The following is a 72089-nucleotide window of genomic DNA, read 5'->3' on the forward strand; positions in this document are numbered from 1 at the left end:
GCATAAGCACAACAATTCCACTCCCCACAATACCAACACAAAATACAGGATTGTCTCAAGGGTTCTGTGAAAGGTAGGCTGGCATGTTCCTTATTTTCAGGGAATGACTCTAAAAAATGTGTAGGTGTTGTAAGAACACTAAATGAAAAATTAAAAGTCTAGGCCATGAAGAGAGGGTGGACTACATTTGTGGAAATACAGGTGAGATGAGGGATGCTTTAAGGAAGGTCACAATAATGGTGCACTTGAGTGTATCTCTGTGAAATTGGAAACAATTATCCAAGTCTCTCCATCCTTCCAAACCACACAACTGTGCATACACACACAGACACACTCAAACACATGCATACACAACTAATTCCCCTTTGCGTGGCTCCATTATCCACTTAAGTGGGGGCAAAGATACTCAGCGAGAAAATGGGTTAAGGATGAACCATGTTCTCTTGTTCTGAGATCTACATCCTTTCATCATCTATACCAGCATGAACCAGGTGAAAGTTCTTGTGGGTGGAAGGAAGTCTAAGGAGCCCTTTTGCTTTAGATTTCCAAGTGCCTGGTATTGAGGATAAGACAGAAAAACACAAATATATCTAGGCACATAAAGGACATATCTTTCATACCTGATTAGTATCTCAGCATTTCCATGAATGATATCTAGAGTGGGGGAAAAAAAGATTTTAAAAAAGCGTAGGAATGATTTCTTCAAAGTTCTTCTTAAGATGGAAAAATGGACACAGATTTCTCTGTCCATTAAAAACTGATGTTTATTAAAATGTGAGCAGCCCACTAGATAGGTAATTCTAAGATTATAAGTGTAAACTGAACTTTCAATGTAAAAATACAGAAAGAATTAGAACTGAAACATCTTCTCAGGCCCCTGAGGAGACGGGAAATTCCAAAATGGGGAATAGAAATATCTGGGGGAAATTCAGAAAATGAAAATGCTTGTCTTCAGTATTTAAATGGCACACATGAAAGATGGTCCTCAGAGAACCTGGTTCGAAGCTCACGGTCCCCCATCTCAGCCAGAAGAGGGTCTCCTTGGAACTCACCAATGGCTTTTTCAGTCCCTTCACTGCTGGTGTTGGTGATGATCTTCTCCAGCCCCATCAGCTCCTTCAGCTGTGACCTGCCTCAGAGCCTGGACGTGGGAAAGCAGGAGACCCTCACAGTGTTGGGACAAATGGGGAAGATCTCCCTTCTCTCCTGCCTGAAGGACAGGACTGACTTCAGATTCCCCCAGGAGATGGTGGAGGCCAGCCGGGTCCAGAAGGCCCAGGCCCTGTCTGTCGTCCACGAGATGCTCCAGCAGATCTTCAACCTCTTCCACACTGAGGCCTCCTCTGCTGTTTGGAACACGACCCTCCTGGAACAGCTCCTCTCAGGACTTCACCGCCAGCTGGAGGACCTTGAGACCTGTTTGCTGCAGGAGATGGGAGAAGAAGAATCTCTGCTGGGAATGAAGGACCCTACACTGGCTGTGAGGAGATACTTCCAGAGAATCCATCTCTATCTACAAGAGAAGAAAAACAGTCACTGTGCCTGGGAGGTTGTCCGAGTGGAAATCAGGAGATGGCTTCTCTTCATTCACAAGCTCACAAAACTCATCAATTAGAAAGGAAACTGAGTCCCAGAGATGAACATCCAAGCTCAGACTTATGTTCCAGGCATTTCAAAGGCGATATTTATTGCTCCATCTATAAAATAATTGGATTCAAAATTAGCAATTTTTATCAACATTATTAAGCATATATAAGACCAATATTTTCAGGATCTGTCAAACAAACTCTATCTAGTGACCCGTAACTGAACTTTATTTCATAAAATATTTATTTATTTATTTATTTATTTAAGCATTTCAACAAATTTATCATTTTCATGCTTTTTCTATTTATATGTTCTTTTTATATAAATATGCTCACCTTTGCTTTATAATGAATGTCTTATTTAATGTTTTAGAAGTTTAATAAATTCTTATTAAATTTATTTTAAGATGTTTCTGGTTTCTGCTGTTTCAAAAAAAAAGAAATTTCCTTGAGGTACTAATTTTGCAAAATAAATAGGAAACGATCCAGTGCAGTGGATTCATTCATTCATTCATTCAATGACCTTTGAGCTAAAACCTTGAGAAAGAGGTTAGTGCTCACTGACCCACTGGAGTTTACACAAACAAAGGACATTGATGTAAAAAAGTATTTATAAAATTCATTACATTTGGGATCTGGGCCCTACAGGAAAAGCAAAATATGCCTTAGCAATGGGTCTCATGGCAAGAGCAAACCATTGGCTGCTGCGGGAATTCCAATGGGATCTAACAGTCTCAAACACAATCCATGAGGATGTGTATTTTTCATCTTTCAGTATATCTTGTACATCATTGACAAGATGGTCACAAAGAATCCTAGACTCAGATTCCACTGCCTTAGCCATCCAGGTGGAACGAGTTCTCTTTGATATTCAAGAACAATGCCTGCTAAAGATTCAGATTTCTTGACTTGCCCATCCTTGAAACTCAGGACTGTGGAGCAGGCCACCCTTTCACACATGGTTAATATTTCCTCCATGGAAGAAAGATTTGTTACCAGAGTAATGCGGAAGAGAAAACGCAAAGGCAAAACCAAGTGATGGCATATGCATCATAATTATTATTTGTCTATCATCCACAAAGATTCTTATTCCCACATACTTGTAATAATATAATGCAATTGTATCATAACCAACCAAAAGGACCTTGATGCTTTTACACAGAGATGTCTTAATGGGTCCCTAAAGCCAGGGCCCAGCTCAGGATTTCCTAAGGATTTTCACACACTTTGTAAATTCTGAGAACATCAGGTAAACAAAACTATAATCACCTTTCAATTCCTAATATTCCAAGTTGGATGGAAAACAGGATAACTGTAATGAAATGTCACACTTAGAACAAGAAAGACTGGTAACGCCCCCACACAAACAGCATTTTTTTTTTTTTTAACATGGGAAGGCACTGGGAAGCGAACCCGGGTCCTCTGGCATGGCAGGCAAGCGTCCTTGCCTGCTGAGCCTCCGTGGCCCACCCCCAAACAGCATTTTTAAGCTAGCAAATCTGTTAGCTTCCCGAACAAGGTTGGACAGGTTTTCTCTGCGTTAGTACTTGAGGTTGAATTGGATGCAAGACAGCAATACAATTAATAATCTTGGATTGATCCCCTCTTATACATGAACTGTCCCTATCAGATTGCATGCAAAATTGTCCTTTAAAGGAAAAAGTGAAACTCCTTTTATTATGTTGCCCTCACACAGTTTGAGCCCTTTTGATAGCTGTCAAGAGAAAGGTCCATATGTTACAAGAGTCACCCAGTACAAGGCAGAACTCACAGGCAGAGAGTCAGTAAGACATACACTGTCTCCATTCTCCTCCTCCTGAGGGCAGCAAGCGAGGACAGGTCACAGCTGGAGCATAAGAGAATAATTTCCAAGGGAAGAAATCCACCCCACTCTGCTGCTCTCTCCATTATTATTTGTCTATCATCCACAAAGATTCTTATTCCCACATACTTGTAATAATATAATGCAATTGTATCATAACCAACCAAAAGGACCCTGATGCTTTTACTCAGAGATGTCTTAATGGGTCCCTAAAGCCAGGGCCCAGCTCAGGATTTCCTAAGGATTTTCACACACTTTGTAAATTCTGTTTGGGCGGTGCCTAAACAATCACATGAGAATGAAGACTTTTATTTTAAGAGATGAACCAAGTTACTGGGGAAAAACGTCTTGCAGCTGCAAGTCAGCTTCTTAGGGGACTTGTACACAGTGGTTAGAACACCTAGAGTCCTGCTGGGCAGTGGAGATACTTCACAGCCTTTCCCACCAGGTCTTGTCCTGCTGGTCTCTGCTCATCCACTGACTCTGGTCTCTAATCAAATGTGAGAAATGATCTTTCACTACATCTTTAAATATTGATTCTTTTGAACTATTCTTATTTATTCTTCAAGAGTACCTACATTCTTATTAGGAACTCCATTCGTTAATTTCCATTACACCTTTCTATCATCCTTTCCATCTTTTTAAATTGCTTTTCTTCATTTAGAGAATTGGTCAAGTTTGTCTTTCATAAGAGGACATCATTTCTGATCTGTAATTTCTATTCTTTTTCTCTTACATTTCAGTTCTAATTCTGCTGTTATGTTTTTAGTTTCCTTGCTATTTTCACTTCTTAGATCTCTATTTTTATCTCATTCTGTTATATTTTCAGGTTATGAATATCTGTGTGTATGAATGCAAATGGAAAGCTTACCATGCCCCGCATGCTTTGGCTTGATCCTGTGAAGAACAAGTTAATTATATTCTCTTCCTTCCATGAGCAAATGGACAGTGATTCATAACATAATTTTAATGAGGGGTAAAAGCATAACTTCAAAATTTCAGCTGTGCAGACAATATTACAGACAGGAATTGGTAACCAATCTCCTATTTTTTAAGATCAATATTCTTACTCATGATGAATTAGTCTACTAATGTAAATTTTAATTATTTCACACTTTTACTTAATGTAAAAGAATATGGACTGGGGGAAATATTGGTTGGCTGTGAATGATAGTACTTAGCAGCATCTAGTTTGTTGATCTTGCATATAGTAGGTGCGCAGTAAATGATAGCCATTATTATTTACTAACAAGCAGTAAAGAATAAGTTGTTGTAGTCTAATATGTGATGATATTTGCTAATGATGTATAAGTATTTCAAAGATGTTGGTTTCTTGTTTTAAGTTACAGTCCCCAGAATCTTAGCCACTAATTTATCCTTTAAATACTATTTCCCAATTTTTTTGTTTTTTTATTTTTATTTTTATTTTTTTTACATATGCAGGCACATGAAAATGAACCCGTGTCTCTGGCATGACAGGCAAGAACTCTGCCACTGAGCCACCTTACCAATTATTTTTATTCTTATTTTCATATTATTTTTAGAAAATATTTTTAGAAAAAATAATATTGAGCTAAAATTTCAAAAATGTATCATGTTTCTCTTCAAATTTTTATATATTTGTAGAATATATTTGAATGTTTATTTTATTTTTATTTTGGTTCCATGACTCATATAATTTAATTGTGAATTATATTTGTTTCCTTTATATATTGACCCTTTTTAAAATTTAACAGTTTTCATTGACTCTTATGACTGTTACTCATTATCAAGACTTCATTGATAATAATATTGTGACCTCTCAGTCTTTCCTTCTTATAGTTTTGCTCTATCTTTCTCCATCATTTGTTTTGTTTTTTGGTATTATTTCATTTTAGGCATGTCCCCCTACTGAGAGTAATTATGAAGTTGTTTTTCAAATGAATCAAGAGTTTTCCTTCTAATAGAGATGTTCAAGCAGTTTATATTTAATATTTCAACCTTTTGTTTTTGGTTCTCATTTATTCATTTATGCTTTACTTTTATGTTATGTTTATATATGTTTGACACTCGCTTCAATTCGCCAGTTTAAAGACAATATATTTTTAAAATCAATTTAAATTATCTGTTCATTTTTAATTAAAATGTCACCAGTGTTAACTCATTCCATGGCTCACTGCTGGTTCCTTCTAGAATGGTACTTTTAGTCAGCCTGGTAAGTGTGTGCAGCAGACATGATATGAATTGATAAAACTGGAAATTTATGTTCATATATAAACAGGTGAAATGGTTGAATGTTATTGAGTATAAATTGATTTGTGTTGCATTACTTTGCTTACGAAATGATATTCATTTTGAACGCTCTTACAATGACAGTAATTTGATGCAGTGTGCAATATTAGTGCCATATTCTTAGGAATTGTCAGAAATCTTGTGGTCAGTAAGGCAGTGATCTACTAGGATTAAACAATTCTCGTATGAAATGTAGCATATGAATGTAAAGCAATGCGACTGACATACTGGCCTAGTTTGTAAACTGCCTGTGAATATAGTTCCACCATAGAATGCAAAACTCTTTGGGTTGATGGTAAGACTGTTGCCATCATCCCCACAATTCTGCAGGTTTTAAGTCTCTATTGTGAAACTGTAGTGAGGTACATTTACACTTAAGGAAAGGGCTAAAAGATCTTCCTGAGCGCCATGTGGACCATCCCTCTCTCTTGGCTCACCAGGACCTTTACCCAAGAAGTAGATGATTGGTTGGGTCTGAGTGTAAAGTTTAAGGAACAGAGCTGACCTCATTCTTATATTACTGTAAGCCTTTAATGGCCTAATCCCTAATTTGAGGAAAGACATGACTTTATATATTAAAAAAAAAAAAAACTCAACAAACTGCAAGGAGAGAAACTTGAAGAGCTCCAAAAAGAAACATATTATAATCAAACTCTTGAAAGACAAAGACAAAGGAGATTCTTGAAAGCAGCAGGAAGTAACTCATTACCTACAAGCGATCTTCAATAACATTAAGAGCCAATTTCTATTCAGAAAGTATGGAGAACAGAAGGGTTGGGAAGATACACTTAAAGCACAGAAAGCAAAACAAAAAAGACTTGTCTGTTAAGAATTCCAAGCCTAGCAAAACTATCCTTCAAAAATAAGGAGAAATTAGTACATACCAGGTAAACTAAAGCTGATGGAATCCAACACTAGTAGATCTGCCCTATGAGAAATGCAACGTGGAGTCCTTTAGGCTAAAATGAAAGCACGCTAAACAGTCCTTAAACCCATACAAAGAAACAAAGAACACTGGTAAAGGTAACTACATAGAAAAATATTAAATCCAGTATCATTACATTTTTGGTTTGTAACTCCTATTTGCATTTCCTATATAATCGAAAAGACAAGTACGTAAAACAATAATCATAAATCTATGTTAATGGACACACATTATATAAAATTTCTATTAATAACAATAAAGAGGGAGACAGATCTGAATAGGAGCACAATTTCCATATGTTATTGAAGTTGATAGAGTAATTCAACCGAGATTGTTATAAGTTTAAAATATTCATTGTAATCCCCAGGGCAGTCCCCAGAAAATAACTAATTATACACAGAAAACGAATTCATCGTCTGCTTCTTTCCACAGGTCACCTTGACCAAAGGTGTGGGGAAGGAGGAGCCCCAGCAGAGGTCCACGAGACTGTCCCCTCAACCTGCTCCTGAGAAAGTGGGAATGAGAGTAAAATAGAAAACATGAAAGGATAAGTCTTCAGAAAAAAATAAAAAGTGCAACCTAAAGGGAAAAGGGGAGCAAAGGTAAAAGAAGCTGAAGTGGCTGACCAAGGAACTGAAGATTTACCTGCAGAAAATGGAGAAACTAAAAATGAGCAGCCTCTGATGAAGCAGAAGAGAAAGAAGCCAAGTCTGATTAATATGGTATACAATGTCTTATCAGGGGTCCTGTTTCTCCCTTATTGTACAGTCCAGAGAATGCTTTTATCAACTACTTGTAAATGCAAGTTTTTCAGTTGCTCTAGAAGAAACATTTTTAAGGAGATTGAAATCCCAACTCATCTCATTTTTTTAAAGTAAATACTTTTTTTTTAAGAAGGAAAATTATTTGCTGGTTGTTTGTATTTTGATAGAACCACAAAAAAGTGGGATATTAACTTATGGGAGGCTTTGACTGTCTTGGATGTCAACTTAACATTCCATGTTAATGGAAAGAAGCAGACGGTGAATTCATTTTCTGTATATAATTAGGGTGGGGGTGGCTGTTTTTATACCTTAAAATGCAACACATACTAAATGATGATTTGGAGTCACAGCCATGCGTTTAGTACATGCTGAATGTGTTACATTACTTCTGTTCCCATGTTTAAGTTTCTTAAAACTGCTCCCTAATCTTGGTTCTCCCTGTCAAAACTGTGTGCAGGTTGTAATATCCTTCGTCCAGGTAGCCCAGTTTTCCTAATAGGTTTGTTGTATGCTGGGACAGATTGGAAATGTCGGGTGATATGTATGATATTAAATTGTGAAATAGTAGGACTTATACGATATAACAAATTATCAACATTTGAACATAGATGTACTTGATAATCTTCTTAGGGAAAGCTTGCCTCCAATTTCAAGCTGGAAAGTCACTGGAATAATGCTGGAAAGAATTACAACTACATGGCTATTTAGATTTTCAGTACATACATTAATAATTGTGTACAATTTTTTCATAATGTCTGCTTATCTTCAGAACAACTAATAATATCTCAATATGAAAGAAAAAATATATGCAGATAATGAAAGGAAAAGTGAACCAAAACTATAGTCTAGAAAAATAAATTAATCATAAAAGAAGGGATTATTATAGGAATTAAGAAATAAAAAAGATATGACATATAGAAAACAAGTAGCAATATGGAAGAGGTAAATCCTTCCTTATCAGTAATTACCATCAATATAAGGGAAATAACTTTTTCAATTAGCAGATGGGGTGGAAGATTGAATACAAAGAAAACAGCAACAAAAACTGATCCAACTATCCAACCACTATCTGTAAGACTTTAGCCCCAAAGATACAAATAGATTGAGAGTTAAAAGATAGAAAAGACTATTCTATGCAAATAGTAACCAAAGGAGAGCAGAGGGGGATTTATTGAAATAAAAATAATAGGTTTATGGGAAAATATTACTAGACACAAAAGATATTATATATGGATAAAAAGATAGCAGAAAATATAAAAAGTATAAACTATGCACCATTTCATGATAGAAACACTCAGAAACCAGAAATAGAAGGAAACTTCTACAACAGAATAAAGGGCATTTGTAAAAAAGAAAATCAAAAGTAAAAACCAAAAAAAACCCTGCCACTCAATTGTGAAAGACTGAACATTTTGCCTTAAGATCAGGAGCAAGAGAAGGATACCTGCCTTCTCCAATTCTATTTAATATTGTGCTGCAAGTCGTAACTGGAATAAATAGGCAAGAATAGAAATAAAAAGCATCCAAGTTGAAGGGGAAGATGTACAACTATCTCCATTTGCAGATGGCATGATTTTATATATATATATATATATATATATATACATAGAGAAAATTCTTAAGAATCCACACAAAAGATTAGAACTAATAAACAAATTCAGCAAACTGTCAGGATACAAGATAAACATGCACAAATTCATTGTATTTCTATATACTACTAACAACTATTCTGAAAAGGAAATTAAGAAAGCAGTTACACTCAGTGTATCATCTAAAAGAACAAAATACTTTGGAATAAATTTAACCAATGAGGTGCAAGATCTGTACACTGGAAACTATAAAACACTGATGAAAGAAATTAAAGAAAGCTAAATAGATGGAAAGACATCCTGTATAGACTTAATACTTTTCAGAGCTCAGTACAACCCAAAGTGATCTATAGATTAAATGCAACCCCTATCAAAATCCCAATGGACTCATTTGTAGAAATGGAAAAGTTAATCCTAGAATGCATATGGAATTGCAAGTGATCACCAAAATCAACAAATCTTGAAAAAGAAAATGAAATTGGAGGACTCACATTTTCTGATTTCAGAACTTACTACAAAGCTGCAGTAATAAAAAAGAGTGATGCTAGCATAAGGATAGGCACATACATCAGTGGAAGAAAAACCCTATAAACAACACAACAACAGAAAGATAAACAACCCAATAAAAATGGGCAAAGATTTGAATAGACAGTTCTCCAAAACGATACACAAGTGGTCAACCAGCACACATAAAGATGCTCAACATCTGTGATCATTAGTGAGATGCAAATCAAAACTTCAATGAGATACTTTACACCCACCAGGATGGAAATAAAATAATAAAATGAACAGAAACTTACAAAGTAGTAGCTAGGACGTGGACAAATAGAACCCTTGTACATTGCTGATGGGATTGTAAAATGAGTTGCCCACTGTGGAAAAAAGTTAGCCATTTCCTCAACAATTAAACATAGAATTCACATATGAACCAGTAACTGCATCTCTGGGCATTCATCACAAAGAATTGAAACTCAGTACTCATCAAAAACTTGTACATGATTGTTTATAGCGGCACTGCTCATGTTAGCCAAATGGGAGAAACAAAACAGATGTCCATCACCAGATGAATAGATGAACAAAATGTAGTTTATCCATGCAATGGAATATTATTCAGCCATGAAAAAGGAAGAAGTACTGATAGATGCTTCGATTTGCAAGAACCTTGAATACATTATGCTAAGTGAGAGGAGTCAGACACAAAGGCCATATACAGTATGATTTCATTTGTATGACATACCCAGAATAGGCAAATACAAGTAGACAGAAACTGGATTAGTAGAGGTAGGATTGGGGAGTACACGCTAATTGGGAATGGGGTTTCTTGTTAAGGTGATGAAAATATTCTGGAATGGATAATGGTGATGGCCGTACAACATTGGGATGTCATAAATGTCGCTAATGGCAAACAAGATCAACGAAAAATGAAAGATAAAAAAAATCAACAGTCATTGTATTCACACTTGCCTCTCTTTCCCTCTAGTCATACAATCAGACTCCCTCCCAGCCTCTTCATGCTGGGTGTGGCCATGTGAATGAATGTCGGTCAGTTAATTGGGGAGGAAGTTAGGTTTGCCCTGTAGAGCCCTGGCCCATGAAAGCATCCCCAGATGATCTGCCGAGCACCACAGTCACATGGGAGAAGAATGGTGAGGACAGGAAAGTCATAAAATAGAAATATGCAGGTTCCTTGAATAAATATAGAACACTTGAAAAGAAAAAAAATGTTAATGCAAAATGATTTGCATACCAGAGATGAAGACAAACAAACAAACAAACAAAGGAAAAGGTTTAGGAGGGACAATGTGTACTAATTGACTGCAGTTTCCCAGCACCTAGCATGGGATCTAATACATTTAGGGCATGGAGGCTCAGGGACCAGCATTAACAAGTGTCTTTCCCAGATTCTCATCTCAGTAGAATGTCACAGCATTCACACATTATTGCTGATATCTGACTGCCAGCTTTATTCTTGGCCCCAGGACTGGATTGGCCTCTGGATTCTATTCCTGATGAGGGGCTGACAGAAAAGGGGCCAACAGGAGGCTCCAGACAGTACTTAGTTATGCACAGGTCTAATTTTCTCCATGTTCGCATGCAGCAGGAAGTGAGAGAACATTCATTCATGAACGCACCAACAGTGACCTGAAGTATCTTGGAAATATTTTTGGAGAACTACTTTAAGGGACAGGACTCCCTGTTAATAGTGCCTGTGTGACCTCAGAGTAAAGGTACGTTCATTTGTACTCACAGGCTGGGGTCATCTGAGTCACCCTTATCACATCTTCATGCACAAATTAGTAAATTAAAAATCAGGTTACAAAATAACAATTATAGTATCATTGTTTCTTTGGGTTGTTTATATTCCTAGTAGGTAGAGGATAGCCAATATGACGCAAGTATGTTTAGAACTAAGTACCCAGGGTCACACGCAGTGAAAGGAGCATAATGTAGGAAACAGTCTCATGGGTTTACCTTCAATGCAAGAAGAATACAGGGTCTTAGAGGTGTGGAGACTTGTTTGACCTAGTTTTAAGCAACAAAGAAGGAGATGTGTACCTCTTGGGAAGGGTGCACAAGAATTCAACAGAATGGGTTCAATTCCTGGCCCATGCACTTCCCAAATAAACAAATAAGCAAATGCAAACAAAGAAAAATACAACAAATGTACTGCTGCAATAACAGGATAATCAGATGGAAAAAGAATGAATTGTGATCCCGCCCATAGAGCATAATTTCAGTTGGCTTTTCTTCAAATTATCTCAGTCTTTCTTCTGCCTGTTCAGTTCTGCTGTTGAATTCTTCTACTGAATTTTTCACTTCATCTGTTATAATTTTCAGGTCCAGAATTCTATTTGGTTTCTCTTCAGAATTCTGTCTCATTATTGGTATTCTCAATGTGGGGAGTCAATTTTCTCATATGTTCCTTATGTAGTTAGGCATTGTTTCACTTATGTATTTGAACATATTTAAAACAGCTGATTTAAAGTCTTTACCTAGGAAGTCTAAATCTGGTCTTCCTCAGGAACAGTTTTAAATTGATTGTTATTTTCATACTGTGTATGGGCCATACGTTTTTTTTGTTGTTGTTGTTTTTATTGTTTGTTGTTATTTCTTATATTTGTTTCTATTTCTCATATTATTAATGAAAACTTCACATTAAAATTAATATGAGGTGACAACACTAGAAATCTGTCCTCCCCAAAGTGTGTTTTGGCTGTTTTCTGTAGGTTGCTGTTCCTAGTTTTTACAGAATTTTCTGCACTAATTCTCTAAATTTTGCATTATTTGTTATATGATGCTCTGAAGTCTATAATCAGTTAGTTGGGGATCAATGAATGATGGAACAGAGATTTCCTTATGCCTGGAAACAATGCAGCTCTAGGTCTTTCTCAAGGACCTCTGTGGTGTGGTGTGTGTGTGTGTGTGTGTGTGTGCGTGTGTGTGTGTGTGTGTGTGTGTGTGTGTGTGTGCATGTTGTGGTTCACACTAAATACTCAGTCAGGCAACTTTCAACTTTGCCTTAGTCCTCACTTCCTGCTTATGCCAAACTTTCAGATCAACCAGAGTGGGAGACTGGGTCATTTCCAGGTTCTCCCTGAGCATTTGCACAGCTCGACAACTGAGCAGGCCCTTCTAGAGTCCCAGAACTATGATCGGGTCTTTCAAAGCCCTTTGGACATCTTCTTCCTCACCTTTTTCTTCTCAGCTTTTAGGCTAGGATATTGCCTGGCCCTACTGTTCCCGTTACCCATTGCCTCAGGTAGCCAATATATTAAAATACTTCGCAGTAAACGTTTTTGAGAAATGCTCTCCAAAGAGAAATATTTAGCATTGGCTGAGCTCTGAGACACGTAAAGTAAAGATACCCCTTTCCAGTGGGCTCTTCGCACCTGACAAGCCAAATAATAACAATCACTGGGAATGGGGATGTGAAGGCATTCCAGCTCCATCCTACTCTGTGTGGTGCCCCAATGCAGGCTGTTACTTTTCAAGGCTCCTACTGAGCTTCAGTGTAAGGCAAGTTAAATGCTACAACTCTTGCTGTTCTTTAGTGAGATTCAGCTGCTTTACTTGAATAAATGCTCCCAGGTTTTGTAAGTCTGATTAATTTCCAGATTCCTAAAAGTAGATTCTGGCTATTTTTGCCAGTTTTGGGGGGTTGTATTTATGGAGAGACAAATTTCCTAGGATTTTTCTCAGCCATTTCCAATGGTGTCACATGTCTCTACTTATGTTTCCATGAATCTGAAGAAATCAACCTTCGCAGATAGAATTGGGTGCTTCTTTACCATTAATTTGAACAGTTTCTGTAATTGACAAAAGTCGGGACTGATTTTTGCATTCATAAATACAGCTCAAACAAACACTATCTTGTTATTCTGGTTAATTTTCTGTGTGATCTTTCCTTTTCTGTCTTTGATTTATTCAACCAAAATTGATTAGATTGACTTTAGACTAAGGAGATGATCGAGATTTACTAACATAAATTTCACATTTCTAATGAGAACTTTTTTCTTATTTTTGGTTTTGTGTCGTTATTTTGTAATGGACAGGACATCAAAATCTCCTTTCTCTTCCCTATTTCTAATGTCCTGCATTCTTCACAGCTAGACATCATGGCAGAAGATCAGAATGGCGATCCTCTCAGCCAGGTTTTACCTGCAGTCACCAGATGGCAGTAAAATGGTGGATTTACACTTCTTTGGTTAAGAGACATTTCACTATGAAAAGAAAGACTCCAAAGCTGAGGGGGCATGGAGCACAGAAGGAAACATTGCCTGAAATCTCTGTGATGTCATTGTTTTAGCTTGATCCAGTCTGAAGTTGGATCATGGGCCAGTTTGAAAGTATTACGTACCCCAAAAGCCATGTTTCAGTCATAAACCAATCTACTGAGGGCAACTGTTTCATGTAATCCTGCTTCAATACCTTAGTCTTGGAATCTTTGATTAGATTATCTTCAGGGAGATGTGACACACTTAATTATGGGTGTGACCTTTTGATTACATGGAGATGTGACTCCACCCATTCCAGGTGGTTCTTGATCAGTTTACTAGAGCCTTTAAAACAGCAAAGTTTTTGTAGAAACCTGAGCACAACAGACCCAACAATAACTTCACAGCAAAGATGCCAACACTTGGAGAACACAGACAGAGATGTCTGGAGATTCTTGGGGCCCAGCAGATGTCTCCATGAGATGTTAATCAGGCCAGAACCTGGAGAGGGTCAAGGGAAGCCAAGAGATGAAAGCCAGTCCCAAAGATGCAAAGTGAAGAACCCCCACAGGAATAGTGGCTGAAAGCATGGAGACCAGGAGCAAAGTACCAGCAGACGGCAGCCACGTGACTTCCCAGCTGGCATACGTGTTCCAGACCCATCAGCCTTTCTTGAATGAAGATAACCTCTTGTTAGTGGACACTTTCACTTCCTTAGAACTGGAAACTTATAACTTATTAAATTCTCCTTTTTAAAAGCCATTATAGTTCTGACATATATGTCAGAAGACAAGTTCCCAAAAGAAAATGGCCATTAAAGGTTTACAGTAATGGATGAAAGAAGTCAGCTCAGGTCCTTAAACTTAATACTCAGACCCAACCAATTCATCTGCTTCTTGGTTAAAGGTTATGGTGAAGCCAAGAGAAAGGGATGGTCCACATGGCACTCAAGAAGACCTTTCAGCTATTTCTGTAATTCTAAGTGAATCTCACCACGGTTTCAAAGGTAAAGTCTTAAAACACTCAGAAGCTGTGGTAATGATGGCAACAGTCTTATCATCAACCAAGAGAGTTTTGCTTCCCACAGTGGAACTATATTCAGAGGCAGTTTACAAACTAAGCAGCATGTCAGTCGCATCACGTTACAGTCATATGCCTCATTCTAATACAAGAATTCTTTAATCCTAGTAGATTACTGCCTTATTGACCACAAGATTTCTGACAATTACTAAGAATATGGCACTAATATGGCACACTGAACCAAATAACTGTTATCATAAGTGCATTCAAAATGAATATCATTTCACAAACAAAATAATACAACAGAAATCCGTTTCTATTCACTATTGTATTCAACCATCTCACCTGCTTATATATGAACATAAATTTCCAGGTATATCTATTCGTATTGTGTCAGCTACACACACTTATCAGGCTGACTAAAGTAACAGTCCTAGGAGGAACTGGCCATGAGACACGGAGTGAATTAAAATTGGTGAAAGTTTTAATTTAAAAATCAAGAGATAATTTGATTTTTTAAATATATTGTCTTTTAAGTTAAGACAATTGGAGAATTGAAAGGGATATGACAAGTGCCAAACACATAAAAATATGTGTTTTTTATGCATGTTTAAGATTATTATACATATATAACATATATTATACATACATAACATTAAAAAAAATTAAACATAACTGAATAAAATGAGAACCAAAAACAAAAGATTAAGACATTACAAATAAACTTCTTAAACATCCCTGTTAAAAAGAAAACTCTTGATTCATTTAAAAATTAACTCCATAATTATTCTCTGTACATGCAAATGCCTAATATCAAGGAATACAAAAAAAATGCAAACAGTGGACAAAAATAGAGCAAGACTATATGAGCGAAAGACAGAGAATGCAATATTTCTATAAGTGAGAACTTGATAATGCATAATAATATAAGCATCAATGAAAAAGGGCTAAATTTTTTAAAATAGTGACAACATAGAAAGGAAACAAATACAATTCTTAATTAAATTATAAATTCATGAAACTAAAATGTAAATCAAATAAAACATTCAACTATAATTTTTAGAAATATATAAAAATGTGAAAAGAAACATGATGCATTTAGAAATTTTAGCACAATATTTTTTTTCTAAACATAATATAGAAAAATAGGAAGAATAAAAAGAATTGGGAAACTATTTAAATAGTAAATTAGTGATGAGGACTCTGGGGTAATGTAAGTTAAAACAGGAAATACAACCTCTTTAAAATATTTATAAATCATTTTAAATATCATCACAGATTGGACTCTTTACCACCTGTCAGTAATAAATAACCATCACTTACTGAGCATCTACTAGATGCAAGATAACAAACTTCAGGTGCTGATAATTGAACTATTATCATTTACACCCCCAATATTTCCCCCAAGTTTATATGCTTCTCAGTGTGAAATTATTCAAAGTTACATTAGCGGAGTAATTCTGTATGATTAAGAAGATTAATCTTAGAAATATAAGATGCTTTTATACCAGAAAATATACAATTTCCTCTGGGAAATTCTCCTCTTCAAAACTCTACCAGGGGACACACTCTCATCACACATAATTGGAATCATGCTCCCTGGCCACAGGGGCTGCTCTAAACCTAACCAAGTTCCTCACTCCTTAGCCCCCACACAGTCCACCCAACAGAGCAATTACCAGGAGATGCCCCCCAAAATTGGAATTTTTGAATATAAAAAAATAACAAGGCTAGAAGAAGACTGAAGGTGGAAATGTGAGCAAAGGGAAATATTTCATTAGGACAGAGTGAGCTTTGGTATTTCAAGTCTCCTAGAATCTCAACTCCTGTGTGAGGTGCTGAATATATGATCTTTTGGATCATGCAGGAGGCAAATATTGACTCTAATGTACACAAACACACAGATATAGAGGTCCCAGTTGACATTCTCAGTGATTAGAAGGAAGGAATCATTTCCCTGGAAGCAATTGAATTTGCTGTCAAGCTTGCCCACAATTGTGCTTTGCATTACAAAGATGCCTGCTGCAAGATTCTGCCTCTAAAAACCAGGGATAGGTTACCAGTTCTTCTCTGTATTGATGTCTTCACAGGTGAAATATTGAAATTATCATGTTTTGCCCCTTAGATAACATTGCATAATGAATCAGGGTTTGATCATGGAAGGAAGACACTATAAGGATTAATTGTTCTTCAAAGTATCAATCCAAAGCATGTCAGGGTATGGTAGGCCTTCCATCTATATTCAATACAGATATTTTAATAAATTGAAAATGTAAATAGAATGAGTTAACAATAGAGAAAAAAGAAGTGAAAATTTAGCAAGGAAACTAAAAATAGAACAGGAGAATTAGAATGCAAATATAAGAGAGAAAGAATAGAAATGACAGATCAGAAATTATGTCCTCACATGAAAGAAAAACTTGACAAAGTTTCTCTAAATGAAGAAAAGCAATTGAAAGGAGATGAAAAGCATGATAGAAAATCAGATGTTATGAAAAGTAATGAATGGAGTTCCTGATAAGAGTGTAGGTACTCTTGAGGAACAAATAAGAATAGTTGCAAGAGAACAAATAATCAAAGATATAATGAAAGATTATTTCTCATATTTGAAAAGAGACCTGAGTCCGTAAATGAACAGAGGACAGCAGGACAAGACATGGTGGGAAAGGCTGTGAAGTATCTCCACTGCCCAGCGGGACTCTAGGTGTTCTAACAACTGTATACAAGTCCCCTGAGAAGCTGACATCCAGCTGCAAGACATTTTTCTCCAGTAACTAGGTTCATCGCCTAACACAAAAGTCCTCACTCTTATGTGATTGTTTAGGCACCGCCCAAAGTTCCCCATAAAGAGAAAGAACAGCAGAGTGGGGTGAATTTCTTCCCCTGAAGGTTATTCTCTTTGCTCCAGCTGTGACCTGTCCTGGCTGCCCACAGGGAGAGGAGAATGGAGACAGTGTGTGCCTTACTGACTCTGCCTGTGAGTCCTGCCTTGTACTGGGTGACCCTTGCAACATACGAACCTTTCTCCTGACAGCAATCAAAAGGGCTCAAACTCTGTGAGGCCAACGTAATAAAATGAGTCTCACTTTTTTCTTTAAAGAACAATTTTACATGCAATCTGATAAGGACATTTCACGTGTAAGTGGGGACCAATCCAAGATTATTGTGTTGCTGCGTTGACATCCAATCCCAACAAAGTATTAGCAAATGCAGAAAAATTTTTTCCAACCTTGTTCAACAAGCTAACACACTTAATAAATTAAAATCACTGTTCGGGGGGTTTACCATTCTTAGTTTTTCTAAGTGTGAAGTTTCATTACAGTTATCCCAGTTTCCATCCACGTGGAATATTGCGAATGGGAACATGGTTATACTTTTCTTTACCTGAAGGCTTCAGAGTATAAAAAAAGGGTGAAAATCATTAAGAAGTAGTGGACTAGGCCTTTGTTCTAGTTTTCTAGCTGCTGGAATACAATATACCGGAAATGGAATGGCATTTAAAACAAGGACTTCAACATGCCAGAAACCCGGGTTTGATTCTCAGTGGCTACCAATACAAAAAAAAAAAAAAAAAAAGAGGAATTTAATAAATTGCTAGTTCACAGCTCTAAAACTGTGAAAATGTCCAAAATAAAGCAAAGCTATAGAAATATCCAGTGTTAGGCATCCAGGGAAAGATACCTTGGTTCAAGAAGGCTGATGGTGTCCAGGGTTCCTCTGTCAACGTTAAGGGCACATGGCAAACATGGTGAGGTCTGCTAACCTTCTCTCCAGATTCTTGCTTCATGAAGCTACCCCAGGGACAAATCCTTTCATCAGAAAGGTCTGTGGCTGCAGGGGCACTCCTGGTTCTCATGGCTCTCTCCTCTCCTGTCTCTATTGCTCTCTCCAAAATGTTTCCACAATTTTAGTATTCCAGTAAAGTAACCAAGACCCACCTGGAAAGTCATATCTCCATCAGATCAAGATGAATATGCACAATTATGTGAGTCACATCTCTGTGGAGATAATCTAATCAAGCTTCCAAGCTATAGTACTGAACAGGGATTGAAATAAATGGTTGCTGCCACAAGATTGGATCAGGAGTAAAACATGGCTTTTCTAAGGTATGTAGTCCTTTCAAACCAGCACAGCCCTGGATTCAGAAACCTAATGAGACTCCTGTTATCGTCCTCTGAGTGAAAAGCTCAGGGTCCTTTTGGTTGCTTATGATATAATTGCATCATATTGTTACAAGTATTTGGAAATAAGAATTTTTGTAGATGACAGACAAGTAATAGTTATAATACATGCACCATCAATTGGTTTTGTCTTCACTTTTTCTCTTCTGCATCACTCTGGTAACAAATCTTTCTTCCAGGAAGGAAATGTTAACCATGTGACAAAGCTTGGACAGCCTCCACAGTCCTAAGTTCCAAGGAAGGACAAATCAAGAAATTGGAATCTACAGAAGAAATTGTTGTTGAATATCAAAGAAAACTCTTTCTGCCTGGATGGCTAAGACAGTGGAATCTGAATCTAGGATAATTTGTGGCCATCTTTACTATGATATAAAGACATCATCCAAAGGATGGGAAAAACACATATTCCCGGGGATTTTGCTTGAGTCTGATAGATCCCACTGGAATTCCCGCAGCAGCCAATGGTTTGCTCTTGCCTTCATACACCCTGCTGAGGCATCTTTTGCTTTTCCTGTGTAGCCCAGATTCCAAATGCAACTAATTTTATAAATACTTTTTAATGTCCATGTGCTTTGCTGTATGTAAGCTCCAGAAGGTCAGAAAACACTCAACTATTTCTCAAGGCTCTATCCCCATGATCATTAAATGAATGAATGAATGAATGAATGGATGAATGGATGGATGGATGCACTGCATTACATACTTTGCAAATCATTTCACAGAATTAGCAACTAAGGGAACATTTATTTTCTTCAAAGAACAGAAATGACTGAAAAGAAATTTAATTATGATTTATAAACTATTAAAACAATAAGTAATGTATTTATTACAAAGCAAATGTGACCATGTTTATGGAAAACAGAACATATGAATACAAACACCATAAAAATTATAAGTTAATTGAAATGTTTAAATAAATAAATACATATTTTGTGAAATAAAGTTCAGTTACGGGGCAATAGTTACATTTATTCAGATTCTGAAAATATTTGGTCATACATATGCCAATAATACTGATAAAATATGCTAAATATGAATCAAATTATTTTCTAGCTGAGACAAAAAATATTGGCTTTTGAAATGACTGGAAAATTAAGTCTGAGATTGGATGTTCATCTTTGGGAATCACTTTCCTTCCTAAATCCTGAGTTTCCTTGTGAGCACATGAATGAAGAGAAGCCATCTCCTGATTTCCACTCTGACAACCTCCCAGGCACAGTGACTGTTTTTCTTCTCTTGTAGATAGAGATGGATTCTCTGGAAGTATCTCCTCACGGCGAGTGTGGGTTCCTTCATTCCCAGGAGAGATCCTTCTTCTCCCATCTCCTGCAGCAAACAGGTCTCAAGGTCCTCCAGCTGGCGGTGAAGTCCTGAGAGGAGTTGTTCCAGGAGGGTCGTGTTCCAAACAGCAGAGGAGGCCTCTGTGTGGAAGAGGTTGAAGATCTGCTGGAGCATCTCGTGGACGACAGACAGGGCCTGGGCCTTCTGGACCCGGCTGGCCTCCACCATCTCCTGGGGGAATCTGAAGTCAGTCCTGTCCTTCAGGCAGGAGAGAAGGGAGACCTTCCCCATTTGTCCCAACACTGTGAGGGTCTCCTGCTTTCCCATGTCAAGGCTCTGAGGCAGGTCACAGCTGAAGGAGCCGATGGGGCTGGAGAAGATCATCACCAACACCACCAGTGAAGGGACTGAAAAAGCCATTGGTGAGTTCCAAGGAGACCCTCTTCTGGCTGAGATGGGGGACCGTGAGCTTCGAACCAGGTTCTCTGAGGACCTTCTTCTGTGTGTGCCATTTAAATACTGAAGACATGAAATTTCATTTTCTGAATTTCACCCAGAACTTTCTATTTCCCATTTTGGAAATTCCCTCCTCCTCAGTGTCCTGAGAAGACGTATCAGTTGTAATTCTTTCTGTATTCTTACACTGAGAGTTCAGTTTCCCCATTAAAATATTAGAAGTCCAATCCAATGGGACGTTTACTATCTTAATAAACACCATTTTTAATACAGCTGTCTGGATCCTTTCTTCCGTATGTTAAGAACAACTTTGAAGAAATCATTCTTCAGTTTCTTCTTAAATCTTCTTTCTCCCCTTGAGATATCCTTCATGGAAGTTTTCATGTACTAATCGGGCATGAAAGATATGTCCTTTATATGCATAGATCTACTTGTGTTTTCTGTCATATTCTCAATAGAGGGCACTTGGCAATCTAAAGCAAAAGGACTCCTTATGCTTCCTTCAACCTACAAGAGTTTCACCTGGTTCATGTTGATACAGTTGATAGAAGGTTGTAGAACTAAGAACAAGAAGCACGTGGTTCATATATATCCCCATTTTCTTTCTGGAGTATCTTTGCCCCCACTTTAAGTTAATAATGAAACCACGAAAAGGGAATTAGATATCTGTGCATGCAGTGGTGTGGTTTGATAAGATGGGGAGAGTTCTATGATTTGAACGGATAATTGGTTCTAGTTTCAAAGACATACTCAAGTGCACCATTATTATTACTTCTTTCAAAGCATCTTCTCGTCACACCCGTATTTCCACAAATGTAGTACATCCTCTCCTCATAGCCTAGACTTTTAGTATTTAGTTTAGTGTTCTTACATCACCTACAAAGTTCTTAAAATCATCCCTTGAAAGCAAGGAACATGTCAGCATACCTTTCCTAGAACCCTTTACACAATCCTATATTTTGTGATGGTAGGTGTGGGGAGATGAATTGCTGTGCATATGAGGCTATAATATTTATTCTCCCACCTCTGCTCCTGTTAGTTCAAGCATCACCATATAGTTTGGTGTGTATGTGAATGGCCCAGAATAGTTAGTAGTGACATACTCTTTTTTTCAGGTGTATAATGAGTCTGATAGCCACCTCTCCCCATAAGGGGAATAGTTTTCCATCATTATTAAATCCATATATCTTAAATAGCTTTATGATATACAGCTTACCAAACTCAGTTTTCTTTATTCTACTTAATTGAGGTAAGTTTTGAACTATTCATCATTGCACTGAGCGCGCACTATACCAATATGATTAATCTGCCCTCAAAATGAGTAAGGTGCAACTATTACTATGTCGAGACATTCAAACAGGTAGAATGTGTGCACTCAGCTTTCTTGTGGTTTCTGGCAGAGACGTCCAGCCCAGCCCATTTTTTCAGCTTTACCAAAAGAATGGCTAAGTGATCCATTTATTCTCTGACATTTTATACATAATTTAAAAATTGTTCCCTCTTTGGTATTTGTCTTTGCACTGATTAAATGTTTTCCTAATGCCCCTGTAATGTTTCCAATTTCACTTCGAGATTTGTTACAAAAAAAGGGAAGAGAAAATACAATAAACAAAAAGGAACGTATTCTCCCCATGATTTCAGTACAGCAGAATTTGGCTCACTTTCAATATTCCTAGAAAGTAAAAGTAAGCAGTCATTGAAAAGTAATACACATAGGCAAAAGGAAAGTAAATGGTGAAAATTACAAAAGAGGAAGTGACACCTCCTCTCCTGAAATGACAAAATGACACAGCTAATATCACCACCACAAGTCAGGGGTGCTATACAGAATAACAGGTTTCAGTGCAGCAGGTGGATGAGACTGTTGAACCTACAGATGGCTCCAGAAGGAGGGCGACTGGACCTTTAAAAGAGGCTGTTGCTTAAAAAGCTAGTCTTCAGCTTTAAAATTAGGCGAATTTTTTTCTTACTTAATTTCTTCCCAGTTCTTTTCTCTCTCTTCTTCATCCCCCTCCTCCTCCACATTCTTCTCACTCCTTCTGTTTCTCTCTCTCTCTCTCTCTCTCTCTCTCTCTCTCTCTCTCTCTCTCTCTCTCACACACACACACACACACACACACACACACACACACACACACACACACACACAGAAATGACCCAACTCCACGGATTTAGTCACACCAACTGATCGAGAGTGGCTTGTAAACTGAACGGCCATTTAATTAATTGCAAGAGATGTTTCATATCTCAGGAGTGAATAGATGTTATTCATTTGGACAGGGCATTACCTCCATACACATGTTCAAGTTCACACAAAGATGAAATTGGAAACAAAACTTGTTTTTTTTTCTTTTGAGCTGAGAAATAAAGAGGCTGATCATCTCGGGAAACATCCATCTAGTTTCCTTAGCTGGCTGGGTTGCTTTTCTTCATTATGGAAGAGGCTAACAAGTCTTTGTTTTCTTTTTTCCAGATGTTGTCACAATTACATCACAACAACCATCTGCAGGGCATCTTGATGTAATGAAAACAATCATTTCCGTGTAGTAGGAGTGAGGTAGCCAAGGTCACACAACAAGGACAAACTAGAACAGTGACTTGAACCCGGGTTGCCCAGCCCAGGAGTTTAATATTGCAACCATGAAAGGCAAAGATGCTTCTGAATCAGACATTTTCCCTGACATACATAAAACTGAACAAGTTCTTTCCATCTAGCTCCCATTTTTCCTATTCACTGAGAGCATCACTGGCTCTTCCAGATAGACCAGAATCCTTTCGGATAGAATACAACTCGCTTAACACCTTCTAATTTCCAGTCCTGTCTTTCACATAAATGATGCTAGTGTTGGGTTCACCTGGATCTCTGAAAGTCCCCTTTCCCACATGAGATATTTTCAGAAATTAATCAGACATTTAAAGTATCTACCTAAATTAGTTTTTACTATTTCTATTTTCAGAAGCCTTCATATTTCCATCAGACTTCTTTAATGCTAGGATATATGCCCTTTGGAACACGTACTCCTTTTTGCACTTGCTGTGAGGCAGAGATTCCTCGTCTGCTCCTGTGACAGACACTGCTCTAGAATCTAGGGGCAGTGTAACTGCCCTTAGGGAGCTCACAGTCCAGTGAGAGGTCAGAAGTCAATCAATTAGTTAGGGTGATGACTTCATTACCAGTGTGCAGAGAGCAGCTAAAGGCTAAAGTGTTAAGGTGGAGAGAGTACTGTTTAGGGTTTGTCTACCATTTAAATAATGTTTTGTTGAGCTCGGTACCTCTTTGAGTTTTGTTTCTCCATTTATAGAACATAAATGACAATGATGATTGTATGAAAGGGAAACTGAAGATTCAATGAAATTATGTTTGTATATGACTTAGCCGAGAGCCTGTACATAATAAACACATGATAAAATATGGCCATAATGTTAGTACTATAAAAAATATCTTTACAGAAGCAATGAGATAATGTCATGAAAAGTTTTGGGTACCATTGCAATCCCTACAATACCCTTTCACTGACATTGTCTAGAATTTTCTCCCAAGCTGCAACCAAGAGGATGTGAAAAAATGTCTATCAAAGCTGTGGCAGATACTGCATGGCACTTCTTGCTCTGGAGACTTCCATCAGGTACTCATGTTGATAGACGTTCATTTTTTAATTGAATTCAGAAATACCCAAAACCTTAGGAAGGGAAGCTAAAGGGGTAAAATAGAAAAACCCAGAAAATGAAGGTTTGTGTGCTGTGAGCACCACGTGTCTCCACCATGTGCTGAGATGAGGCTCCCTCTCCAGGCAGCTCTGCAGAGTCACCAGCTCCCCAGGGGCCCTCCCAGGCTCTGTGCTGATGGCTCTGCTGAGGCTCTGCCCCTTCCCCACCTGTTGTCCAGCCTGTGTCCTGCCTGGAAGCCATGGCCATCGGGAACCTTCACACTGGTGGGTCAAATGGAGAGAACTTTCTTGCTATTAGGTCTGAGGAAAGGGAATGACTTCTGATCTCCCCACATACACATGGTTGAGAAGCAGGTTGAGAAGATGCTACCACCGCTGTCCAGCTTGAGCTACTCCAGCAAATCTTCAACCTTTCCATCACAAGTGGTTCTTTTCCGGCCTGGGATGAGATCCTGCTGGACACATTCCTCTTTGGACTTCATCAGCACCTGGATGACCTGGAGACATGTTTGGAGAAAGAAATGAAGGAAGATCAGACACCCCTGGGAAATGAAAGCTCCAGACAGATTGTGAGGAGGAACTTCCGAGGACTCAGGGTGTATCTGAAAGAGAAGCAATTCGGTTCCTGTGCTGGGAGGTAGTCCGAGTTGAAATTCGAAGGTGGTTTCTCTTCAGTAACAAGCTCAAAGGAAACCAGCAGAAATAGTGAACATGGTGATTCTCAAAAGAGTTCATCTGGTCAACTAATTTGCTATTTCCAAGACAGATTGCAATCTCCATCGCTGTTTTTACGCCAGATTAAAAACAAATCATGGAAAATTTTATGGAGTCATAAAATCCATAGCTTGCACTTTTTGCCAAGGAGGTCTTCTTTCTATAGCTAAGTTATGTCAGAATGCCCACCATAATATGACTAGTGCTGGGGATTCCTAGTCCCTCCTCATTCAGGTACTTTGTCTGGGTTTATTTGGTGAGAAAATGCTTTGGACTACCTTTATATTAAAAAAGTGTGGGGGACAGGCCATGGTGGCTCAGCAGGCAGAGTTCTCACCTGCGATGTGGAGACCCAGGTTCGATTCCCAGTGCCTGCCCATGCAAAAAAAAAAAAAAAAATGTGTGAAGCAAGAAAATGGTTTTCTTCAAATGTCATTTATTTCCCATAACTAAAGAATTTACAGTACAGTCATGTACAAAATACAATATTAAACAAGTGTTTAATGGACAGTAAAAAATTATAATTCCAACACCCAAAAACCAAATAAAATAATATAAAAAACTGTAGAAAGACATTAAAACTGTATCTCAAAGAGCCATCTTTTTCCAGATCAATTTCAGACCCCCAAGGAAATAAAGCATCCATGATTATCACATATGAAAATAAAATAAATGTCATCGGAATCAGTTATTTTCCCCACTGAAGTAGAAAACACAGAGAGAAATTCAAAACTATATGATAGCAAATTATGCTTCTGATAGTTCTGATTTAATTTTCTTTCAACCTTATTTAACATAGCTTTATAAATTACTGTACAAATGTTATTTTCATGGTTTTGAATCTGGTACCAATTCGTTTACATTTTTTTTAATCAATATATACTGGCTACCAATTCTAATCAGGAAAAAAAACACTTGGAAATCTCATCATCATGACAGCCCATTCAGCAGAAATTACTGATGTGCGAGCAAACCATAGAAGTGCAGCTCTCCAGAAAGTACAGTTTTTTTGGTTGTTTCATTGTCTGAGTTTTCTTTACAATGATTCTTGATGAGAAACTCTTTCAATCTTGTAAACATCAGTGTGCACAGTCTCACTAGTATGTAGCGTCACGGCCTTGGCCAGGAAGGCTGGTTCACAGCTAAGGAAGAGCTAGAGGAGTCTCAGACTTTAATGGCTGATGAGCCTTACATCCTGCAGAGCAGAAAAACACTTTCCCTTTTATGCTACTTAAGAATGTGGCAGAAATGTATGCTGAAGTAATCCAGTCAATCCTTATTTTTGTTCTCATTTTCGTAAACTTGGTCTCAGGATAGTTCTGGAAGGGAGATGTTTCTGAGAAGCCACGACTGGGACCGGCTTCCATCACACCCCTAACGCTGGGCCCCCGGCTCTCCTCCTCCGGGGCTTTCCCCAGGCACTGACGCGTGTCCGCATGCTGGAGGCTGAACTTCACTGGGTCGCACTCCCACAGGTTGCTGCTGTTAGGGGGTGGCATTGGAGCATCGTGCCGGACCGTTAAGTTTGGAAACATCCAAGCAACGGTCAACTGTTCAAATTTCTTGGTTGGCAGTATAAGAAAAAATCCTGATAACCTCCCATATCATGACAGCTAAAAATTCCAACTTTTTATTTCTCTGTTCTAGTCATGTAATCCAGACACTGATTTGTTTCCTTATTACGTATCTCTCCCAAGAGAAACAGTGACATGGAATTTGAGAATCAGGATAAATATCCTCCAGGTACCAAGAGGAAGGTCTGCATTCAAACTTTTTACTTGGATCCAGACTTGATGATATATCTCTATAATCTATCTTTGTAACACCTGGGGAAATTATATAGAAAAAAATCTTGAATTCATCCATCCAAACTTCTGCAAGTCGTCCATTATTTTTATTGATAATCTTCCCTGGGCCTCCTGGAAATGTGTAAGGTGTTGCTTTACAAAACACACGTCCAACACATGAACAGGTACCAATTTCCAAAATACCTTCACACTGCCAAATTCTAGAGGACATTTCTAGGTCTTCTTCTTCGTAAATATCTATTCCAGCATCACATGTTCCAATTTCCTGAAAGTACTTTCTATTTATTGAAAAAGCCCTTGCACTATTGCTGGTGTTCTAACTGGAGAAGTCCAATCACCTTTCCTTCAGTCCATTTCTCTCTAGGGAACAGGATACCAGCAAAAAGTGAGCTTCCAGTGGAATCCACCCTAGGTCATGTCAGAACGCGCCATGGACTCCACAGTATCATCACTGATCACATCAGCGACAGGACATGCGCCTGGTTTCCTGTCATGTTTGATCCTGGCTAAGAGAGGCTCCAGCCATGCCACTATCTGTTCACAAGACAATCTAAGAAGGTGACCTTCAGACACAGCAGCATATTTTCATCTAGCTCTGATCACCCCAGAATGTTGATCCATTCAAATTACATGAAGTGGTACTTTTAATTTCCTCACATAACTCTCTAGAGGTCTTTTCAAGAAGTCTCTTTCTCTGGCATCATCCACCAGAAACAATTCTTCTAACATATGTCTTGGTGAGCAATTTAATCACAATATGGACAGTTCTCAGAAATGTGCGCCAAGCTTCGCTGTGGAAAACAATCACCACACTTGTTGTAGGAAGATTATCCCGATAAATCTTTGTTTACACCTTTCTAACTTCACATCTGGTGAACACCTGTTGAGGGCAATCATCTCACTCGCCAGTAAGTTGAACTGACTGATTTAAAACATCTCTTTCATATTTTCTTGATCGTCTTTAGTAATTCGACTGGTTTCCCCATTTCTCCAGGACCTTCATGCGCTTTTGTACCGCCGCTAGAACATCTCCAGCAGGAAATCCTCTTTCCCTTTTTTCATCACATTTGTTGCATTCACTGAAGTAAAGCAGCAGGAAAAATCCAAGAGCACCCAAATCAGGGAAGTGGCTAAGACCACCTTGAAATGTGCAAATTTTCTCATGGCACTTTAATTCAAATGCAAAATTATATATATATATATATATATATACACACACATATCTAAATATACAAATGTCATGAAAATCATTCCAATCCAGTTTCATCAGAAAATACTTTCATAACCGCGGTCCGTGCGTGGCGGGGGGGAGGGTGCTGGGCGCGCAAGAGCAGGGGCGGCAGGACCCGCGGGCGCCCCCCTCCGGCCGCCTTCCGTCCCGCAGCCTCCTCGCCCACTGGTGGCGGCTCCCTCCGCGCGCAAAGGGGCCGACGCGGGACCCGCCCCGCCGCCCCCGCCACCGCGCCAGGCCTCCGCGGGCTCGACGCGCTCCTCGGGGCCGCAGCGCACGTCGCCGCCACCGCGCGGTCTGGGCTCGATGACCTTTGCCTCCTCACTGTACACGGAAATGTTACTTGTACCCATTGCGCCGGGATGGCCTTAAGCCATGTTGTGATGTGCTTATAACACCCTCTGGAACAATTACAGACAAGGCCTGTGAGCCACTCCCATAATGGAGACAAACCAGCTATGAAAACTGGACAGAAGTCTCCCTGAGATGATCTGCCTGTATTCCTCTAGTTCCGATAAAAAACAGATTTATTTCTAATTTCGTCTTCGCGTGACATTGAACACCTGTGTGAAGGTAATGCCCTCTCCAAGTGATTAACATCTATTAGCTCCTGAGATAGCTAACGTCTCACACATTAATTGCCATTCATCCTACAAGCCACTCTCTGTTAAATGTCAACTGGTGTGACTAAATCCATGAAGTCGGATCATCTTTGCAGTCAGTGGAAAGAAGAGGGGGGTGGTGTAGAAGAGGGGAGGGAGGGAAGGAGGGATGGAGGGAGGAACAGAGAAAGGGATGGAGGGAGAGGAAGAAGGAGGAGTTGGAGGAGAAGGATGAAGAGGAAAGGGATAAGAACTGGGGGGAAAACTAAGTACGAAAAAAATTTCCTGATCTTTCAAAGCTGAAAACTAATCTTATAAGCAACAGTCTGTTTTAAAGATCTGCTGCCTCCTTTGAGAGTTTTCTGCGGTTTCAACAGTCTCATTCACCCGCTGCATTGAAACCTGTCACTCTATATAACACCCCAGAATTCCAGTGGTGTCATTACGTGTGTCATTTTGTTGTTTCATGAGGGGAGATGTCACTTCCTCTTTTTTAATTTTCAGCATTTACTTTCTATTTGCCTTTGTGTGTTACTTCTCCATGGTTGCTTACTTTTACATTCCAGGAATATTAAAAGTGAGCACGATATTCAGATACCTTGAAAATGGTGTCTTATTTTCATTTCGTTTCCTCTTCCCTTTTTGCAACAAACCTCAATGTGAAATTGGAAACCTTATGGAATCTTTAGGAAAACATTTAATCAGTGCAGAAACAAATACGAAAGAAGAGGGAACAATTTTTAGACATGCAATACAATATGAAAGAAGAAATGGATGACTTAGTCATTATTTTGATGAGGTTAGAATACTGGATTGGGCTGGACAACATCTGTGCCATAAAGCAGCAGTCAAGCCCAGTGCACACATTTTAACTGCACAGACATCTCAACATTAATGATGGTTGCAAATTTGCTTTTCTTGAGGGCAGATTTAATCATCTTGGTATAGTCTGGGCTTAGTGCAATGATGGGCAGTTCAGTACTTATATCAATTAAATGGAATAAAGAAAACTAAATTTGGACAACTGTGTTTCGCAAAGCTATTTAAGGTACATGAACTTAGTATGATGGAGAATTCTCCTTATGAAGAGAGGAGGGTGTCAGACTTATTGTTCTGACAAAAGAATATGTCACTATTGACCACTCTGAGCCACTCATATGCATACAAACTATATTGTGATGCTTGAACTAAGAGGAGGAAACTCAGGAGATTAAAAAATATCAGCTCATATGCACAGCAATTCCATTCCGCACAGCTACATCACAAAATACAGGGTTGTCTCAAGGGTTCTAGGGACGGTATGCTGATACGTTCCTTACTTTCAAGGAATGATTCAAAGAGGTCTGTGGGTGTTGTAAGACACTAAACAAAATACTGAAAGTTTATGCTGTGAGGAGAGGGTGCACTGCATTTATGGAAATGGTGAAATGAGGGGATGCTTTGAGACGGGTTGTAATAACAGTGCACTTGAGTGTATCTCTTTGAAATTAGAAAAAGTTATCCAGAAAACCCATAGGACTTTTCCCATCCTACTGAACCACACAACTGTACATACACACACTTGCGCAAACACATGTACACACATCTAATTCCCCTTTGCGTGGCTTCATTATCCACTTAAAGTGGAGGCAAAGATACCTCAGCTAGAAAATGGGGTAAGGATAAACCATGTTCTCCTCTTGTTCCGAGATCTACAAACTGATCAACTATAACAGCAAACCTACAAAATTTCATGCCCTATTCAAGGTTCCATGTACTTACGGTGTTCAATTAAACTGTCCACATAAGTTATATTAGGAAATGCACTAGTCAAAATATAAATTTTGTACCAAAATTTTTGCTTTAGTCTCACATATAAGTTAAAGTTTTAAAATATGAATTACCATCTATTTTCAACACCCAGCAATATCAACATTCCTTTGTTCTTCCTCATGCAAAAACATTTTTAAATTTGTACATTTATTCACTATCATTGTATACTCTAGGCATTCCTAGATTACACCATCTCAGTCTTTATTGTCTGTCTTTCCTTCTGGTTTCACTTGAGCCCCCAGCCTTCCTCCCTCCATCATTCTCACATTCAGCTTCATTCGGTGTACTAACATTATTGTACTACAATTAGGAAGTATATTATCCATTTCTGAATTTTTACAATCAGTCCTGTTGCACAATATGTATCCCTCCAGCTCCAATTACCCAATATCTTCCATCTTTCCATCTCCTGATGGCCTCTGTTCTTAACTGAAATTCTCCAAGTTTTCTTGTTTTAAGTTACAGTGCCCAGAATCTTAGTCACTGATTTTACTCTTTAAATAGTATTTCCCAATTATTTTTACCCATCTCAGTTTTCTATATTATTTTTAGAAAAAATAATATTGTCCTAAAATTCAGTAATGCATCATGTTTCTCCTCACGTTTTTATAGACTTCTAGAAGTTGTTGCTGAATGTTTCATTTTATTTTCATTTTAGTTCCATGACTTTTATAATATAATTATGTATTATATTTGTTTCCTTTATATCTTGACACTATTTTTCAAATTTGGCACTTTTTAATTAAATTCTTATGACTATTACTCATTATCAATTTATCTTTGATAGTAATATCAATGTACAGATCAAAACCTCTACACCTTTCCCTCTTATAGTCTTGCTCTATCTCTGTCCATCGTTTGCTTTTAGTTTTTATTATTATTTGATATTAGCCATTTCCCTCTATTGAGAGTAATTATGGAGTTGTTTAATAAATGAGTCAAGAGTTTTCCTTTTAACAAGGATGTTTAAGCAGCTTGTATTTAATATCCTATTGTATTGTTTATGGTTCTCATTTTATTGATTTATGCTTTGCTTTTATGTTACCTTTATAGGTGTTTGACTTTTCTCATATGCCCTTCAATTCTACAAGTGCCATTAATTTAAAGATAATGTATTTTAAAAGTCAACTGAAATTATCTCCTAATTTTTTAATTAAAAATATCACCAAATTTAACTCATTCCATGGTACAATGCTAGTTCCTTCTGGAATTGTGCTTTAGTCAGCCTGGTAAGTGTGTCTAGCAGACGTGATATGAATAGATATAACTGGGAATGTATGTTCGTGTATAAACAGGTGAGATGGTTGAATGAGTTAGTGAATAAAATGATTCCTGTTATATTATTTTATTCACAAAGTGATATTAATTTTGAATGCACTTACGATGACAGTAATTTAATGCAATGTGTTGCTATGTTAATGGTGTATTCTTAGAAATTGTCAGAAATCTTGTAGTCAGTATGACAATAATTTGCTAGGATTAAATAATTCTCATATAAAATTGAAGCATATGAATGTAAAGCAATGCGACTCACATGCTGAACTCATTATTTCAGCAATAAAAAGGTGAATTTCTATCTCTACTTCAGCCAGCCAGTTCCTCTGAGGGATTCATCAAAGCCTTCTTCGGCAAAATCCCAATTCATGTCCTGCATATGGAATTTGGACATGTCTATCCCTACAGTCATGTGAGCTCAGTCTTAAAAGAAAACCCTTAACATTTACATAAGCATATCTTGAAGCTTCTATTCCTGTGAAGAATTTTGACCAATACAACATCCTTGGGTAAATGTATTTCTAGATATTTTCATAGATGCAGTTGTAAGGGAATTGTTTCATTATTTTCATTTCAGATTGCTGGTGTATAGAAAAACAAGTAATTCTCTACGGTGATCTAATGTTCAAAAATTTTTCTGAATTCATTTATTGCTGCTAGGAGCTTTCTTGTGGATTTTTTGCAATGTTGTATATTTAAGAAAATGTCTTTTCACAACAGAAATACTATTACTTTTTTCTTTCCAATTTGAAAGGCTTACATCTTTCACATTTTTGCTCACTTTCAGTTAATTATATTAGAATTCACCAACCCCTATCGTTTGATACTAAGGGATGCTATACCCAGATCTGCTGAATGATAGTTGTCTTCCAAGTATTTTCCCATCTGAACAGAATCTGACAACATAATGACGCCACACACTAGTCAGAATGCAGCTCCACACTGCATGCCAGTGAGGCTGAGTCTAGGATGCACTGTGTCTCCTCCTTCTCTCCATTTCTCAGGGAAGCCCCACTAGCTGCCCTTTCTTCTCCTTAGACCAGCTGTCTAGACGACTATACACAACTAAAAGGCAGGTGTAAAATGTATTCACCTTAGTGTCGCTGGCATCTGACACCACACCTAGTAGGTGTTACATACAAGGAGCTCAAAAACTCTTTATTGAACAAACAATAGCAAAATAATAAAAATGCTACAAGTACTTTCTAGGTGAATGTAACAGTCAAATAAATACTGAGTATGAAACCATCATAGAAAATAAAAGGACATTGCAATCTAATGTTTAATTATATGGACATAGCATTCAATATTATGCTTGAAATATTTAAAGTACAGAATAAAGACATGAAAATATTCAGGGTCCAGTCACACATGTGAGGCTTCCTCTCACTTCCTCTGGTCTCTCCCACACTCTCCAGGGCCCACAGTTTAGAAGCAGAGTAAACTTCCTTTGGCTCACTCAGTTCTTCAATGGCACATGAAGCATCATTCATGCTCAGGCACCAAGCAGAGGACCGGGTCCAGACCTTGGGCTCTTCGCCACGGAGATCCACTTTCTACAGCTGAGTTATGTCCTGGGGAATCAGATTCAATACCTACTCATGATGCCCATCATAATATGACTGGTGCTGGGGATTCCCACTCCCTCTTCATTCAGGTCTTTGCCTGGGTTTGTTTATGAGAAAAGGCTTTTTGTCAATCTTTACACTAAGAATGTGTGTGAAGCAAGAACATAGTTTTCTTCAAATGGCATTTATTTCCCATAACTTAAAAATTAGCAGTAGAGTCTTGTACAAAACACAATATTAAACAAATGTTTAATGGACACTAAATATTTAAATACTGTGAACAATGTAAATATATCGATAATTTTATATAGGTAAATAAAAATTATAAAATTTTGTTCAGTTATAACAAATGGAAGCTGCACTTCTCTATCTTAAAGGCTTTTGAATCCATAAAGTTTGCCATGATTTATTTTTAATCTGGCATAAAAACGATGATGAAGATTACACTCTCAATCTTGGAAGGAGCAAATGAGTTGACCAAATGAACTGTTTTGGGAATCGCATGTCCGTTATTGCCAGAGATTTCCTTTGAGCTTGTTATTGAAAAGAAAGCACCTTCTGATTTCAACCCAGACCACCTCCCAGGCACAGAGCTATTGCTTCTCCTTCAGATGCATCCTGACTCCTTGGAAGTGCCTCCTCACAGTCAGACTGGAGTCCTTGCTTTCCAGGGGTGTCTGATCTACCTTCATTTCCTTCTCCGATCATGTCTCCAGATCTTTCAGGTGCTAATAAAATCCAAAGAGAAATGGGTTGAGCAGAGTGTCATCCAAGCCACTAAAGAACCACTTGTATGAAGAGGTTGAAGATTTGCTGGACTAGCTCAGGTAGGACAGGGGTGGTAGCGTCTTCTCAAACTGGTTCCCATCCAAGAGTACGTGAGAAGATCAGAAGACATTCCTGTCCTTTACACATGACAAGAGGGAGCTTCTCTCCATCTGACTCACCAGAGTGAAGGGTTCCCAATGGCCGTGGCTCCCAGGCAGGACACAGGCCAGACAACAGATGGGGAAGGGGCAGAGCCTCAGCAGAACCATCAGCACAGAGCCTGGGAAGGCCCCGGGGAAGCTGGTAACTCTGCAGAACTGCCTGGAGAGGGAGCCTCGCCTCAGCACGTGGTGTGGACACGGTGCTCACAGCGCACAAACCTTCATTTCTGGGAATTTCCACATTACCCCTTTTGTTTCCCTTCTACTTTTGTGTATGTGTATGTGGTGAAGTCAAGTAAAAAATGAACATTCATCGACATGTGTACAGGATGGGGGACTCATAATTAAGAAGTGCCAACGCAGTATCCGCCTTAGCTTTTAACTATTTTTTGTACCTCTTGGTGCTCCTGAAAGTAAAGTCTAGACAATGTCATAGAAATGGGATTGTTGGGACTGCAATGGTACCCAGAACTTATCGTGACATTCCCTCATTGCACCTGTAAATATTTTTCTATAAGTGCTAATATTAATGGCCAAATTATATTATATACAGGTCTCAGCAAAGTATTCCACGAACATAATTTCATTGAATCTTCACAATTTCCGTTTGAGATATAACCATCAGAGTCATTTAAATTTTATAGATGGAGAAATAGGAAATTCAGAGAGGGTATTGAGCTGGACAAAAGTCATGATTTATTCTATAAATAGTGGTTAAACCGTACACGGTACTCCATCCTCCTTAGCACTTTACCCTTAAGCCTTTAGCTGCTCTCTGCACACTGGTAATGAAGTCATCACCCTAACTAGTTGATTGACTTCTGACCTCTCACTGGACTGTGAGCTCCCTGAGGGCAGTAACACTGTTCCTAGATTCTAGAGCAGTGTCTGTCACAGGAGCAGACACAGGAGTCCCTGCCCCACAGTACGTACAAAAAGGAGTAAATATTCCAAAGAGTGCGTAACATAGCATTTCAGAACTCTGTTGAAAATATGAAGGCTTCTGAAAACAAAGACAATAAAAATAAATACAAACTGGATAATTTAGGGTGCACGGATGCTTCAGTGATAAAATTCTTGCCTTCCATGCGGAGAGCCAGGTTTGGTACCCAGACTATGTGCCCCCGCCACCCCCCAAAAATAGATACTTTAAACTTCTGGTTAATTTCTGAAACTATCTCATGTGGGAAAGGGGCGTTTTAGAAATCCAGTTGAGCCCAAAAGTAGCATCATTTATGTGAAAGACAGGGCTGGAAATTAGAAGGTGTTAAGTGGCCTGTATTTTACCCAAATGGATTCTGGTCTATCTGGAGAGAGGGAATGATGCTTCCAGTGAACAGGAAAAATGGGAAGCGGAAGCTAAAAACTTGTTAGTGTTTATATATGGCAGGGAAAATGTTATTCGGAAAAGACTTTGCCTCTCATGGTTGTGATATTTAACTCCAGGAAGGCAGCCTGGGTTCAGGTCGCAGCTCTAGTATCTACAGGCTGTGAGACCTTTGCCCCCTCACTCCTGTTACACGGAAATGATCACCATTCCCACTGCGTCGGGATGCCCTGATGATGGTTGTGTGATGTCCTTATAACAACACCTGGAACAAAGTAAGCATGACCTGTTAGCCTCTCCCATAATGGAGAAAAGCAACCCAGCCAGCTATGGGAACTAAATGGATGTTTCCCTGAGATGATCTGCTACGTTCCTTTAATTCTCAGCTCAAAAATCAAAAGCCAAGTTTTATTTCTAATTTCATCTTTGTGTGAACTTAAACATGTGTATGGAAGCACTGCTCTGTCTAAATACATAACATCTATTCACTCCTGATATGCCAAACCGCCCTCACATTAACTAAATGGCTGTTCAATGTACAAGTCACACTCTGCTGTATGTCAGTTGGTGTAACGAATCCTGGAGTTGAATCATCTCTGTGGTCCACTGTGGAGAAAATAAAATGGGGCAGGGGGAGGAGGAAGAGAGAGAGAGAGAAGAAGGGAGAGCGAGGAAGATGGAGGAGGGGACATGAGGAAAAGAACAGGGAAGAAAGTAAGGAAAAAATTCTCTGATTTTCAACACTGAAAAGTAGCCTTTTAAGCAACAACCTCTTTTAAAGAGCCAGCTGCCCTCCTGGAGCCACCTGCCGTTTCCACACTTCATCCACCTGCTGCACTGAAACCTGTCCTTCTGTGCAACACCCCAGAATCTGGTGGTGTCATTAGTTGTGTCATGTTGTCTTTCCAGGAGAGAAAGACGTCACTTCCTCTTTTTCTAATTTTCATTATTTACTTTCCTTTTCCCTATGTACATCAGTTTTGACTGCTTCCTTTTACTTTCTAGGAATATTAAAAGTGAGCTGCATATTCTGATATCTCGAAAATCATACAAAGAATGTAATTTTTTTAAGTTACACTTTCGCTTCTCCTTTTTGAAACAAAACTTAAAGCAAATTAGAAACATTAGAAGGACATAAGGAAAACTTTTAATCAGAGAAAAATCTAATACGAAAGAAGAGGGAACAATTTTTTAATTATGTAAAAAACCTGAAAGAATAAATGGATCACAAAGTCATTATTCTGATACAGCTAGAATAATGAACTGGGCTGGACAGCGTCTCTGCCACGAAGCAACAAAGAAGCCCAGTGCACACATTCTAACTGCTTGCATGTCTCGACATTAGCAATGGTTGCACTTCACTTATTTTGAGGGAGGATTAATCATCTCGGTATAGTCTTGGCTGAGTGCAGCAATGGGCAGTTCAATACTTATCTCAATTAAGTAGAATAAAGAAAACCAAATTTGGCAAACTGCGTATCATAAAGCTTTTAAAGGTATATGGATTTAATAATGATGGAGAACTCTTACCCTTAAGAAGAGAGGAGGCTATCAGACTTATTGTACACCTGAAAAAAAGAACTTGCCACTACTGACCATCCTAGGCCATTCACATACACCAAACTGTACGGTGGTGCTTGAATTAAGAGGCGGAAACATGGAAGATTAAATAATGTAGGCTCATATGCTCAACAATTCCACTCCCCACACCTACTATCACACAATACAGGATTGTCTAAAGGATAGTACGAAAAGTATGCTGACATGATCCTTATTTTCAGGGAATAACCCCAAAAGTGTGTATGTTGTAATAACACTAAACTAAATACTAAATACTAGGCTATGAGGAGAGGGTGTACTACATTTGTGGAAATACAGGTGAGATGAGGGGATGCTTTGAGAGAGGTAGTAATAATGGCGCACATGAGTATATCTTTGAAATTAGGAACAATTATCCAACCAACCCTTATGACACTCCCCGTCCTACCAAACCACATGACTGTGCTTACAAACATATACAGACACAAACACATATGCACACATCTAATTCCGTTTTGTGTGGGTTCATTATCCACATAAAACGGGGGCAAAGTTACCTCAGATAGAAAATGGGGATAAGTATAAACCAAGTTCTTTGCTTGTTTTGAGATCTACAACCTTTGATCAACTATTTCAGCATGAACCAGGTGAAAGCTCCCATGAGTTGAAGGAAGACCAAGTGCCCTTTTCTTTAAGGATGTTATCAAGTACCTGGTATTAAGAATATGACAGAAAGCACAAGTAGATTTATACACATAAAGGACACATATTTCATTTCTGATTACCACACTTCCATGAAGAATATCAAGAGGGGGAGAAAGAAGGTTTAAAAAGAAGCCAAGGAATGATTTCTCAAAGTTCTTCTTAGCATATGAAAACACGTATACAGACAGATATATCCATTATATATTGGTGTTTAAGATGATGAGCATTTCATTGGATTGGGAATTCTAATACTTTTTCTGTAAACTGAACTCTCAGTGTAAGGAGACAGAAAGAATAGCAAATTATACATGTTCTCAGGCCACTAAGGAGAAGGGAAATTCCAGAATGAGGAATAGAAATGTCTGGGTGAAATTCAGAAAATGAAATTTCTTATCTTCAGTATTTAAATGGCACACATGGAAGAACTTTCTCAGAGAACCTGATTTGAAGCTCACGGTCCCCCATCTCAACCAGAAGAGGGTCTCCTTGGAACTCACCAATGGCTTTTTCAGTCCCTTCACTGGTGGTGTTGGTGATGATCTTCTCCAGCCCCATCAGCTCCTTCAGCTGTGACCTGCCTCAGAGCCTGGACGTGGGAAAGCAGGAGACCCTCACAGTGTTGGGACAAATGGGGAAGATCTCCCTTCTCTCCTGCCTGAAGGACAGGACTGACTTCAGATTCCCCCAGGAGATGGTGGAGGCCAGCCGGGTCCAGAAGGCCCAGGCCCTGTCTGTCGTCCACGAGATGCTCCAGCAGATCTTCAACCTCTTCCACACAGAGGCCTCCTCTGCTGTTTGGAACACGACCCTCCTGGAACAACTCCTCTCAGGACTTCACCGCCAGCTGGAGGACCTTGAGACCTGTTTGCTGCAGGAGATGGGAGAAGAAGGATCTCTCCTGGGAATGAAGGACCTCACACTGGCACTGAGGAGATACTTCCAGAGAATCCATCTCTATCTACAAGAGAAGAAAAACAGTAACTGTGCCTGGGAGGTTGTCAGAGTGGAAATCAGGAGATGGTTTCTCTTCATTCATGTGCTCACAGGAAAACTCAGGAAGTAGAAAGGAAACTGATTCCCAGAAATGAACATCCAAGCTCAGACTTAATTTTCCAGTCATATCAAAAGCCAATATTTTTTGCTTCAGTTACAAAATAATTTGATTTATATTTAGCATATTTTATCAGTATTTTAAAATATATGTATGAACAAACATTTTCAGAATCTGGAGGAATGTATCTAGTGCCCTGTAACTAAAATTTATTTCATAAAATATGTATTTATTTATTAATCATTTCAACTAATTTATAATTTTTATGGTTTTTGTATTTATATGTTCTACTTTACATAAAATATGTTTATGTTTGCTTTGTAATAAATATATTACCTACTGTTTTTAGAAGTTTAATAAATTGTTATAAAATTGTTTTAAGGCATTTCTGTTCTTTAAAGAAAAAAGAACTTTCCCCCAACTGCTAATACTGCAAACTGAATAGGAAAGTATGCAGTGAGGTGCATTTATCCATACATTCATTCATTTAAAGACAATGGGGATAGAACATTAAGAAAAGGATGCACTCTCCCTGACCTTCTGAAGCTTACATGTAGCAAAGGATATGAACATAAAAAAGCATTTATAAAATTAATTGCATTTGGGATCTGGGCTGCACAGAAAAAACAAAACATGCCTTAGCAGTGAGCATCTGGAAAAGAGCAAACCATTGGCTGCTGCGGGAATTCCAATGGGACCTAACTGGCTCAACCAAAACCCCTGGGGAAGCGTCTTTTCCCCCATCCTTTAGATGGTGTCTTTGTACATGATTTTCAAGATGGCCCCTAGGAATCCTATCTTAGCCATCTAGGTGAAAATAGTTTTCTTTGATTTTCAACAACAATTCCTTCTGTAGAGTCCAATTTCTTGATCTGCCCATTCTTGGAATTCAGGACTGTGGAGGCTGTCCATGCCTTACCACATAGTTCATATTTCCTTCATGGAAGAAAGATTTGGTACCAGAGTAATGCAGAAGGGAAAACACAAAGACAAACCAATTGATGGTGCGTACATTACAACCATTATTTATCTGTCATATACAAAGTTCCTTATTCCCAAATACTTGTAACAATATAATGCAATTATATCATAACCAACCCAAAGGACACTTAGCATTTTACTCAGAGCAGAATAAGACTATAACTATCTTCAATTTCATAATATTCCAAAGTGGATGGAAAACAAGATAACTAATGAAACTTCACATTTTGAAAAAGAAAGAATGGTTACCACCTAAATAGTGATTTTAAGCTACCAAATCTGTTAGTTTGCTGAACAAGGATGGAAAAAAATACTCTGAATTTTCTAATACTTAAGATTTGAATTGAATATCAAGGCAGCAACACAATCAATAATTGTGAATTGGTCCCCTCTAATACATCAACTGTTCTTATCAGATTGCATTAAAAATGTTCTTTAAAGAAAAAAGTGAGACTCCTTTTATTATTTTGGCCTCACACAGTTTTCACCCTTTTGATTGCTGTCAAGAGAAAGGTTCAAACATTACAAGCATCACCCAGTACAAGGCAAACTCACAGGAGAGTCAGAAAGCACACACTGTCTCCATTCTCCTCCTCCAGAGGGCAGCAAGGACAGGTCACAGCTGGAGCAAAATGAATCATTTCCAGGGGAAGAAATCCACCCCACTCTGCTCTTCTCTCGTTATGGGGAGCTTTGGGTGGTGCCTAACCAACCACATGAGAATGAGGATATTCCTGCTATGAGATGAACCTGGTCGCTAGAGAAAAACGTCTTGCAGCTGCACATCACCCTCTTAGGGGACTTGTATATGGTGATTAGAACACCTAGAGTCCCGCTGGACAGTGGAGATGCTTCACAGCCTTTCCCACCAGGTCTTGTCCTGTTGGTCCCTGCTCATCTATTGACTCAGGTCTCTTTTCAAATATGAGAAATGATCTTTCACTATATCATTGATTATTGATTCTTTTGCAACTATTCTTATTTATTCTTCAAGAGTACCTACACTCTTATTAGGAACTCCATTCATTACTTTCTGTCATGGTTAGGGACAGGTGTCAACTTGGCCAAGTTGTGGTACCTGTTCATCTGATTGGGCAAGCGCTGGCCTGTCTGTTGCAATGAGGACATTTCATAGGATTAGGTCATGATCACGTCAGCTACATCCACAGCTGATTCCATTTGTAATCAGCCAAAGGGGAGTGTCTTCTGCAATTAGTGATGCTAAATCCAATCATGGGAAGCCTTTTAAGGAGGACTCAGAGGAGACAGGTTCCATTTCCTGCTTTGGCTGGTGAGCCTCTCCTGTGGAGTTCGTCCAGGCCATCCATTGGAGTCATCGGCTTCGCAGCCTGCCCTGTGGATTTTGGACTCTGCGTTCCTATGGTCACGTGAGACACTTTCATAAATTTTATATTTGCAAGTGTTCCCTGTTGGTTCTGTTTCTGTAGAGAACCCTAACTAATACATCTTGGTACCGGGAGTGGTTCTTAAGGAACAGAATCTTAAAAATGGGTTTTTATGAATGGTTTTCTACTCTGACTGGGCTCAGAGACACTAAGGACTCTGATTCCCGTAATCAGAATGACACTCCCAATCCATGGACTGAGTTGGCAAAGGAGATAGTCAAAATATCATCATTTGATTCTCCTAATGCTTCGCTTGTACGAAGCCAGACTCTGGGGGATAATGTTTTTGACACCTTTACAGAGTTTTGTAGAAATAAGAGTTATAGAGATGTTGGTTGGTTGTTGTTAGATACACTGTCTACATTAAAGGGTGAAAGGGATGGGCTTAAGGCTTCAAACAAGAAGCTTAAGTGCCGTCTGAAAGATGTAGAGGTTTCTATGAGTATCCTGAAGGAAAATTTTATTTTCTGTAGCCGTAGACTTGAGATCTCTGAAAATCAGACTCAGAATCTTATTGTTAGAGTAGCAACTTTACAACGTAAACTGAAATCTCAGTCTTGCATGGTGTCTGCTGTTAAAGTGAGGGCATTGATTGGAAAGGAGTGGGACACTGAAAAATGGGATGGTGACATATGGATTGATAATGATGTTGGGGGTGAGGTTGAAACCCTAGACCATGCTGAGCCTTCTTTAGATAACCCTGTAATAGTCTGCCCTGAGGACATAGCCGCCCCACCTCCAGCCTGCCTTGAGGAATTGGCCACCCAACCTCCTCCTGAAGGGATTAGCCCTAGAGTTATTAATCCTGTTTCACCAGATGAAACTGCAAATGAAAGCCCTGAAGCAAATGGCTTGGAAGATATTTCTAATTCTTTTCATGACCCACCCCCACCACCCCTCATTTCTTCTAGACCTATAACTAGACTAAAGTCCCAACAGGCCCCTAAAGGTGAGGTACAAAGTATCACACATGAGGAGGTACGTTATACTCCAAAAGAACTGTGTGAGTTTTCCAATTTATATAGACAGAAATCAGGGGAATATGTGTGGCAATGGATTTTAAGAGTGTGGGATAATGGTGGGAGGAATATAAGGCTGGATCAGGCTGAATTTATTGATATGGGCCCACTAAGCAGAGATTCTGCATTCAATGTTATAGCTCGAGCAGTTAGAAAAGGTGTTAACAGCTTGTTTGGGTGGTTGGTTGAAACATGGATCAAAAGGTGGCCAACATTACCTGAGGTTGAAATGCCAGAACTGCCCTGGTATAATATAGATGAGGGGATCCAGAGGCTTAGAGAGATTGGGATGTTAGAGTGGATTTATCATGCAAAGCCTGCTCTTACACCCCAGGAATGTCCAGAGGATGCACCTTTTACCAGAACAGTGAGAAATAAATTTGTGAGACTAGCACCATCATCCCTCAAGAGCTCTGTGGTTGCACTTCTCTGTAGGTCAGATATTACTGTAGGAACTGCTGTCACTGAGCTGGAATCCTTAAACACAATGGGGATGACAGGATCTCGAGTTGGCAGAAGCCAGGTGGCAGCACTTAATCACCAAAGACAGGGTAGACGTGGGTATTATAATAGACAACAAACTCAAAGGAGGCATCAAAATTATATGACACGCAGAGATTTGTGGCATTGGCTAGTAAATCATGGGGTGCCTAGAAATACAATAGAAGGGCAGCCTACTAAATTCTTGTTGGAGCTGTATAAACAAAAGAGTTCTAGGTCAAGGGAACAGAAGTCTAACCTGAATTACAAAAACACAGAGTCACGGCCCCTTAACCAATTTCCAGACTTGAAACAGTTTACAGACCCTGAGCCCCTTGAATGAAGGGGAGGCCAGGTCCCTATGGGGAAGAAACCTGTTACACTGCCACAAATTTATACTGTTAACCTTCCTCTAAGTCTTCCCCAAGGAGACCGACGGCCTTTTACCAGGGTAACTGTGCATTGAGGAAAAGGAAATGATCAGATATTTCGGGGATTATTAGACACTGGTTCAGAAGTGACATTAATTCCAGGGGACCCAAAACGTCACTCTGGACCACCAGTCAGAGTGGGGGCTTATGGAGGCCAGGTGATCAATGGAGTTTTAGCTCAGGTCCGTCTCACAGTGGGTCCAGTGGGCCCCCAGACCCATCCTGTAGTTATTTCCCCAGTTCCGGAATGTATAATTGGCATAGACATACTGAGCAACTGGCAGAATCCCCACGTTGGTTCTCTAACTCGTGCAGTGAGGGCTATTATGGTGGGAAAGGCCAAGTGGAAGCCACTAGAACTGCCCCTACCAAGCAAAATAGTAAATCAAAAGCAATACCGTATTCCTGGAGGGATTGCAGAGATTACTGCCACTCTTAAGGACTTGAAAGTTGCAGGGGTGGTGATTACCACCACATCCTCATTCAACTCTCCTATTTGGCCTGTGCAGAAAACAGATGGGTCTTGGAGAATGACAGTGGATTATCATAAACTCAACCAGGTGGTAACTCCAATTGCAGCTGCTGTTCCAGATGTAGTATCATTGCTTGAGCAAATCAATACATCCCCTGGTACCTGGTATGCAGCTATTGATCTGGCAAATGCTTTTTTCTCAATAGCTATTAGTAAGGACCACCAGAAACAGTTTGCTTTCAGCTGGCAAGGTCAGCAATATACTTTCACTGTCCTACCTCAGGGGTATATCAACTCTCCAGCCCTATGTCATAATCTTGTTCGCAGAGACCTTGATCGTTTCTCCCTCCCACAAGACATCACACTGGTCCATTATATTGATGATATCATGTTGATTGGACCTAGTGAGCAAGAAGTAGCAACTACTCTAGATTTACTGGTAAGGCATTTGCGTGTCAGAGGATGGGAGATAAATCCAACAAAAATGCAGGGGCCTTCTACCTCAGTAAAATTTCTAGGTGTCCAGTGGTGTGGGGCATGTCGAGATATCCCTTCTAAGGTGAAGGATAAATTGCTGCATCTGGCCCCTCCCACAACCAAAAAAGAGGCACAACGCCTAGTGGGTCTTTTTGGATTTTGGCGACAACATATTCCTCATTTGGGTGTGCTACTCCGGCCCATTTATCGAGTGACCAGAAAAGCTACTAATTTTGAGTGGGGACCTGAACAAGAGGAGGCTCTGCGACAGGTCCAGGCTGCTGTGCAAGCTGCCACTTGGGCCATATGATCCAGCAGATCCAATGGTGCTGGAAGTGTCAGTGGCAAATAGAGATGCTGTCTGGAGCCTTTGGCAGGCCCCTATAGGAGAATCACAACGCAGACCCTTAGGATTTTGGAGCAAAGCCTTACCATCTGCTGCAGATAACTACTCTCCTTTTGAGAAACAGCTTTTGGCCTGCTACTGGGCCTTAGTAGAGACTGAACGCTTAACCATGGGCCACCAAGTTACCATGAGACCTGAGTTGCCTATCATGAGTTGGGTGTTGTCTGACCCACCAAGCCATAAAGTTGGGCGTGCACAGCAGCACTCTATTGTAAAGTGGAAATGGTATATACGAGATAGAGCCAGAGCAGGTCCTGAAGGCCCAAGTAAGTTACATGAAGAAGTGGCACAGATGTCCATGGTTTCCACTCCTGCTGCCACATTACCTTCTCTTTCCCAGACCAGAGCTATAGCCTCTTGGGGAGTTCCTTACAGTGAATTGACTGAGGAAGAGAAAACTCAGGCCTGGTTTACAGATGGTTCAGCACGATATGCAGGTACCACCCGAAAGTGGACAGCTGCAGCATTACAACCCCTTTCTTGGGTGTCCTTGAAGGATGGTGGTGAGGGGAAATCCTCCCAGTGGGCAGAACTTCGAGCAGTGCACCTGGTTGTTCATTTTGCTTGGAAGGAAAACTGGCCAGAGGTGCGTTTGTATACTGACTCATGGGCTGTTGCTAATGGTTTGGCTGGATGGTCAGGGACTTGGAAAGACCATAATTGGAAAATTGGTGACAAAGAGGTCTGGGGAAGAAGTATGTGGATAGACCTTTCTGAGTGGGCTAAAAACATGAAGATATTTGTGTCCCATGTGAATGCACACCAGAGGGTGACTTCAGCAGAGGAAGATTTTAATAATCAAGTGGATAAGATGACCCGTTCTATGGATACCAGTCAGCCTCTTTCCCCAGCAACTCCTGTTATTGCCCAATGGGCTCATGAACAAAGTGGTCATGGTGGTAGGGATGGAGGTTATGCATGGGCTCAGCAACATGGACTTCCACTCACCAAGGCTGACCTGGCTACAGCCACTGCTGAGTGCCCAATCTGCCAGCAGCAGAGACCCACACTCAGCCCCCAATATGGCACCATTCCCCGAGGTGACCAGCCAGCTACATGGTGGCAGGTTGATTACATTGGACCACTCCCTTCATGGAAGGGGCAGCGATTTGTTCTAACTGGAATAGACACATACTCTGGATATGGGTTTGCTTTCCCTGCATGCAATGCTTCTGCCAAAACTACTATTCGTGGGCTTACAGAATGCCTTATCCATCGTCATGGTATTCCACATAGCATTGCTTCGGATCAAGGAACACACTTCACAGCAAATGAAGTGCGGGAATGGGCACATGCTCATGGAATTCTCTGGTCTTACCATGTTCCCCATCATCCAGAAGCTGCTGGATTGATAGAACGGTGGAATGGCCTTTTGAAAACTCAATTACGGTGCCAACTAGGTGGCAAAAACTTGAAAGGCTGGGGTAATGTTCTCCAGGAAGCTGTGTATGCTCTGAATCAGCGTCCACTGTATGGTGCTGTTTCTCCCATAGCCAGGATCCATGGGTCCAGGAACCAAGGGGTGGAAATGGGTGTGGTGCCACTCACTATTACTCCTAGTGATCCACTAGGAAAATTTTTGCTTCCTGTCCCTGCTACCCTGAGTTCTGCTGGTCTACAGGTTTTAGTTCCAATACGGGGTGTGCTTTCTCCAGGAGAAACAACAGTGATACCACTGAACTAGAAGTTAAGATTGCCACCTGGCCACTTTGGTCTACTTATGCCTCTGGATCAACACACCAAGAAGGGGATTACATTATTGTCTGGGGTAATTGACCCTGACTATCATAAGGAAGTAGGACTGCAACTACATAATGGAAGTAAAGAAGAGTTTTCTTGGAATATAGGAGATCCCCTGGGGCGTCTATTAGTACTACCATGCCCTGTGATTAAAATCAATGGAAAACTGCAACAACACAATCCAGGCAGGACCACTAATGGCTCTGAGACTTCAGGAATGAAGGTTTGGGTCACCCCACCAGGCAAAGAACTACGGCCAGCTGAAGTGCTTGCTGAGGGGAAAGGGAACATGGAATGGGTAGTGGAAGAAGGTAGTGATAAATATGAACTTCGACCACGTGATCAGTTACAGAAACGAGGACTGTAATGCTGTTTTGTTTGTGTTATACTATTTAAGTTGTAAGATATCAAGTTTAAGAATGAATGTTGCCCAAGGATTTGCACGCTATTCTGGAGAGATTTAATGTGTTTCCAGTTATATGCAGGACAGTTGAGTATTGTCAGGTAAAAGAAAAAATGTGTGCTTATTTGTTTTCATTTGGAAATTAAGTGTGGTCTAAGGTGATATATATATATATATATATATATGTGCCAAGTTGACAAGGGGTGGACTGTCATGGTTAGGGACAGGTGTCAACTTGGCCAAGTTGTGGTACCTGTTCATCTGATTGGGCAAGCGCTGGCCTGTCTGTTGCAATGAGGACATTTCATAGGATTAGGTCATGATCACGTCAGCTACATCCACAGCTGATTCCATTTGTAATCAGCCAAAGGGGAGTGTCTTCTGCAATTAGTGATGCTAAATCCAATCATGGGAAGCCTTTTAAGGAGGACTCAGAGGAGACAGGTTCCATTTCCTGCTTTGGCTGGTGAGCCTCTCCTGTGGAGTTCGTCCAGGCCATCCATTGGAGTCATCGGCTTCGCAGCCTGCCCTGTGGATTTTGGACTCTGCGTTCCTATGGTCACGTGAGACACTTTCATAAATTTTATATTTGCAAGTGTTCCCTGTTGGTTCTGTTTCTCTAGAGAACCCTAACTAATACACTTTCCATAACACTTTCTTTTCTATCATTCTTTTCAACTCTTTTTAATACTTTTCTTCATTTGCAGAAGTTCATCAAGTTTGTCATTCATATAGGGACACCATTTCTGATCTGTCATTTATATTCTTTCTCTTACATTTGGGTTCTATTACTGCTGTTATATTTTCAGTTTCCTTCCTATCTTCACTTCTTACATCTCTATTGTTACTGCATTCTATTTTCAAGTTATGAAAATATCTGTATATGAATGTAAATGTAAGGCTTACCATGCCCTGACGTGCTTTGGATTGATCCTTTGAAGAACAAGTTAATCTTTATATTGTCTTCATTCCATGAGCAAACACACCCTGATTCATAATGCAATTTTATCTAAAGAGCAAGAAGCTGAAATTTTCAGCTGTGAAGACCACAATACAGATAAGAATTGGTAAACAATCCCAGATTTGCAAAGGCAGAAGTCTGTACATGCAGTGTTTGTAGTATAAAGCAGAATTGTAGGCAGCTTTAGAGCAAATTCTATTGCCTCAAGGGAAAACATATCATGGAGAATGTCATCTGGGACCTCTGTGTGTGTGTGTGTGTGTGTGTGTGTGTGTGTGTGTGTGTGTGTGTGTGTGTGTGTGTGTTTGAGTCAATATTTACATTCTGCATGATCCAAAAGATCATATATTCAGCACCTAACACAGGATTGAGAGATTCTAGAAGACTTGAAATGCTAAAGCTCACTCTAGACTGTTGTAATTAATTTTTTCCCTTGCTCACATCTCCAACTTCAGTCTTCATCCACTCTTGTTATTTTTCTATATTCAATAATTCCAATTTTGGTGGAAATTTTTCTGGTAGTCGCTTTGTTGGGTGGATGGTATGGGGGCTAAGGAGTCAGAAACTTAGGTTTAGAGCAACCGTTGTGGCCAGGGAGTACGATTTCAATTAAGTGTGGTGAGAGTGGGGCCCATAGATAGATTTGAAGAAGACAATTTCCCAGAGAAAATTATATAAGTGTGTTTTCTGCTATCAAATCATCATATATTTCTAAGATTGAACTTCTTAATCATGATTAATCATTCTACTAATGCAATTTTCAATTATATCACACTGGAAAGCATATGGACTTTGAGAAACAGCAGTTGGATGTGAATGGTGGTACTCCAACTTCCTAGTATCTGCAATTTTTGAAGGGGGGATGCACATTAATTCTTTATTCAAAGGGCATAGGCATAAAACAAGAGTGTCTCTTAAGGAGAAAATTTCATAAGTATTTTTAAACATACAGATTGAAAACCTTAGTCAATGGTTTTAACTCCAAGTACCCTAACTACTTTTCAAACTATGACTTTTTTTCAGCTTTTTAACTGTAGAATATAACATATATACAAAGGAAAGAAGGAAAAAAGCAATAGTTTTCAATGCACTCTTCAGCAAGTAGTTACAGGATAGATCCCAGAGTTTGTCACGGGCTACCATATGATCCTCTCAGATTTTACCTTCTAGATACTCCAGAAATTGGAGGCTAGAAGGAATAATTTTTTTTTATCACCACAATTGCCTTTTTCCTTTTTTGTGTGAAAAATAGCATATATACAAAAAAGCAATAAATTTCCAAGCACAGCACAACAATTGGTTGTAGAACAGATTTCAGAATTTGCATGGGTTGCAATTCCACAATTTAAGGTTTTTACTTCTAGCTGCTCTAAGACGCTGGCAACTAAAAGAAATGTCAATTTAATGATGCAGAAATCATATTCAATTCTTAAATTCTACCTTCTCTGTATAATTCCACCATCATTTTTGCCCTTTCTACCCCACTCTTTAGGTGTATTTGGGCTATGCCCATTCTAACTTTTTCATGTTGGAAGGGTCTGACAGTAACAGGGATTAGGGAGATGGAGCTAGTTGATGTTTGGAGGGCTTGGCTGGTCCAGGCACCATCTGGTGGTTGTAGGTTTCTAGAAAATTACTTTAGTGCATGGAGCCTTCATAAAAGCTTAGATATTGACCTAGCTGTTCTTTGGGATTGGCTGGAATGGTTTCGGTTGGGGTTTGGCAGATTAGGATAGATACCAATGTCTTGCTGAAGCTCGTATAAGAGTGACATCCACACATCGCGACTCTATTTGAACTCTCTCACCACTGATACTTAATTATTACACTTCTTTTACTCCTTTTGGTCAGGATGGAATTGTTGATCCCACGGTTCGAGGGCCAGACTCATCCCTGGGAGCCATCTGCCACGCTGCCAGGGAGACTTTCACCCCTGGATGTCATGTCCCACATAGGGAGCATGGCAATGATTTCACTTGCAGAGTTGGGCTTAGAGAGAGTGAGGCTACATCTGAGCAAGAAAAGAGATCCTCCAGAAGTAACTCTTAGGCATATGTGTAGGTAAGCTAAGCTTCTCCATAAGCTTCACAGAATAAGCCTCAAGATTAAGGGCTTGGCCTATTGATTTGGGTGTCCCTAACGTTTGACACGGTATCAGGGGACTCCGTGATGGTAAAGGTTAATAGTTCCATGTTTCTTTCTCCCATCCCTCAAGGTATTTTTCCAATACTTTTTGATTATCTGGTTAACATATTCTAGGAGCTATCCAGGCACGACGTTAAGCTATTCGGATTAAAGGCCCTCATTCTTATTCTGGGCTCCCTGTGTTTCACTTGTTCAATGAACAATCTAGACAGGTTGAGTTAGATTATGTGCCACAGAAAATTTAGGTTCCAGACATAATAAACCTTTCTCCTTTTGGTCTTAAAGAGTAGGTGTGGTTCTAAAATGTAGACCCTGCCTTCCTCACCCCTGTGTTCTGAATTATTTAATCCCAACCAGATTGGCTTTGTTTTTCTCTCTAAACACCAGGCTGCAGATACATAAAACAGCCCCTCAAAATCCAGAACTAATAATTACCCCTTTGGACTAACTGTGTCGCCATAACAGCTTACAGTTTAGGCCCCTGTTCTCTTATACGCATTTTCTAAAGGAGACCACACAATAATTGTTCTTTCATTTCTGGCTCATTTTACCTCACCAAATGTCCAACAGGTTCATTCACATTGTTGCATGACTCACATCTTCGTTCCTTTTTGTAGCAGCACAATAGTCAACCATATGTGATCACCATTGTTCACCAATCTACTTCTCAGGTAGAGCATCCTTCAGCCACCCACATTCATTAGGCATCACGTATAATGCCCAGAGTCCACAGTCTATCAACATTCCCGATTTTAGATAATTTCGTTGTTCCCAAAAGAAAGATAGCCAATACACACACCCTCACCAAATAGGAAACATAATCCTCTCCTTAACTCTTGTTCCTTCCCCCATTATTTACCTCTGGGGTTGCTGTGGTAGTGCTGACATTTTCCTGTTAAACATCGCCCAAGGCATGCAATACCATTTTCCCCCTGTACCCTGGACTTAACACCCTTTGTCCATGAATCATACCTTTGAAGTACTTCTCACAAGAACTATTTTATATTTCTAGTGTTAATCAATGGGACATCTACAGTTTTTTGATCTTGCATATAGTAGATGTTAAATAAATAGTTGTTACTTACCAGGAGGCCATAAAGAATAAGTTGCTATAGTCTAAAATATGATGATTTTTGTTAATGCTTTATAAATATTTTAAAGAGGTTCTATTTCGTGATTTAACTTACATTGCCCCAGAATCCAAGCCACTAATTTACTCTATAAATAGTTTTTCCCAATTCTTTTTCATACTCATTTTTCTATATTATTTTTAGAAAAAAATAATATTGTGCTAAAATTTTAAAAATGCATCAAGTTTTTCTTCACATTTTTATATATTTCTAGAAATTATTGTTGAATGCTTTATTTCGTTTGCATTTTAGTTCCACGACTTTTATAATTGAGTTATGAATCATATTTGTTTCCTTTATATATTAACCCTACTTTTAAAATTTAACACATTTCATTGAATTCTTATGACTTTTACTTATTATAAAGATCTCATATATAGTAATACTGTGACTTCTACATCTTTCCTTCTTATACCCTTGCTCTATCTCTGCCTATCGTTTGCTTTTTTTTTTTTTTTGTATTATTTGATTCTAGGCACTTCCCCCTATTGAGAGTAATTATGAAGTTGTTTTTTAAATGAATCAGAGTTTTCCTTTTAACGGGGATGTTCAAGCAGTTCATATTTAATCTTAATCTTTTTGTTTCTGAGTGCTCATTTTATTGATTTATGCTTTACTTTATGTTACTTTTATATGTGTTCACACTTGTCTTATCCCCTTCAATTCTCCAATTGCCATTAATTTAAAGAAAAAAATTTTTAAATCAACTTGAATTATCTCCTATATTTTAATTAAAATGTTCACAATTTTAACTCATTCCATGGCTCACTGCCAGTTCCTTCTCGAATGGTACTTTTAGTCAGCCTGGTAAGTGTGGGCAGCAGACGTGATATGACTAGATATACCTGGGACTTTGTGTTCAGATATAGACAGGTGAGATGGTTGAGATAGGTAATGACTAAAATTGATTCCTAACTGTATTATTTTGTTCACAAAATGATAATACTTTTGAATGCTCTTACAATGACAGTAATTTAATGCAATGGACTATATCAGTACCATATTCTTACAAAATATTCAGAAATCTTGTGGTCAATAAGGCAGTGTTCTACTAGGATTAAACAATTATCATATTAAAATGAAGCTATGAATGTAAAACAATACAACCAACATGCTGGCCTACTTTGTAATCTGGCTCTGAATATGTAATGCAAAATATTTTTGATTGATAATAAGACTGTTGCCATCATTACCGCAGCTTCTGCATGTGTAAGACTTTACATTTGAAACTGTTGTGAGGTTCAGTGATGATTAAGGAGAGAGCTGAAAGTGCCACGTGGACCATCCCTTTCTCTTGGCTCACCAGGACCTTTAACCAAGAAGCAGATGAGTTGGTTGGGTCTGAGTGTAGAGTTTAAGGACCAGAGCTTCCCTCATCCATCTACTACAGTAAGCCATTTTTTTTTTTTTTTTTTGGTGATTTGTCATCCACCCCCAGACTGGATCAAGCTAAAACGAGAGCACTGAGATCTCAGGCAGCATTCTTCTCTGTGCTCCACGCCCCCTGGCTTTGGAGTCTTCCTTTCCTTGGTGAAACATCCCTTAACCAAAGATGATTAAATACTGAGTTTTACTGCCATCTGCTGGATGTAGGTAAAACCTGGCTTAGAAGCTGAACAAATTAATTTCCCTGCCACAATATCCAGCTGTGGAGAATGCAGGAGATTAGAAACAGGGAAAAGAAAGAACAATTTGAAGTCCTGTCCATTAATAAACAAATACACAAAACTACAAATATGAAAAAATTCCCAATAAACGTGAAATTTACGCTTGTAAATCCCCAGCATCTTCTTACTCTAAAGCCAATCTTATTTCTTGTTGGTTAAATAGCTCAAAGACAGAAAATACAAGATCACGTAGGAAAGTAATCACAATAACAAGGTAATGTTTGTTTAAATAGTATTTATAAAACCAAAATTGCTCCTGATATGTGTCAGTTACTGACAAAAGTTCAAATTAAAGAACGGCCCCAATTTTGTGAAGGTTGATTGCCTCAGATTCTTGGAAACTTAAGCAGAGATAAGTGACACCAAAGGAAATGGCAGAGTAAAAACCACAGAAAAATTGTCTCTCCATAAATGCAACCAAAAAAAACGGCAAAAATAGTCAGCATCTACTTTTTCAGAAATCCGGAAAAGACTTAGAAAAACCTGGGAGCATTTATTCAAGTAAAGAAGCTGAATCTCAGTAAAGAACATCAAGAGTTGTAGCTTTTAACTTGCCCTAGTCCTCTCCCTACACTCAAGCTCAGTAGAAGCCTTGAAGAGTAACAGACTACATCCCAGGTACTGGAGGCAGCAGAATGGAGCTGGAATGCTTTCACACCCTCTTTCCCAATGATTGGTATTATTTGACCTGTCAGGTGCAAAGGATCCACTGGAGGGGTATCTTTACTTTACAAGTCTCAGAGCTCACCCAATGCTAAAAACTGCTCCCTGGAGCATTTCTCAAAAGCATTTACAGGCAACTATTTAAATGTATTGGCTACCTGAGGCAATGGGTACAGGGAACAGTAGGGCCAAACAATATCCTAGTCTAAAAGCTTAGAAGAAAAAAGCTGAGGAATAAGATGTCCACAGGGGCATGAAAAACTCCATCATATTCCTGGGACTCTAGAAGGGCCTGCACAATTGTCGAGCTGTGCAAATGCTCAGGAAAAACCTGAAAGTGACCTCATCTCCTGCTCTGGCTGATCCTAAGGCTGGGCATAGGCAGCACATGAAGACAAAGGTGTGAGCTGCCTGTCTGAGTACTGAAGGTATACCCAGCATGCGCGCGCACACACACACACACACACACACACACACACGGAGCTTTTTGAGAAAGACCAAGAGATGCATTGTTTCCGGGCATTGAAGGAAATCTCTGATCCATCATTAATGATCCCTAGCTGACTAATTATAGACTTCAGTGGCTTCAAATAACAAATAATACACAATTAGTGCAAAAAATTCACTAACGAAGACAAATAACCTACAACAAGCAGCAACAACATGCTTTGGGGAGGACTGATGAACAGAGTTGTCACCTTATATTAATGTAAATTGAAGTTTTTAGCAAAAAATTATGAGAAATAGGAAAATGAAAAAACAAGAAATGACAGGGCATACAGAGTATGAAAATAGCAATGATCAATTATAAAAACTGTCCTTGAGGAAGACCAGATATATAATTCCTAGATTAAGACATTAAAGCAGTTGTCTTAAATATGTTCAAATAGATAAACCAAACAATATCTTAATAACTAAAGAAAGTAAGAGAAAAATGTCTCCCCAAATGGAGAATATCAATAAAGTGACAGAATTCTGAAGGGAAACCAAATAGAATTCTGGAACTGTAAATTCTAAGAATCAAAATTAAAAAACTCACTGGAAGGATTCAACAGCAGATTTAAGCAGGTAGGAAAAAAATCTACAGCAGATCTGAGCAGGTAGAAGAAAAAAATCATAAAATTTGAAGATAAGTCTATCAAAATTAAGCAGTCTGATGAACAGAAAGGAATATGAATGAAAAAAACATGAGCAATTTCTGTTACTGTCAAAAAACATGGTCTTAAGAAATCAGGCCCACCTGAGAAAGATCAAGAGCTGCATTGTTTCCAGGCATTAAAGAAAATCTCTGTTCCATCATTAATGATCCCTAGCTGACTGATTACAGACTCAGTGGCTTCAAATAACAAACAATACAGAATTAGTGCATCAAAAAGATCAAAAAAGATGAAATTTCCTTACCTTGGTGGAAAGGTAATTCAATGAGTTTATTGAAGGTTTATCATCAAAACCTGGAGGAAAAATTTTCCAAGAGCAGTTCCAAGTGGGAAGGATGTTTTGGGTTTTAATAACCCCAAAGAGAAAAAGAAATGGCCAGGATCCAGGAAAAAAAAAAGAGAGAACAAAACAGAACCAGGAAAACTGTTTGGTCAACATATTTTGTTCTAACAAATGCATTATGGTAGTCCCAGAAGGGGAGGAAGGTAGGAAGGGGTGAAAAGAATACATGAAGGAACAAGGGCCAAAATAAAAATCCCAAATCTGATGAAAGCATGGATTTACATATCAAAAAAATCCAACAAACTCCATACAAAGAAAACTCAAGGTGATGTACAGAGATACATTTCGATCAAACTGTTTAAAGACAAAGACAAAGGAGATGCTTGACCTCTAAGCGATCCTCAATAAGATTAATAGCCAATTTCTATTTAAAAGGTATGAAGAATAGAAGGGTTCTTCTGTTGGGAGACTCAAAATCGAGAACTTCCAGTGCAATATCCACCACAGCTTTCTAAATATATCTTTTCATACCTCTGCTTGTTCCTGGGAAGAAGAGTTTAGACAATATTATAGAAGGGGAATTGTTTGGGACTGCAGTGGTACCAGAGCTGATCATGGCACCCCTTCATTGCATCTGTAAAGATTTTTTAACAATACTAATATTAATGGCCATATTATACTAGGTACAGTCTCTCAGCAAAGTATTTCACAAACATAATTTCACTGAATGTTCACACTTTCCCTTTGAGATATAATCATCCTAATCATTTATACTTTATAGATGGAGAAATAGAAAATTCAGAGAGGGTACTGAGCTGGACAAAAGTCATGATTTATTCTATAATTGGTGGTAAACCCTACACGATACTCCCTCCACCTTAACTCTGTAGCCTTAAGCATTTGGCTGCTCTTTGCACACTGGTAATGAAGTCATCACCCTAATTGTTTGACTTCAGACCTCTCACTGGACTGAGCTCCCTGAGGGCAGTAACACTGTCCCTAGATTCTAGAGCAGTGTCTGTCACAGGAGCAGACATAGGAGTCTCTGCCCCACAGCAAGTACAAAAAGGAGTAAATATTCCAAAGCGTGTGTAATCTACCATTAAAGAACTCTGGAAATATGAAGGCTTCTGAAACCAGAGATAGTAAAAATAAATATGAAATGGACACTTTAACCTTGTGGTTAATTTCTGAGCATAGCTCACGTGGGGAAGGAGGTCAGAGATCCAATTGAGCCCAACCACTAGCACCATTTCTTTGAAAGACAGGACTGGAAATTAGTAGGTGTTAACCGACCTGTATTCTATCCAAAAGAATTCTAGTCTATCTAGAAACAGGGAATGATGCTGCCAATGAATAGGAAAAAATGGGAATTGGAGGGTAAGATCATGTTAATGTTTCTATAGGGCAGGGAAATGTCTTATTCAGAAGAGACTTTGCCTTTCATGGTTCTGACCGTAAACTCCTGCGCTAGGCAGCCCGAGTTCAGGTCACAGCTTTAGTGTGTCCTGGCTGTGTGACCTTTGCCACCTCCCTCCTGTTACACAGACATGACCATCCTTACCACTGCGTCGGGATGCCCTGATGATGGTAGTTATGATGTACTTATAACAACATCTGGAACAAAGCAAGCACAAGACCTGTTAGCCACTCCCATAATGGAGAAAAGCAGCCCAGCCAGCTATGGAAACTAGATGGATGTTTCCCTGCAATGACCTGCTACATTTCTTTAATTCTCAACTTAAAACAAAGCAAGATTTATCGATAATTTCATCGCTGTGTGAACCAGAATATGTGCATTGAAGTAATGCACTGTCTAAATGAATAACATCTATTAGCTCCTGAAATAACTAACCACTCTCACATTCATTAAATGGCCATTCAGTGCACAAGCCCCTCTCCATTGAGTATCAGCTGGTGTGACTAAGACTGTGGAGTTGGATCATCTTTGTGGTCAGTGGAAAAATAAGAGAGAGAGACGGGGTGGGGGGAGGCAGGGAGTGAGAGAGGGAGAGAGGGAGGAAGGAAAGAGAGCAAGAAAGATGGAGGAGAGGTCATGAAGAAGAGAGGGAAAAGAACTGGGAAGAAAGTAAGAAAAAATTCCCTGATCTTTCAAAGCTGAAAACTAGTCTTTTAAGCAACAGCTTGTTCTAACGAACCAGTTGCCCTCCTTCTGGGGCTGTCTGCGGTTTCCACACTCTCCTCCACCTGCTGCACTGAAACCTGTCACTCTGTGTAACACCCAGAACAGTGGTGGTGTCATTAGCTGTGTCATGTTTTCTTTTTTTTTTTTTCAGGAGAGGAGACGTCACTTCCTCTTTTTTTTAATTTTCAGCATTTACTTTCCTTTTGCCTATGTGCATTACTTTTCTATTACTTTTACTTTCTAGGAATATTAAAAGTGAGCCAAATATTCTGATGTCATGAATATCATGCAATGAATAAGTGGTTTTTTTTTTTCATTACATTTTCTCTTCCCTTTTTTGCAACGAAGCTCAAAGAGAAATTGGAGACATTACAGGGGCATTAGGAAAACTTTTAATTAGCACAAAGACAAATACCAAAGAAGAGGGAACAATTTTTAAAGTATGTAAAATATGTGAAAGAACAAATGCATCACTTGGTCATTATTTTGATACAACTAGATAAAGGACTGGGCTGGACAATCTCTCTGCTGGAAGGCAACAAAGAAGCCCAGTGCACACATTCTAACTGCCTGAACTCCGCAATGTTATTAATCATTGCCCTGTACTCATTCTGAGGACAGGTTAGCTATCTTGGCATAGTCTGGGCTCAGGGCAATGATGGGCAGTTCAGTACTTATCCTCAATTAAGGAGAATAAAGAAAACTAAATTTGGACAACTTGTATGTCACAAAGCTATTTAAGGTATATGGATTTAGTGATGGAGAACTTTTCCCCTTATGAAGAGAGGAGGCTATCAGACATATTGCAGACCTGGAAAAAAGAGTATGTCACTGTTGAACACTCTGAGCCATTCATATACATACAAACTATATGGTGATGCTTAAATTAAGAGGAGGAAAGTTAGAAGATTAAATAATATAGGCCCAGATGCACAGCAGTTCTACTCCCCACACCTACACATCACAAAAATATAGGATTGTCTGAAGCGTTCTAGGAGAGGAATGCTGGCATGTTCCTTACTTTCAGGGAATGATTCTAAGAAGTTTGTAGGTGTAAGAACACTAAAAGTCTAGGCTACGAGGAGGTGTAATACGTTTATGAAAATACAGGTGAGATGAAGGCATGCTTTGAGAGAGGTAGTAAAAAGGAAAAAAAACGCATATGCACTTGAGTATATCTCTTTGAAATTAGAAACAATGACCCAACAAACCAATACAACTCACCCCATCCTACCAAACCAAACAAGTGTGCATACACACACACACATACACACAAACACATGAACACACATCTAATTCCCTTTGCGTAGTTTCATTAGCCACTTAAAGTGGGGGCAAAGATACCCCAGAAAGAAATGGGGAAAATAATGTACCAAATTCTCCTCTCGTTCTGAGATCTACAACCTTGCGTCAACCACACCAGCATGAACCAGAGAAAGCTCCTATGGATTGAAGAAAGTCTATGGAGCCCTTTTGTTTAAGGAGATACCAAGTGCCTGGTATTGGATAGGGCAGATCTATTCACATCAAGGACATATGTGTCATACCTGATCAGCATATCAACACTTCCACATAGGATATCTAGGGTGGGGAGTAAGAACATTTAAAAAGAAGCCTAGGAACGATTTCCTCAAGGTTGTTGTTTACATATGGAAAAACAGATCCAGACAACTGTATCAATTAAAAATTGATGTTTATTAAAATGTAAGCATTTCATTGGAGTGGGAATTCAAATATTTTAATGTGTAGGCTGAACTCTCAATGTAAAAATACAGAAAGAATTACAACTGATACATCTTCTCAGGCCCCAAGGAGAAGGGAAATTCCAGAACGAGGAATAGAAATGTCTGGGGGAAATTCAGAAAATGAAAATGCTTGTCTTCAGTATTTAAATGGCACACACGGAAGAAGGTCCTCAGAGAACCTGGCTCGAAGCTCACGGTCCCCCATCTCAACCAGAAGAGGGTCTCCTTGGAACTCACCAATGGCTTTTTCAGTCCCTTCACTGGTGATGTTGGTGATGATCTTCTCCAGCCCCATCAGCTCCTTCAGCTGTGACCTGCCTCAGAGCCTGGACGTGGGAAAGCAGGAGACCCTCACAGTGTTGGGACAAATGGGGAAGATCTCCCTTCTCTCCTGCCTGAAGGACAGGACTGACTTCAGATTCCCCCAGGAGATGGTGGAGGCCAGCCGGGTCCAGAAGGCCCAGGCCCTGTCTGTCATCCACGAGATGCTCCAGCAGATCTTCAACCTCTTCTACACAGAGGCCTCTTCTGCTGTTTGGAACACAACCCTCCTGGAACAACTCCTCTCAGGACTTTACCGCCAGCTGGAGGACCTTGAGACCTGTTTGCTGCAGGAGATGGGAGAAGAAGGATCTCTCCTGGGCATGAAGGACCCCACACTGGCCGTGAGGAGATACTTCCAGAGAATCCATCTCTATCTGCAAGAGAAGAAAAACAGTAGCTGTGCCTGGGAGGTTGTCAGAGTGGAAATCAGGAGATGGTTTCTTTTCACTAATGTGCTCACAAGAAAGCTCAGGAAGTAGGAAGGAAACTGATTCCCAGAGATGAACATCCAACCTCAGACTTATGTTCCAGTCATTTCAAAGGCATTTTTTTTTGCTTCAGCTATAAAATAATTGTACTAAAAATTAGCAAATGTTTATCAGTATTTTTAGGTATATATAATGCCCAAATATTTTCAGAATCTGGTGAACTGTAACTAGGGAAACATAAATGAAATTTACTTCATAAAATATGTATTTATTTATTTATTTAAGAATTTCAAGTAATTTACAATTTTTACAGTTTTTAATTTGTATGTTCTATTTTATATAAATATGTTCACCTTTGCTTTGCATTAACTATGTTACTTACTGTTTTAAAAGTTTAGTAAATTGTCATTAAATTTGTTTTAAGACATTTCTGTTCTTGAAAAATAAAGGACTTCCCCAAGGTGCTAATTCTGCAAACTATTAGGATACTATGCAGTGCAGTGGATTCATCCATCCATGCATCCATCCATCCATTTTTTCCCTTCACTCAATGACCTTTGAGAGAGAACCTTGAAAAAGAGGTGGGAGCTTGCTGACCTTCTGGCGCGTACATACGCAAAGCACATGGATGTAAAAAAGTACTCATGAAATTTGTTACATTTGAGTCCTGGGCTACACAGGAAAAGCAACAGATGCCTTACCAGTGAGTAAGAGGAAAAGAGCAAACTATTGGTTCCTGTGGGAATTCCAATGGAATCTAACAGGCTGAAACAAAATCCGTGGAGATGTGTCTTTTTCCCCAACCTTTAGATGATGTCTTTGTACATCAAAGATGGTCATGAAGAATCCTAGTCTCAGATTCCACTGCCTTAGCCATTCAGGTGGAAAGAGTTCTCTTTGATATTCAGGAACAATTCCTGCTAAAGATACAGATGTCTTAATTTGTCCATCCCCAGAAATCAGGCCTGTGGAGGCTGTCCACACTGTACCATGTCGTTAATATTTCCTTCATGAAACAGAGATTGTTACCAGATTAAAGCAGAAAAGAAAGTGCAAAGACAAAACCAATGGATGGCACATAGTTTATAACTATTATTTATCTATGATCTACAAAGATTCTTATTCCCACATTCTTGTAACAACATAATACAATTATATCATAACCCACAAAAGGACCTTGACCTTTTACTCAGAGGGGCATAACGTAAGTCTCACTGGGTTCCTAAATCCAGGGCCCAGTGCAGGATTTCTTAAGGCTTTCACAAACTTTGTAAATTCTGAGAACATCAGGTAAACAAAACCAGAGCCATTTCCAATTCCTGATATTCCAACGTGGATGGAAAACAAGATAACTGTAATGAAGCATCACACTTAGAACAAGAAAGACCAGTAACCACCACAAATAGTGATTTTTAAGCTAGCAAATCTGTTAGCTTGCTGAATAAGGATGGAAAAATTTTTTCTGTGTTTTCTAATATTGGATTTGGATCAAGTGTCAAGGCAGCAACACAATCAATAATCTTGGATTGGTCCCCTCTTATACATGAACTGTCCCTATCAGATTGTATGTAAGATTGCTCTTTAAAGAAAAAAACGAAACTCCTTTTATTATTTTGGCTTCACACAGTTTGAGGTCTTTAGATTTGCAAGCATCACCCAGTACAAGGTAGAACTCAAAAGCAGAGAGTTAGTAAGGAACACACTGTCTCCATTCTCCTCCTCCTGAGAGCAGCAAGGACAGGTCACAGCTGAAGCAAAGAGAATCATTTCTTTGGGAAGAAATCCACTCAACCCTGCTGCTCTTTCTTTTTATGGGGACCTCAGGGCAGTGTCTAACCAATCCCATGGGAATGAGGACTTTTGTGTTATGAGATGAACCTAGTTACTGGGGAAAAACGTCTTGCAGCTGGATGTCAGCCTCTTAAGGGACTTGTACACAGTGGTTAGAACACCTAGAGTCCCGCTGGGCAGTGGAGATACTTCACAGCCTTTCCCACCAGGTCTTGTCCTGCTGGCCTCTGCTCATCTACAGACTCTGGTCTCTAATCAAATATGAGAAATGGTATTTCATTATATCTTTAAATATTGATTCTTTTGCAACTATTTTTATTTCTTCCTCAAGAGTACTATTAGGTACTCTTATTAGTTAGGAACTCCATTCAATATTTCCCTAACACCTTATTTTCCATCATCCTTTTCATGTCTTTTTAATTGCACTTCTTCATTTAGAGAAATTTAGAGTTTGATTTTATCTGAGGACTACAGTTCTGATCTGTTATTTCCATTCTTTCTCCTTTATATCTGGATTCTAATTTTGCTGTTATGTTTTTTGTTTCCTTGCTATCTTCACTTCTTACATCTTTATTTTTATCTCATTCTGTTATATTTTCAGTTTATAAAAATCTGTGTGTATGAATGCAAAGCAAAGGCTTACCATGCCCTGCCATGCTTTGGATTGATCATTTGAAGAACAAGTTATCCCTAATATTGTCTTTATTCTATGAGCAAATACACCCTGATTTATAATGTAATTTTACTGAGGGCAAAAACGGTAATTTCAAAATTTCGGCTGTGAAGCCATCAATAGAGAGAAGAATTGGTAACCAATTCCCGATTTTCTATGTTCAATCTTCTTACTCATGATGAATTAGTCTATTAATGTAAATTTTAATTATGTCACCCTGGAAAGCATATGGATTTGGGGATATATTTGGTTGGGTGTGAATGATGGTGCTCCAACTTACTAGCATCTAACTTTGTTGAGCTTACATATAGTAGGTGCTCAGGGAATGATAGTCACTATTATTTACAGGCAGGCAATAAAGAATAAGTTGTTGTATTCTAATATGTGATGAATTTTGGTAATGGTTTATAAATAAAGGTTTGTTTTTTTTTTTAATTACAGTGCCCAGAGTCTTAGACACTAATTTACCCATTAAATAATATTTTCCAATTCTTTTCATCCTTCTTATTTTTCAATATTATTTTTAGAAAAAATACTATTGTGCTAAAGTTTCAAAATGCAATATGTTTCTCTTCACATTTTTATATATGTCTAGAAATTGTTGAATGTTCTATTTTACTTTCATTTTAGTTCCATGTTTTTTATAATTTTGTTATGAATTGTTTATTTCATATATTGATGCTGTTTTTAAATTTTAACACTTTTTAATTGCATTCTCATGACTATTACTCAGTATCCAAAACTCATTCTTAGAATATTGCGACTTCGCCATCTTTCCCTCATATAGTATTGCTCTACCTCTGCCCACTGTTTGCTTTTATTTTTTTGCATTATTTGATTTTAGGCATTTCCCCTATTGATAGGAATTATTATGTTGTTTTTTACATGAATCAAGGGATGTTTAGGTAGTTTATTTTTAATATCTTAACCTTTTGTTTTCGGTTCTCATTTTATTCATTTATGCCTTACGTTTATGTTTCCTTTATATGTGTTTGACACTTGTCATATCCCCTTCAATTCTTCAATGGTCATTAATTTTAAGATAATATATTTTAAAAATCAACTTAAATTATCTCAGTTTTTTCATTAAAATTTTCATCAATTTTAACTCATTGCATGGCTCACTGCCAGTTCCTTCTGGAATGATACTTTCCAGCAGACATGATAAAAACAGACACATCTGGGAATTTATGTTCATATATAAACAGGTGAGATGGTTGAATAACTTAGTAAATAAAACTGATTCCTGTTGTGTTATTTTATTCACAAAATGATATTAATTCTGAATGCCCTTACAATGAGAGTAATTTGGTGCACTGTGCTATATTAGGGACATAGACTGAGAAAATTCCAGAAATCTTGTGGTCAGTAAGGCAGTAATCTATTAGGATGAAACCATTCTCATGTTAAAATGAAGAATATGAATGTAAAGCAAGGCAACTAACATGCTGGCCTAGTGTGTAAACTGCCTCTGAGTATAGTTCCATGTTCAAAGTGGAAAACATTTTTGGTTGATGATAAGTTTGTTGCCATCATCACCACAGCTTCTGCATTTTTAAAGACTTTACAGTTGAAGCTGTAGTGAGGTACACCTATACTTAAGGAAAGAGCTGAAAGGTCTTCTTGAGTGCCATGCGGACTGTCCCTTTCACTTGGCTTCACCATAACCTTTGACCAAGATCCAGATAATTGGTTGGGTCTGAGTTAGAGTTGAAGGACCAGAGCTCACCTGCTCCATCTACTACTGTGAGCCTTTAATGACCATTTTCTTTTGGCGGCTTGTCATCCAACCTCAGACTGGATCAAGCTAAAACAAGAAGGGCACAGAGATTTCAGGCAACATTCCTTCTCTGTGCTCCACTCCCCCTCAGCTTTGGAGTCTTCCTTTACATGGTGAAACATCCCTTAACCAAACATGAGTAAACCTAGAGTTTTAATAACATCTGCTGGATGTAGGTAAAACCTGGCTTAGAAGCTGGGCAAACTGATCTTCCGGCCATGATATTCAACTGTGATGAATAAAGTATATGAAAAAATAGAATAAAGAAAGGACAGTTTGAAGTCCTGTCCATTTAAAAAACAAATATACAAAAGCATAAATAAGAATAAATTCTCATTAGAAATTTTCTAATTACATTAGAAATGTGAAATGCATGTTCGTAAATCCCTATCATCTTCTTACTCTAAAGCCAATCTTAATTCTTATTTTGGTTAAATAACTCAAGGATAGAAAATACAACATCACATACAAGACTAGCCCGAATAAGAAGGTAGTGTTTGCTTAAGTGTATTTATGAAAGCAAAAACTGCTCCTAACATTTGCCAGTTACTGAAAACAAATCAAACTAATGGTAAAGAAGGGCTGAATTTTGTTTGTGAAGATTGATTTCCTCAGATTCTTGGAATTCTTGGAAGCATAAGTACAGACAAGTGACACTCATGAAAATGGCATAGTAAAACCCCTCTGAAAATTATTCTGTCCATAAATGCAAAGAAAAAAAACTAGCAAAAATAGTCAGCATCTACTTTTTCAGAAATCTGGAAATTAACCAAAGACTTATAAAAACCCAGGAGCATTTATTCAAGTAACACACATGAATCTCAATAAAGAATATCAGAAGTTGTAGCTTTTAACTTGCCGCAGTACTCTCTTCTCACTCAAACTCAGTGGGAGCATTGAAAAGCAACAGACTGTACCCCCAGTACTGGAAGGAGCATAATAGAGCTGGAATGCCTTCACACCCTCAGTCCCAAAGATTGGTATTATTTGAAGTAAGGTACTTCCCTGAAAGACCCCACTGGAAAGGGTTATCTTCATTTTATGTGTCTCAGAGCTCACCCAATGCTAAAAATTTCTCCCTGGAGGGCATTTCTCAAAATAATTTACAGGCTAGTGTTTTAATGTATTGACTAACTGAGGCAATGGGTAACAGGAACAGTAGGGCCAAACAATATCGTAGTCTAAAAGCTTAGAAGAAAAAGCTTAGGAAAAAAATGTCCATAGGGGCTTTGAAAAACTCGGTTATATTACTGGAGGTAGAATGGCCTGCACAGTTGTTGAGTTGTGCAAATGTTCAATAAATAACTGAAAATGACCTAATCTCCTGCTCTGGCTAATTTTAAGGCTGGGTATAAACAGCAAGGGAAGACTAAGGCAAAGCTGAATATTTAAGGTGTGCCCCAACATGTGCGCACACACACACACAATTCTTTGAGAAAGACCAAGAGATGCACTGTTTCCATGGAAAAGTGTCTCCTTCCATTTAAGGTGGGGTTGCTTACTGGAGCCCCTTAAGAAGGAAACATTTTGGAAAAATCTTTAGAGCCACAAGAATCAAAAGAGCAATCATAACCACCAGATTCCACACAGCCAAAGACCATTGGAGATGAAGAAGGAAAATGCCCTGGGGGAGTTCATGAAACAAGAAACTAAGAGAGAAAGCAGGAAACATCACCATGTGCCTTTCCAGCTGACAGGTTTTCTGGACCCCTCAGCCTTCTTGAGTTAAGGTATCTTTCCCTGGATTTGAAAACTCTTATGATCTTGCCTTAATTGGGATATTTTCATGGCCTTAGAACTATAAACTTGAAATTAAATAAATTCCCTTTTTAAAAGCTGTTCTATTTCTGGTATATTGTAATCCAGCGGCTAGCAAACCGAAACAGATTTTGGTACCAGAGAAGTGAGGTGTTGCTGCGGTTTGCACATACCAAAGTGTTGGATCAACTTTTTAAGACGATAAGAGGAAGATTCTGGAGGAGTTGTCAGAAGCTTGACAGAGAAGGCCTAGAATGCTTTGAAGGGACTGTTGGTAGAAATGTGGACTCTAAAGATATATCAGATAAGTCCTTAGACAGAAACCATGAACATGTCATTGAAAACTGAAATGAAGGCATTCTGTGTAGAAGGAAAGCAAAATATGAGAATGAACTTGGATATTTAGGAGAAGAAATTTCCAAGCAAAATGTGGAAGATGCAGTGGCTTCTTCTTGCAGTTTATAGTAAAATGCAAGTGGAAAGAGAAAAGTTGAGAACTGAACTCTTAGGTACAATGAAATCAGAAATTGATGGTCTTCAAAATTGTTGGTTTCCAGAAAGAGAGACCTCAGAGAGTACTGCCTGACATGAGGATTCACCAAAGAAGGAAGCAGTCAGCCATTACAGGACAAGGGAGGATTTGAGATGGAGTTATCCAGAAAGGATTAGTGGAAAGTCCTTCTGTCTGATAGGCATAATCCCAGCCTACTGCATAGGAAACCAGCAGGAGTGTGGTGGGCCCTGTATAAACAGAACCACTACAAGTCTGAACTAAAGGAGAGAACAAAGGGACAAACTGAAAGAAAAATAACTTCAGGGGCAGAACCATGGAAGCTAAGGACTGAAGTCAAGAAACCTCGGGCCAGGATGGGGGACCACCCATGCACTTGGAAAGGGTAAGTTTGCCCCGAAGGCAGAGGATGGGCCTTCCACCTCACTGTTCAGGAAGATTTGTCCCCCAGACCTTGGAGAGAGTGGAGCACATTCCTTGGGGATTGCAGAGAGACTGGCTGCCATCACATTTTCTGCAGTGGTTGAGCCTGTGCCCTAGAGACAGCAGAGAACCTGGGTCTGGCCCCAATGCTTAGAGAGGGTGGAGCTCAGAAAAAGGTGGTCTCCCCAATGTCCCCCAAGGTTGGATTCAGAGGTAGGTGGGCCACTGTGTAGGTCCCTGAAAGGGTGGGAATACCACTTTCTAAAATTCCAAGGATAAATGACTCTCAGACTTTGAAATCTAATGGAGTTTGCCTTGTAGGTTTTAGGAACTATACGGGTTTGGTGACCCCAGTGTTCAGTGTTCCTTCCAATTTCTCCCCATGAAAATGGAGGTATGTACCTATGACTATCCCTCCTTTTATACTGGCAGCAGATAACTTATTCTGACTTTTATAGGTCCAGAGCCAGAGGAGAATTTTACCTTAGGATAGACCATGCCTGTAGCTGGCTTTGATGAGATTTTGTACTGTTTCTGACTTTGTATTATATTTGTATTGTTACTGAAATGATTTAAGGCTTTCTGATATTGTTATGGAATGAATGCATTTTGCATTTGGAAAGAACAAGTCCAAAGTGTGGAATGTTTGAAGCTACTGAGTACCCCAAAAAAGCCATGTCCTTTAATCTTCATTCAATATTGCTTGGGGGGGCTCTTTTTTATTGTTTCCATGGAAATGTGACCAACCCAATTGTGGGTGGTAATTTTGATTAGATGGTTTACATAGAGATGTGTCTTCACCCATTCAAGATAGTATAGCTTACTGGAGCTCCTTATGAGGGAATCATTTGGAAGAAGCTTAGAGCTCACCCAAATCAACAGAGAAACCAGAATAAACAGAGTACACATGCCAGAGAGCTTTGGAGATCAACAAAGGAAAATGCCCCCAAGGAGTTTCATAAAACAGAATCTGGGAGAGAAAGCTAGCAGACGTTGCCATGTGCCTGTCCAGCTGACAGAGGTGTTCTGGACCCATCAGCCTTCTTGAGTCAAGGTATCTTTGAATGGATGCCTTAATTTGGACACTCTTATAGCCTTGCCTTAATTTGGACATTTACACGGCCTGAGAACTGTAAAAGTGCAAATTAATAAATTCCTTTTTTAAAGCCAATCCACGTCAGATATATTATGATCTAGCAGCTACCAAACTGAAATACTGGACATTGAAGGAAGCCTCTGTTCCAAAATTAGTCAATCAGTAGTTAACTCATTATAGACTTCAGTGGCCTCAAATAACAAATAATACAGAATTAGTGTTGAATATACACTAACAAATAAAGAACAATAACCTACATAAGCAGCAACAACACACTTTGGGGAGGACTGATTTCCAAAGCTGTTATCCTATATTAATTTAAATGTGAAATCTTCAACAAATAATTATGAGAAATACAAAAACAAAAAAAAACAAACAAACAAGGACGTATGGCCCACACACAGTAAGAAATAACAATCAATTAAAAACTGTCCCTGAGGAAGACCAGATTTAGACTTCTTAGGTAAAGAGTTTAAATCAGCTGTCTTAAATATGTCCAAATAGCTTAAGCAAACAATGTTTAAATAACTAAAGGAAAGTATGGAAAAAAAATTTCACCACATGGAGAATACCAGAATTCAGAAAGAATTCTGAAGAAAAACAAATAGAATTCTGGAATTGAAATCATAACAATTGAAATGAAAAATTCACTAGAAGGATTCAACAGCATATCTGAGCAGGTAGAAGGAAAAAATCAGAGAATTTGAAGATCAAGCCAATCAGAATTAAGCAGCCTGATAACTGGAAAGGAATATGAGGGGGAAAAATGAACAGAGCCTGTTACCATCAGAAAATGGTCTTAATTAGTCAGACCCACGTGATCCTGTATTGAAAAGAGAAGCAAGTGTTTTTATCTTGGTGAGAAGGTGAGTTTATCAAAGGTGATCATCAAGGAACTGGAGGAAAAACGTTCCAAAATAAATTCTGAGGGAAGGATGGTTTGGACTTAATAACCCCCAAGGAGACAAAGAAATGGCCAGGATGCAGAAGAAAACAAAAGAGAAAAAAATAGAAGAGGAAAAGTGGTTTGGTCAACATGTACTGTACTAACATATTCCTTATGGCAGTCCCAGAAAGAGATGAGAGATAGAAAGGGGCAAAGAGAATAAATTAACAAATAATGGCCCAAACAAAAATCCTAAATTGATGAAAGCCTTGAATTTACATATAAAAACATTCATCAAGCTCCAAGCAGTGAAAACTCAGAAAGACCTACAATGAGACACATTATAATCCAACTATTGAAAGACAAAGACAAAGGAGATTCTTGAAAGCAGCAGGAAGTAACTCATTACCTACAAGTGATCTTCAATGAGATTAATAGCTAATTTCTATTCAGAAGTATGTAGAACAGAAAGGTTGGGAAGATATACTTGAAGCACTGAAAGGAAATAAAAAAGACCTGTCTGCTTAGCAAAACTATCCTTCAATAATAAGGACAAATTAGTACATACTAAATTAAATATTAGTATATACAAAAGCTGGTGGAATCCCACTAGTAGATCTGCCCCATACAGAATGCTAAATGAAGTCCTTTAGCCTAAAGTGGAAGAGCACCAAACAGTAACTTAAAGCCTTACGAAGAAACAAAGAACACTGGTAAAGGTAATTACGTAGAAAAGTATTAAATTCAGTATAATTACATTTTTGGTTTATACCTCCTATTTTCATTTCCTATATGATTGAAAAGACAAATGCCTAAAACAATAATCATAAATCTGTATTAATGGGCACAATGTATAAAGTTGTAATTTCTAACAATAACAATAAAAAGGGGGACAGAGCTGTATGGGAGCACAATTTCCATATGCTACTGAAGCTAAGTTATATTAATTCAAATTGGATTGTTATAAGTTTAAGATGCTTGTTTTAATCCCCAGGGTAGTCCCCAGAAAATAACTAAACGTACACGGAAAATGCATTCACCATCTGCTTCTTTCCGCAGGTCACCTTGGCCAAAGGTGTGGGGAAGGAGGAGCCCCAGAAGAGGTCTGCGAGACTGTCACCTCAGTCTGCCCCTGAGAAAGTGGAAATGAATCAAAATAGGTGGCAGGAAAGGATAAGTCTTCAGACAAAAAGTACAGCCTAAAGGGAAAAGGGGAGCAAAGGGAAAACAAGCTGAAGTGGCTGTCCAAGGAACTAAAGATTTACCTGCAGAAAATGGAGAAACTAAAAATGAGGAGAGTGCAGCCTCTGATGAAGCAGGAGAGAAAGAAGCCACATCTGATGAATATCAAATACAAGGTCTTACCAGGGGGCACGTTTCTCCATTCTCATACAATACAGAGTATAATTTCAATCAACTATTTTGTAAATGCAAGTTTTTAGTAGCACTAGAGGAAACATTTTAAAGAAGGAGATTGAAATCCCACCTCATCCCATTTTTTTTAAGTGGAAATGTGTTTTTTTAAAAGGGAAATCATTTACTGTTTATTTTTTTGATACAATCAGAAAATAATGGGATATTGACTTTTGAGAGGCTTTGCCTATCTTGGATGTCAACATTCCATAGGGTGAGGGGGGTGACAATTTTTATATCTTATAATGTAACACATACCAAATGATGATTTGGAGTCGTAGTCATGCATTTAGTACACGTTGAACATTTTAAAATACTTCTGTTCCCATGTTTTTGCCTCTTAAAACTGCTCCCTAATTGTGGTAGTTACATTCAGTTGTCAACTTGGCCAAGTGAAAGCACCCAGTTCTGTTGCTGTGGACATGATACAATGGTACGTGAACCTCATATGTTGCTCATTACATCTGCAGTCGGCTAGGAGGCGTGCCTGCTGCAATGAAGGATGTTTGATTTAATTGGCTGGTGTGTAAATGAGAGATTCAACGTAGCACAGCCCAAGCAGCTCAGCATATCTAATCTCAGCACTCGCAGCTCAGCCCAGGCCTTTGGAGATGCAGAAAGAAATCACCCCCGGGAAAGTCACTGGAACCCAGAGGCCTGGAGAGAAGGCCAGCGGAGATCATCCTGTGCCTTCCCACGTAAGAAAGAACCTCAGTTCAAAGTTAGCTGCCTTTCCTCTGAAGAACTAATGAAATAAATCCCCTTTTATTAAAAACCAATCCATCTCTGGTGTGTTGCATTCTGGCAGCTATCAAACTAGAACACTCATCTTGGCTCTCCCTGTCAGAACTGTGGGCATGCTGCAGCATCCTTAGTCATGTAGTACAGTTTCCCTAAAACTTTGTTATATGCTGGGTGTTCTAGTTTGCTAGCTGCCAGAATGCAACACACCAGAGATGGATTGGTTTTTAATAAAAGGGGATTTATTTAGTTAAAAATGTATAGTTCTTCAGAGGAAAGGCAGCTAACTTTCAACTGAGGTTCTTTCTTACGTGGGAAGGCACAGGTGATCTCTGCTGGCCTTCTTTCCAGGCCTCTGGGTTCCAACAACTTTCCCTGGGGTGACTTCTTTCTGCATCTCCAAAGGCCTGGGCTGAGCTGCGAGTGCTGAGATGAGGTATGCTGAGCTTCTTGGGCTGTGCTATGCTGAGCTCTCTCATTTAAGCATCAGCCAATTAAATCAAATATCATTCATTGCAGCAGGCACACCTCCTAGCCAACTGCAGATGTAATCAGCAACAGATGAGGTTCACATGACATTGGCTTATGTCCACAGCGATAGAACCAGGCACCTTCACCTTGCCAAGTTGACATCTGAACCTAACTACCACACTGGGAAAGACTGGAAATATATGTGGTATATATGATATTAAATTGTGAACTAGTGGGACTTATGATATAAGAGTTTATCGATATTTGAAGATAGTGTACTTGATAATCTTCGTAGGGAAAACTTTCCTCCAAATTTTAAGCTGGAGAGTCAAAGAATAACTTTAGAAAAGAATTACGAGTAAATGGATTTTTGGATTTTCAGTACATACATTAAAAATTGTGTACAAATTGTTCATAATGTCTGTGTGCTCATCTTCAGAACAACCAATAAAATATCAATGTAAAAGAAAAAAGCATACAGAAAATGAAATGAAAAGTGAACTATAATCATACACTAAAAAACAATCTCAAAAGAAGGCAGTATTATAGAAATTGAAAAATAAAAACTATGACATATAGAAAAGAAATAGCAATATGGCAGAGGTAAATCCTTCAGTAATTATCATCAATATAAGTGAAATAACCTTCCCAATTAAAAGACAAAGTTGGAAGAATGAATACAAGACAATAACAACAAAAATCTGATCCAACTATCCAACCACTATCTGTAAGACTTAGACCCAAGGATGCAAATAGTTGAGAGTTAAAAGATAGAAAAGGATGTTCCATACAAATGGTAACCAAAAGAGAGCTGAGATGGATATATTAAAATAAAAAATAATAGGTTTATGACAAAAGTATTACTAAAAAGAAGGACATTATATATTGATAAAAATAGCAGAGAATATAAAAATGATAAACACATGCACTATTTCATGATAGAAGCACTTGGTGTTCATAGCACACAAAACTTTCATTTTCTGAAATTTTCCATTTTATCCCTTTAGTTTCTCTTTCCACTTTTGTGCATGTGTTTCTGAATTCAATTTAAAAATGAAATTTATCAACATGAGTACAGATGGGAGATTCCAAAGCAAGAAATGCCAATGCAGTATCCACCACAGCTTTAAAACATTTTTTCTCACATCTACTTGGTTGTTCTGGAAAGAAAAGTCTAGACGTCATAGGAGGAGAATCTGGGGGTCTGCAATGGTACCCAAAGCTTATTATGACATCACCTCAT

General features: G+C 38.8%; 4 protein-coding genes and 3 pseudogenes across 4 annotated transcripts; 5 read left to right on the top strand and 2 right to left on the bottom strand.

Annotated features, from left to right (window-relative positions):
• Nucleotides 1-988: 988 nt before the first annotated feature.
• LOC143656841 (interferon omega-1-like) lies at nucleotides 989-1615 on the top strand. Its single transcript, XM_077128632.1, has one exon. The coding sequence runs from the start codon at nucleotides 1055-1057 to the stop codon at nucleotides 1613-1615; it is 561 nt and encodes a 186-aa protein (XP_076984747.1). The 5' UTR covers nucleotides 989-1054.
• Nucleotides 1616-20010: 18395 nt separating this feature from the next.
• Nucleotides 20011-20574, bottom strand: LOC143656853 (interferon omega-1-like). Its single transcript, XM_077128633.1, has one exon. It carries the CDS (start codon nucleotides 20572-20574, stop codon nucleotides 20011-20013), a length of 564 nt encoding a protein of 187 aa, XP_076984748.1.
• A 34-nt stretch (nucleotides 20575-20608) lies between these two features.
• On the top strand, nucleotides 20609-24984 carry LOC143656864 (interferon alpha-2-like; annotated as a pseudogene).
• Nucleotides 24985-26300: 1316 nt separating this feature from the next.
• On the bottom strand, nucleotides 26301-27964 carry LOC143656875 (polypeptide N-acetylgalactosaminyltransferase 1 pseudogene; annotated as a pseudogene).
• Nucleotides 27965-38244: 10280 nt separating this feature from the next.
• LOC143660836 (interferon omega-1-like) lies at nucleotides 38245-38851 on the top strand. Its single transcript, XM_077134266.1, has one exon. It carries the CDS (start codon nucleotides 38288-38290, stop codon nucleotides 38849-38851), a length of 564 nt encoding a protein of 187 aa, XP_076990381.1. The 5' UTR covers nucleotides 38245-38287.
• Nucleotides 38852-58790: 19939 nt separating this feature from the next.
• LOC143673491 (interferon omega-1-like) lies at nucleotides 58791-59354 on the top strand. The gene has a single exon (XM_077148039.1). It carries the CDS (start codon nucleotides 58791-58793, stop codon nucleotides 59352-59354), a length of 564 nt encoding a protein of 187 aa, XP_077004154.1.
• A 6832-nt stretch (nucleotides 59355-66186) lies between these two features.
• On the top strand, nucleotides 66187-69686 carry LOC143656886 (non-histone chromosomal protein HMG-14-like; annotated as a pseudogene).
• The last annotated feature ends 2403 nt before the right edge of the window (nucleotides 69687-72089 follow it).

The sequence above is a fragment of the Tamandua tetradactyla genome, chromosome 2, assembly GCF_023851605.1.
Source record: "Tamandua tetradactyla isolate mTamTet1 chromosome 2, mTamTet1.pri, whole genome shotgun sequence".
NCBI lineage: Eukaryota > Metazoa > Chordata > Mammalia > Pilosa > Myrmecophagidae > Tamandua > Tamandua tetradactyla.

Excerpts from the sequence above, each read along its gene's own strand:
- LOC143656841 (XM_077128632.1), top strand. The coding sequence starts at position 1,055 with ATGGCTTTTTCAGTCCCTTCACTGCTGGTGTTGGTGATGATCTTCTCC.
- LOC143656853 (XM_077128633.1), bottom strand. The coding sequence starts at position 20,574 with ATGGCTTTTTCAGTCCCTTCACTGGTGGTGTTGGTGATGATCTTCTCC.
- LOC143660836 (XM_077134266.1), top strand. The coding sequence starts at position 38,288 with ATGGCTTTTTCAGTCCCTTCACTGGTGGTGTTGGTGATGATCTTCTCC.
- LOC143673491 (XM_077148039.1), top strand. The coding sequence starts at position 58,791 with ATGGCTTTTTCAGTCCCTTCACTGGTGATGTTGGTGATGATCTTCTCC.